This window comes from Lactuca virosa, chromosome 7 (genome assembly GCF_052849685.1).
Source record: "Lactuca virosa cultivar CGN04683 chromosome 7, Lactuca_virosa_CGN04683_v6, whole genome shotgun sequence".
NCBI classification, from domain to species: Eukaryota; Viridiplantae; Streptophyta; class Magnoliopsida; order Asterales; family Asteraceae; genus Lactuca; species Lactuca virosa.
In genome coordinates, this window is record NC_136432.1 from 242,910,637 (window position 1) to 242,982,725 (window position 72,089).

A 72,089-nucleotide genomic window follows, 5' to 3' on the forward strand; every position below is an offset into this window, starting at 1 on the left:
CAATATATAATATATAATTATTGTCTTTATTTTTTATAATTTTTTGGCAATTTCATTCATATATTTTATCAAAAATATATATTTTATACAGCATAAAATAGAATAGAAAAGTAAAATGGTCATTTTTATCCTTTAGTACAGATATTCATATGCATAATCAAACAATATCTTTTCATTCATAGGAAATTCAATCAAAACTTCGAATTTAATCAAATCTTATTCAATTAGCAACTATCAAACAGTCTCTAAGTGAACTTGATATTAATAAAGCTAAAAGGATCATACAATTGTTAGGTGTTTCTTACGCGATCATCATAAACATGACCTAAATGAAGTCATTTATAATATACTTATCTTTCTGTAGCCCCAACAATCATTAAAAACGATCTCACCTTTGATTTTTGTTAGCGTATCTTTCTTTAGATCCGACTAATCATTAAAAATACTCTTCAAGTATCTTTATCGAGTCATGAAGCAAATTATGAACGATCGTGATTTTCAAAATTGTGTAGCCCCTAACAAATTATGAACGATGATGATTTTCAAATTTGTTCCAAGTTTGATAGAGTATAATTCGTGTAGTCCCAAGCAATTATCATCAAGTAGGTTTAGGAAAAGAAAAAAGTTCGTATATAAATATATGTTGCTATTTGAATGGTCTAAAAAAGAAAAGTACAACCTCGAAACGTGTTGTGATATTTGTTTATGCATTGCACATGTACCCCAACTATTTGGAGATAGATAATACAGACAGAATTTTGTGCATTTATAGGAGGTAGCATAATACAACAAGAAACCAAAATTAATGGGTGTTTCTTTTGAAATAGATTTGGGTGATCTTTTATGGCAGCTTATAATCATAAATACTAATTAATTATTTAAATTTATACAAAATACAACCATTATACATTAACTGTTATAAAAATTTTAGTATTATATGTGTCATCATCTTCTTAATAAAATTATATTTGAGTGATTAGTTGAAAAATTAATTGCAAACTAATACTTGAAAAATAACTAGTAAATGGTATATTTGAAAGATTAAAAAAAAAAAACTTCAATAAGTTATCTCCAATATGTAAAATGACATAAAAAAACTTGTAGAAGATTATTATTTTTATAATTACTAAATAGTATATTTGAGAGGATTTTAAAAAAGCTTAATAAGTCTGTTGAAATGTTACTCTAAGTAATTTTTAAAAAAGTTAGCTTATAAGCTATTTTTTATTATAAAAATCATTAAAAACACACATATATATATATATATATATATATATATATATATATATATATATATATATATATATATATATTAATAATTAATTATGGCATGCCAAACAAATTAGAATTTTTGCATCATTTATATAGATCATTTTTGTTAGGTTTTAGAAAAATTAGCTTATAAGCTATTTTTTATTTCATAAAAGAAATAACCTAAAAACACAAAAAAAAAAAACAAGTTATAATATAAATTAGCTGTGACATTCCAATGCCATAAACCTAAAACTAGTTGTGTCATGTCAATTCCTTGTACCTAATTGGAATTTTTGCATCATTTATATACATCACCATTGTTACTTCACTAGATAATAATGAAAGGTTAGATTCATAACCAAAATCATTTACATACTTCTAATCATCTATCTTAGGCTTAAGGGTGTATCACTACCGAAGGGTCATGGTGGAGTGGCATGGCCTAGGTGGCTTAGCTACACCATGCTCGTGTAGTGCATGAGATCTAATGCCCCAAAACACAGGTATCTACCACCAAGCAAAAAAACAACCTTTTGAAAAATTGACCGTTTGACACACACACACACACACACACACACACACACACACACATATATATATATATATATATATATATATATATATATATATATACATCACCATTGTTACTTCACTAGATAATAATGAAAGGTTAGATTCATAACCAAAATCATTTACATACTTCTAATCATCTATCTTAGGCTTAAGGGTGTATCACTACCGAAGGGGCATGGTGGAGTGGCGTGGCCTAGGTGGCTTAGCTACACCATGTTCGTGTAGTGTATGGGACCTAATGCCCCAAAACACAGGTATCTACCACCAAGCAAAAATACAACCTTTTGAAAAATTGACCGTTTGACATATATATATATATATATATATATATATATATATATATATATATATATATATATATAAAGTTTACATGGTTTAAGCATTTTTTTTATATTTTTGTATATACTCAATCATTTTATAGAACTATCATAAAAGTCTCTCAACCATATACTCAACCATGCTGTCAAATTTTATATTCAATAAATTGTTTATATTTATTATTGTTAGTTGTTATATTTATAAGGCTATTTTAACATAAATGTTTTTAAATAGTATAAAAATGTTTGTGAAAGTGTGGGGTGGTAGTATGCCCTCCAAAGTGAAAAGGTGAAATGACGTGAAAAGTTGAGTGACTTGCTGATACGACGTTGATGTGGTGGTATGCCCACCACCCTTGTAACATAAATTTTAGAACGTTAAGTGTGTATTCTAACTGAATCTATATAAGTATGAATTGTTAGGGTCTAGTACGACAAAAATTTAACCATGGTTCACATGATTAAGGTAATTGAGTTATGTCCACCACACGGACCAGAAAGGTTTTACGAATTTTGGAATATTAAAACTTACAAAACACACAAGATCTATATGTACTGAAAACGAGCCTGCATATGTATACAACCCAAAGGTTATGAAGTTCAAGCCAACCTCTGTAAACTCCATACTTTGGACACCTATGGTCTCTAGGGTCTTTAACTCAAAATCTATGGCCCTCTGTCTCCGGTTCAAATCTTTGGTCCTCCGTCTATGATCTAATCCATAATTTATGTTGAAAAAATAGGATTATTCCGCTGCCCTTAATACACCACAAGGGCTACTCCTCCTTGAATTTCGTCTGTTCTTTTGAGGGGACACATTGCAAAGTTTCAATAGCGTCAATCTAGACCAAGATATATCTGTTGGGTTATGAGCATAACATCATTCCTATGGTGTACATGCAACCCTAATTGCTTTGATCTAGGTTTTTCTAATTTGAACATACAACATTGAATACCAAAGCAATAAACCCTAATCTAGCATGCTTATTTCGAAATTGACATAATAAACAAGTTAGAATGATTACCTCAACTTGTTATGTAGTAATAATAAGAACTCCTTCACCTTTGAAAGCTTAGTGCCCCAAGTGTTGCACCTCTAATGGAGTCACAAACACTCTTCCAACAAGATGACTTAGGAGAGGGGAGGAAATCGGCTAGGGTTCCTTCAAAGACACACATATGGCCAAAATCCTTATGTATGAGGGTCTATTTATAGTTGTATGGGTTGCTAGGGTTTCAGGTGGAAACCCTAATTCTCTGCTTAGGCCTTAAGCAATCCATGCAACCCTTCTAGAAGGCCCCTTGGACGAAATCTTTATGGGCTTCCCATAGATTTCGTCCAACCCCTTCTATTAGGAGTCCATAGCCGAACTTGCAACTATCAGTTATTTGCATAATAGTCCCTCAATTATTTAATCAGTCTCTTTTGACCAAATTAATTCCAAATTAATTTATGATCAATACTAATTAAATAATATTATTTCCACATAATATATTAATCATGTAATATATTAATAAAACCATTTTCAGTAGGAATTTATTATTCATATAATAAATTCTACTCTCTCTCCTTTTGTCATCCTATCAAGTTGCATGAGTGAAGGCAACCGAAAAGGACCATGCTCATAATCAAATCAAGTACATACCAAAAATAGTTATGAGTTTAGACACCTAATCCAACAGTCTCCCACTTGGATAAGTCTAATAACTATTATTGCAAGTACGACTTTAGAATCTGATTAGCATTCGTAGCTTTCAAAAGCCGATGTCGAACTCTGATCTTATCAGCAACGCGTCCTTTAGATAAGGGATCATATATTCCTCCATTCTAGATATCGTATAGACATGAGACATGGATTATAATCATTCTCTCTGTCTATGTGTTGTTTCCCGATTTCCGATTTAAGACGACTGACTAATTGAACAAATCAAATCAGCCCAGGCTTGGCCAAGCGCTTAGGGGTGTCATCACTAAATCATCGAGGGGCCCACAGATATCGCTTTTATCCACTTTGGATAAAAGGAACGGATAAACTTTGACTCATATGCTTGCTCTATTTTCTCATCAAATCACACACAAAAATACGTTTTATAACACTAACTTACTAGTGCGTTTACGTATTATCAATGTGCAACCGACTTGTAAACTGCAACTCATATCTCTATGTTTCAAGAATATAAGATATTATCGTCTCACTAATCACTCGTGATAAAATCCATGAAGTGATTCAAGTGAGCGTGGGTTTAGTCCAATACTCAAATCTTATTTCATTAGCACTCATGAACACTACAACAGACTTTTGCTATGTCCAAACGCTTTAGAAAATCTACTGTCGGATTCATGACAGTTTTACCTCATTACCTACTTCCAAAGCATGATTGACTATGGATGTTTGAATAACCTAGTTATTCTGGAAGTCAAAACATGCGAAGTGAAACACAAGAATAATCGAATCCAATATGATCTCAAAACTTGTGAGTATAAATAAAACACTTATTATTTAATCACCATATTGATTACACATTATTCATTGTATAATGTTTCGAATAATCAACTTAATACTTGAATTATAACAATAGTTGTCCCATGCTCCAAGCATGCACACTATGTTTACCTATTGTCCTTACTTTGTGAAATAGATCAATTGAAAACATTTTCAATGATTCTCATTTCATAATTCCTAATCCTTATTACAAGTGTAAGAATACCAAATTCTTGCCAATATTAGAATATGTTAGATTCTAACATTTTATGCATTGATCATTTTGTAATGTCATAGCACCAAAGTCACCAAGACTTTACCAATGAAATTACAAAGTGATCTATTGGAGATTGTTACAAGACAACTCCATAGATATGAAGTCTCACATTCAAAGTACATTCCTTTGAACATCCTTCCTGCATAAAAGTTTCTAATCTACATAGATTCTTAATATCCAACTACCATTATGGAAACATTTCCATAATTCCCATATGACAACTCATTCTTAATAGAGTCCTATCTATTCATAATAATGCCAATATGGTCCATCCATTACTATACTTCCAACTGCCCACAAGTGATCAATCCTTAGCGAACCTCAGATCTTCCTTGACAGTTGTTTAATTATTTTAGTCATATCCGGTTCTGGTCCTTTTTCCCTCTTAATGCCCTAGGCATTTGGAAAATCAAAACGGACGAATATTACAGCATATGCAATCGATCCTATACCCGAAGCAAAACAACTTTTCAACATAACATTCATATATGTCCTTCGACTAAATCTGATTAAAATTTCTTGATCTAAGCGTTTAGATTTGAAATGAAGTATACTATTCTCTCCCTTAATTATAGCAAAACAACTTTTCAAACTCTGCAACTTTGCGAATTGAAACTTTTGTTTTCTATAATTAATATTGCTAACTCGCAACACTTAAAATAATAATCATGCTCCCACTAACATGATAATTATTTCCTTGCCAGCATAACATTTATGTTCCCACTAGCTTTGACATGTATTCAGAAATCAGCTGGACTTCTAGAAATCAATACTTATTGACTTCCTTAACCAAAGTTCATATTTCTGATACGAGATGCTTCGATAAGTCTTTATCTAAGTTTCTCAAACTCATACACATTTCCTTAGATAGCTCATATGTGTGTCTAAACAATTCTAGAACTTATAGCAATAAGTCCTAAATATTCAGACCCTTTTGCCATTTCTCACAATTCGAACTATGAAGAGGGATGCCGTAATCATAATTGAATTCGAGAATGTAAATACCACAATCGCTATCTCTTTAAAATCTTCTTAGTGAAAGCGTTTCCTCACAATCATTTTCATGAAATGGAGAGAAACCTTACCACTTATATTTTACGGTGTATGTGTTCTTATCCATGTGAATTTTTCATAACCATAATAACAAGACAATGTTTGTGACAAATCCAAACTCTTATGGACTGAACTTGTTCAATCTTAATTTCTTGCCATCTAGTAGCATAAGGGCCTACCAGTGCTTCCAGGTTGTTTAGCAGCTCACCCATACAGATCAATGAACTTTCATTGATTAAGGTGCTTTGCCTTTATGCATTCAAATGAGAACTCACAGACCTCACATGCATAGCTAACTTAACTGGAATGGCACAAAAACAAGAATATGTCAACACAATAGGTTATAAACCTCAAGTCGTGTGCTAGTGATTAACAATAGGTTTACTCTTGATTAGCTCTTGAAACCTTTCAAGATCATTAAGACTCCCACTGACCTCTTGACATATAAGATTCTCTTGTCAAGAAACATTCCTTGACAAACAAATATTCAAGAGTTAGTGCGGGTTCTTATCAAGACAAACACTCCACACAATTGATCTTAGTTGGTCTTTGTCTTATCCAAGACATCACAACTTAACAATTTCAAATGTATAAGAGTAAGAAACTTTTCTACTCTACATTTGATGAGTGTTATAAACCTTCTTAAGATTGCGTCACTCAAGTCACAATCTTGGAGTATGACTCTAAGACTCGATTTTGGTTCGAAGTATGATTCACCTTTTTTATTTAACCATTTCAACAATTCATGATTCCTCTTATTATCCATGCTAGTGTACTAAGGTGTCCTTAGAGGATCAATTGTGATATGGTTCTATAATCACTAAGATGATCATAAAACACGATACAAAAGTACTCTCCCTTCTTTTCAGATTGGAGAAACTTTTTATCTCTCTGCCTAATTGATTCTTTTTATTCGTTCTGCCATTCATTGAAACTTTTCCAATGTTTCAGAATTACACCTAATCCTCTAAGCATAACCATATTTACTAAACATTTAGTAAAACATGACGAATGGCCTTCATTGTTACTTATGGTGGACCTGACCAATACACAACAATGTGTACTAGATATCCTAGTCCTTCACTTGACTCTTTGTCAAGGAATTAGTCTTAATTTTCCAAATACGAAGGTTCTCATTCATCACACAAAACAAGTTGTATGATTCCAAGTTTCTATCCAATTGAAACTTGGGCGATGAGAATCATTCCTTATTTGGTAAATTTTGGCACTATCACAAATAACATAACTAAGAATCACATCCACTTTCAATATTGTTAACAATAGAAACATACAAACATCAATTTTTCACAAAAGTCATTGCAAGGATATATATAAATAAGACAAAATCAAAATTTATTTTATTTATAAAAACGCAGAAAAACTTGTCCTTACAATGCAAAATCAAATGAAAACTATGCTATCATATATTCCTAAGAAATCTATCATAACTTCTAAGTAGCAGCTCAAAAATCCGATTATCGTACCATGCGATCGAAATCCATTTCTTCGCGATCCGACTCAACTCACTCTTTCCTTTAAGCTTCCTTTCTCTTCTTCGATCCTACAAAACATCAAAATGCAATCTTATCACATCATGTATTAAGAATCTACAAACATAAACTTAATAGAGTTAGATAGTGGATTTTACCTGAACCAGAGTCATACATCTTGACTCTCCCATCCTTTCGATCCTTCAGGTAGATATTACATCTTCGTAACCAATGCCCATTCTCTTGGCAGTAGAAGCAAACAGATTCTTTTGGGATAGCACACGGGACAATCTCAGATTCAAACTTTCTCTTTACCATCCGGTCAAACGGTTTGACCTTGGCCGATCCCTTTCCATTGGGAAGAGAAAACTTTTTTGGACTTCCAATGTTGCCATTGTCAATGTCCATGGAAGTTTGGGAGGTTGATCTACCAGTCAAATTTGCTTTACCAGTGCGCCAAATCATTGCTGATTCAACAGCAATAAGCAAATAAGCCAGATCAATGAGGGTCATGTCGTGGTCCATCATATAGTAATCTTTAATGAACTCACTATATGAGTCAGGAAGTGATTGAAGAACCAAGTTAGCAGCCAGCTTCCTCGAGACAACGACACGACACCCAACATTCCCAGCCTGTCAATATGCAACTTCATCTCCAATATGTGAGCACATATAGACTTTCCATCTTCGTGTTTGCTTGCCAATAGGGCTTGAGTGACCTTGAACTTTTCAAGTCGACGAACACATGGGTTAGGGAGAACTATTGGAGGAGGTAGAGGAAGTGAAGTATGATCTCTAGTTCCTTGATCGAAACGTGGAACATCATCTTCACGAGGAAAGCTTTTTCCAAAAGATTCGGGAAGACCATGGTTGTCAGAACTAGACATCTACAAAAGGGAGAAATTCAAGTTAGTTGATTCAATCCTTAATATAACACCCAAACGAAATATTAAGGCTAGGACCCAACACAATAATTCACAATTCGGAAGAGGGATGCCGTAATCCAATTGTAAATTATTTGTCGGTAGGTAAATTACGATTTACCAATTCCACCACGAAAACGAAATTTTAAACGAATTAGGTTTTTAAATGAAACTCCTAGATCTTTTGATATTCATTGAAATTTTCAATGGCATGTTTAATCTCGATTATGCCCTTCAAGTTTGTGACTGGGATACCGAGGATCACAAATAAGGTGTGAATAACCATGCAAATTGGCTTGGTACTCTCGATGTCATTTATCACCTAATCAATGTGCCGATTAACCACACACACTCCATTGATCAACGATAATTTACGAGAAACCCATTGTCATCCTTCATTAGTCCCATATTAGTGTGCCGGTTAACCACACACGCTCCACTAACGAGCAATAAGGTTCAATGTGCAATTTCATGGGTTAGCATCAAATTCACATTTTCCTAAAGTAACTAAGATTGGGAATTATAAAAGGTTTAATTACTTTATAATTCATTATACTTTTAATGAGGATTTAGTGTCCTATCCTACCCGTTCGGCTAACGACCCTCCACTAGTCAAGTGTGTGGTGGGTAAGGGTGGATACCCAAAGGCGGTCATTTTACAGGGTGCTTCCTTAAACACCCCTTATAGACCAGCTTCGTGAATGAGGCCTACTAACGGTAAGACTGACATTTTCTTATACATATATATACAATTAAACTTTTAATCTTATATAGTATAGGGTGTATTTTAAACTTTTAAAAAACTAAGGTTTAATCCTTTAATAAATTAAGCTTTTAATTTAATTAGATTTAAACCTATCTATGGATTTATCAATTGTCTTTTAATTAAACATTTAATTAATTTATTAATAAAATCCATGAGGATGTATTTTAAACTTTTCAAAATACTAGGGTTTTATTTTTAATTTTAAATTTCAAAAATTAAACTATTTAATTTAAATTTAAAAATTAAAATGATTGATTTACTAATTATCTATTAATTAAATCAATTGTGGATTATCTATTAAATTAATCAAGATAATTTAACCTAATCCCAATCCCCTAATTTTCGAAAATGGGGGGGATAAAATTATCTTAGTTAAACAATTAACAAGATAATTCCTAAAAATATGAACCCTATCCTTATCCCTAAATATTCGAAAATCACTAGACTTGGGGAGGAAGGCAAGGGCTTCATCCCTTGCCTTATTTTAAAAAATTGTAAGGGTTGGGAAACCCTTAATTTTCGAAATTTGAGGCCAAAGGAAAGGGTTAAAACCCTAACCATAAATCCAAGAACTAGGGTTATAAAACCCTAATTTGTGAAAATTGTAAGGCCAAGGGTTTAGTTGCCATAAAACCTAATTTTGTCAAGTTCAACCAATTGCATCAAATACAATAGAAAACAATTCCTAGGCGCTGATACCACTGATGGGTTATGAGCATAACATCATTCCTATGGTGTACATGCAACCATAATTGCTTTGATCTAGGTTTTTCTAATTTGAACATACAACATTGAATACCAAAGCAATAAACCCTAATCTAGCATGCTTATTTCGAAATTGACATAAAAAACAAGTTAGAATGATTACCTCAACTTGTTATGTAGTAATAACAAGAACTCCTTGACCTTTGAAAGCTTAGTGCCCCAAGTGTTGCACCTCTAATGGAGTCACAAACACTCTTGCAACAAGATAACTTAGGAGAGGGGAGGAAATCGGCTAGGGTTCCTTCAAATACACACATATGGCCGAAATCCTTATGTATGAGGGTCTATTTATAGTTGTGTGGGCTGCTAGGGTTTCAGGTGGAAACCCTAATTCTTTGCTTAGGCCTTAAGCAATCCATGCAGCCCTTCTAGAAGGCCCCTTGGACAAAATCTTTATGGGCTTCCCATAGATTTCGTCCAACCCCTTCTATTAGGAGTCCATAGCCGAACTTGCAACTATCAGCTATTTGCATAACAGTCCCTCAATTATTTAATCAGTCTCTTTTGACCAAATTAATTCCAAATTAATTTTTGATCAATACTAATTAAATAATATGATTTCCACATAATATATTAATCATGTAATATATTAATAAAACCATTTTCAGTACAAATTTATTATTCATATAATAAATTCTACTCTGTCTCCTCTTGTATTTGTTAGAAAAACGTGGTAATAGAGTGCTTTGGATTAATAAGAGTTATGAAACAATTTCAGATTAAAGCATTTCGGGGGTACACTCAAAAATATCTAATCGGATAAACTCACTATTCTAGAATAGAGAATGAAGAAGATGTTATGATGTAGTGTGTACCAATCAATAAATCTAAACATAACTTCTTGTCCAAAAACTGCCATTAGATGGTTATAAGAACTTAACTTCCTTGTCAGAAAACTGTCACAAACTGTCATTAACCTTCTTAAAACTGGGTCTGGAATTTGGATCACAAAAACCGGGTTCATTTTCTAAAATTCGGATTTCTGAAGACTTTTTGATAAAGCAACATAACCCAATTAAAAATTCGGATAACTATCTTAAACCCAAATCGACCCCAGCCATGGGTTCTGCCCCTTGGACCTCACTAGGGGCTGCCGCCCGTTGGACCCCGCTCCCAGGGTCGTGGACCTCTTTCATTTCAGGGGCTTCGTCCCTAAATAGAAGTGTACTTTCAACCGAGACAAACTTAAACAAATATGCACTCCGCACCACCTTAACTTGTTTAATATTTATCAAGGCATTATTGATCAACAAATTAATCCTATTACACTTCAATAATATTAATGATATAAAATCACCGACAAACCTCCCTCACTTAAGTGTACTCTTGACTAACTCAAATAAAATCATAACAACAAACTGATGCATAAATGAAATGTTGTGATGATTGAATTTCACATGGTACGCTTAGCGTACTAGCTGAGAAGCCAGTACGTGGGGCGTACCACATGGTACGCTTAGCGTACTAAGGTGGAGCTGATCGAGGGTGTGAGGCCTCGTACGCTGGGCGTACAAGGATTACGCATGGTGTAATGGTCAGACTTGAAAACTCTAATTTTAGGGTGTTTTACCCTATATAAAGACCTTAAGTCCCTAGGGCTGGCCACTTTACCAACCCCCATATCTTCTAAACCCTAAAATCGACCTTAAGCCTCCATTGTTGTGTATTTGAGATTTTGAGAAGAATTTGGTGCTTTTTTTGCTCATCTTGAAGGATTTGAAGAAGGGTAAAGGTGCATGGCTTGGTGGGAAGTTTAGAGATCCAAAATCATCACTCATTTTGCAAGGTTTTAGAGCTATCAAGTCCAAACGTTGTCTTTTCCATGCTTAGATCTCTTCATGTCTTAGTTTTTATGCTTTTGGTGCCTTTTTGGGTTGGTTTGATGAGTTAGGACGTTTGCAAGGCTTATTATTTTAGATCTGAGCTTATTAGGAGTTTCTTAAGGATAAAGGTGCAAAATTTATGGGGTTTTTGGTCTCATGCATGCAATAAGTCATCTGTTAAGTCCTTTTGACCTTTAAGAGTTTCATTTAGCCATGCATGAACGTAAAGTTAGCAACTTTACGTGATTAACCAGCTCAAGGAAGTCAGATCTATATTTTGGAGCAATGTCTTAATGGATTAAGGATTAAAAATGGAAGATGGCTGAATGGGGAAGTACGTTGGGCATACAAGCCAATACGCGCCGCGTACAACCCCTAAAGCATGTACGCTTAGCGTACAGCTGAGTATGCCCCGCGTACTCAGCAGGTTGGACTTCGGATGTTTGGGCTTCGGTTTGGACCATATTTTGGCCTTAGTTGTTTTGGGCCCTGTTGGGCCATCAGGTTTTGGGCTGCTATTTATTTTGAGAGGGCCCAAAATAGGATTTAGGCCCAATTTTGGAAAATTGGGCCATAATTGGGCCTTGGATGATTAACTTAGAATGGGGCCTTTTGGATTGTAGGTTTGGGCCTTAGTCTTGGACCAAACTAGGTAAGGAGTAAAATGGTCTTTTTACCCTAAGTATAGACTGATGGTTATGGATTGGAATCCTCATTGTGTTTAGCGGGTCGAAGGCACCAATGCCTGTCACACCCCTGAACCAGACGGCGGAAACGTCCGAGGGCTCGCGTGACTTAAAATTGAAATATCATCACAATGAATATACATGAAGCATAACATAAACATCACCATGCATTAATACATTACAACTGACTTTGTTCACATCAAGTACATTGTCTAAATATTACATATCAATAGCATAAATTGTTTGAGAGTCACAAAACATAACATCCAAACACACTTGGAAATTTTCTTCCGCTTATCTGTTACCTGAGAATACAAGTTATTTTGAAAACGGTCAACATATATAATATTGGTGAGTTCATAAGCAGGTTTGTTATGAAAATGTTTTGTATAGTTTGTAAAACCCAGAAAATCTGATATTTTCTAAAACGGCAATTGTTATTACAATAGGTGTGATGATCCATAAGTATATGCGTGAATGATTTCAAAACGTGAAAAAATGATATGTTTCTCATAATGAATTCTTGTATTGAAAGTGCAAATGAATAATGTTGTTTCCCCGGAAAATCCGATGTTTTCCGATAAAATAGTATGTTCGTTTTGTATTATTGTATCGTCACAACGAATGAATATGATTTCCCATGATTACTTAGATGGTATTGGATCTCTATGTGAGTCGTTATAACCATGCATAATAATGACTAGTTCGTCTGTCTTGGCATTCTTGCGAAAGCCGGTAATGAAATTAAGATTTTGTCACCATAGACTGGCCGAGTCTAACTGTAGCGAACAACTTAGGTGTGGGGGAGTCACCCCCGTATAGATCTATACAAAAACTCTCGCTCTCCCTCCAGGAGACTTTGATTATAACTACAGACTACGACCGACACTTATTGGTGTCGCCCGTTATTACTCACTAAATCCAAATGAAATTGAATAACCTTGTTTAACGACCTGATTTTTGTTTACTTGAATAGAAGATAAGCCTAAAAGACGAAGAGAAGAGGACTACGGGGGCCCACTAATCACATATGTTATTAAAGGCTGTCGAGTATGCGAAGGACTCGTTCGCCCATCACGCATATGATTTATTTGGACCTTACTAGCAATGCAAATGGGCCACTACGACCCAATAGCATGTAAAAGCCATTGAGGGTCCATTAGGCATGTAATTGGGTCACCTAAGGCCCAATAAACATGTGTATTTATGTTGGGCCCAAAAATCATGATATTGGGCCACAAAGGCCCAATAACACGAAAGAAGGTATTTGAGTCCAACCATTGAATCGTTTATGTTTTATCGAGTTTAAGTTTGTATTGTTAATATCTTTGTTGTCTACTAAATGTTTATTCACAATGTTTGAAAAGAAATAACTTAACTTTCGAATTATAACGAAGCTTTAGTTATATATATATATATATATATATATATATATATATATATATATATATATATATATATATATATATATATATATATATATATATATATTCAAATCATGCATTATAAACTTGATATTTTTAACCCAAACATTTGTAATTGTTTATTTGGTCCAAAATATTTAGGTTGATCATTGTGGTCCTTTTTCTAGAAAAATGGTACTTTTAGTCCCTTTTTATGAAAATTTACATTTTTGGTCCTTAAACCATTTTTCTTGACATTTTCTACCCAAACTTTATTTGAATAGAAATTTTAGCCCAAAACTATTGCATTTGTCATTTCCAGACTTTATTTGTAAAAAGTTTACATTTTCGGCCCGAATTCCGTAAGTTTTACAGTTTCGACCCCAAATTCAAAAACTTTGCAATTTTAGTCCAAATTTGTTAATAAACTCATTTTTAACCCCTGAAAAAGTTATTTACATTTTAGACCCATAGTTTGTTAAATTTTCCAATTCAACCCCTCAAAACCTCATTTTTTCGCAACTTTGGGCCCAAAACCCATTAGGCCCAATTTTAAGCCTATTAAGCTAAAATTTATGTTTTTGACCCTTGAAAAGTGTTATTTTCATAGAAATCAGCTTTTATACAAATAAACAACTTATAGCCCTCATAAAACCGACAATTTACAATTTATACCCAATCTTTGTTACTTTTGCAAAAATGACACTTGTAAGGTTCTTTTGGTTTTGTTTTTCACTTTTTAAACTTAAGGACCCTTAGATCTATGATGTATGTTATTTATTATGTTTTTGTTCATTATTATTTCACCCTTCTTGCTATAGATCTCGAAATATCACAAGTATTACACATTATCACAACCAAAAACTAAGGAAATCACACATAAGATGCAAACACACATAGATCATCACACGGTACTTGTATTCTCCCCCCAAAAACAAGTAAAAACCAAAAACAAGGGGGTATGAACTCCCCTTGATTTGTGGTTTCGGTTTTGGAGAAGAAATGAAGACGATTTTTGGTCCTAGCAAGCCTCCTTGAGTTGATTTCGAAATTAAGAAGCTTCTAAGGAGTAGATCACGAAAATTGTATGAGTTAGGAAGAGGCTTTGATGAAATAAAGAAACTAGGTCATGGATCCAAACAACAACTTACCAAAAGTGATGATTATCTTGTAAAAATCCTCTTGAGACACAAGCAAAAACCTTGAGAATTTTTGGAGGAAGAAGGAGGATGATTTAGAGATGTTTGGAGAGAGTTTGGTGTGATGTGTGTGTGTTTGGGGCTCTCGGCCGAGTAGAAGAAGAGAGGAAAGAGAGAGGTGGTGAAATGACTAACATGGATACATGAAGGATCTTGCATGGATACATGGTATGCAATAAGGAGGTGGCAACTCCCAAAGTCAACCCTCCCCTATTTACCTCTTCTTTTTGATGTTGGGCCGAGTTGGGCTTGGTAAAAGAAACATGGATTACTTGGCCCACTTCTAGCCTAAGTTCGAAACTATGATATTCATAAAGGAGGTTTTCGGCCCATTGGGCTTCTTTGGATGGTTCACGGCCCATATTGTATAAAAGAATGAGTTTTATGGCCCATTAGGGCTATTTAGATTTGTTATGGCCCAACAAGGTTAATTAGGCTAGTTATGGCCCAATAAGGCTTATTGAAGAAGTTTATTCCATTTTAGGCCCAATATGGCCTAAAATGTCCATTCTTATGAAGGTGGGTTGAATTAGAGCCCAAATAAGAGTTCTAAGTCCAAACTAGTCAAATTGGAGACTTATTGGGCCATTAGGCCCAAATAAGAAAACCTTGTCCACATTGGACTTAAACCGGGATTTTTAGGGTTTCCAATCTTTTGTTGACTATTTAAAGTGTTTGCATAGAGTGATTGATGGAATCTTGTTGTTATTGAATAAACATCATGTTTTCAACTCATTGTTACAACTGTTGTCATTGATAATGCTTACATAAGGATAAAACTTCCTAGCCAAATTTGCTAGTTGTGACAATGTCGGCCCATGATTATGCTATGTTAGGGTGCTAGACGTCTGCATGAGTCTTGCGTGTGTTATGTACTTGTATGCTTATCGGGCGGGGCCCAATGACCTTTTTGTATGTTATGTATCTTTGTGATTATTTCATGTGTATGTGTTTATTTGATATATGTTATATGTATGTTGGGCAGGGACGATCTATATACCAAGCGGGGCCCGATGCCGGGTGGGGCCCATTATGTGTTTATTATGTATGATATGTGGTATTCTGGGAACTCACTAAGCTTTGTCTTTATGGTTTTCAGTTTATGTTTCAGGTACTTCCAGTTCCAAAGGGAATGGCTCAGGACGATTATAGAGCACACACCACCTGGTTCGCGTTTTGTGATTTACTCTGATTTAATATGATGATCGATACACTTGTTTTTTCTGGATTGTATTAATGATGTTTTTGGAATATTGATTTTATTAAATTAAAAATGAAAATGTTGGGTCTTATTTTAGGGACGTTACAAGTGGGTATCAGAGCCTTAGTTTGAGAGATTCGGACATACTCTGCGGTGTGTCTGAACTCAAACTGAGGATTTGGTAAAGTTTTTCAAAAAAAAAATGTTTTTAAGAAAATAAGTTTTCTAAGACAAGAAAGGGCGTGGTGCATGCAATCAGCCGAACTCAAGTAAGTTTTCCCAAATTACCCATAGATGTTATCTAATATGATTTGATCTATGAATCTGTGAATCACATGCTAGTTAGGGCTAAGGATCTGCTCAGTTTTTGCATGATATAATGCTAGGAGAGATGTCTTTGTATGTCTGATTAGGTGATGCTTGATTTTGGTTACTTAATGCTCGAATGTTGCTTGCTTTGTGCTTTTATGAGTTCTTACTAGCTTCAGCTAACTAGTAAGCGAATATGCTAAGTTACATATTATGGGAACTAAATAATTTTAGAAGGTTACGTTTTAACTCTATTGCACAGCTCTTGTTTGAGTCCAACCGTTGTAGTTTGAGACCTTTCATTCAAAGAATTATCTGGTTTTAGTGATATGTAATTATATTCGTGAGCTAGTTAGATGGAGTTAGCGGGAGTTCCTTTTACAACTGATGGCAGAGAGTGGTGTGGAGTTTTCCTTAGGAAAGCCTAGGATGAGATCTAGTGCTGGGAGCCTTATTTTGTTGGGGGTTATTTGTATGGATATAGGGTGACTTGGCGGATTCAATGCAATCCTTGAGGAAAGTACGGATAGATATGGAAGGTAGTATGGGCCCATACTACTGGAAGCAGAGGATCCGTACTCGAGTTAAGGAGGGCCGCGATGAAACCGGGAAGCTTGTAGTGTTGTGATCCCTCGATATATGTTGATGCATATTCTGATGGTTTATATGGTCTATTTTCAGTATGGTGACATTGCGAGGAAGACCTGTTGGCAGTTCTGGTGCTGGAGAGGGCTCAGACTCAGGTTCGGTAGCTAAGTAGCTAGATGATCAGACTAGGGAGTTCATCTCGTTTGAGATTACGCGTTGCATCCTTGAACAGACTCCTGTGATCTTTGGTATGGTCAAGGAGGGCATACTAGAGATTATGGATGAGCGGTTGAGCGCCTTTCTCTCTGAGATGGTGGCCTTGGTTGGGGCGCGTTCATTGACCTTCAAGGAGTTCCAGGCATGTGGAGCTCCAAACTATCACGGGGCGAAGGACCCAATAGCGAGTAGGAGGTGGTTAGCGGATGTTGCTAACGCATTCCGCCCCAGTAGTTTCCCTGAGGGGGCAAAAGGTCAGACTTGCTTCCTGTCTTCTGAAAGACAGGGCACATGATTGGTAGGAGGAGGTTGGACGCTTCGTTGGTGATGTTGCGGTTGATTCGATGACCTGGGATGGTTTTATGACCAGGTTAAGGGCTGAGTTTGCACCTGTGATTGAGGTGCAACAGTTGGCGCGAGAGTTTTCTGACAGACTACTGAGACGGTGGCTGAGATCACTGCGATGTTCCAAGATAGGGCACTTTTAGTTCCGCGGTATGTGGCGTATTAGGATATGAAGAAGGCTCGGTATCATGAGATGTTGAGGAGTGATATTCGACAGTTTGTGATCTGATCCAGCTGTAAGATACTGGAAGATATGATAGCGAGAGTTAGGGAGAGGGAGATTGATCTGGAGATGGAAAAGAAGAGGAAGCCATATTTTGTGCCGAGTGCTGAGGGTTTCTTGCAAGACGCCCAAGGTATCTGATTCTAGATCGAGAGGCCATCAGGGCCGGAGCCGCTGTGGCAAGTACGGCAAGGTGCATGAGGGAGCATGCAGGGTGGGTGGTTTTGGCTGCTTCAAGTGCACCCGGACGGGTCATATTAGCAGAGATTACACTGCTACCACCACCATGACCCCGGTATTTGATCTGATTTGGTTTCATTGCAATCACAGGGGGCACAAGAAGGCCCATTGTCTGATTTTGGTTACAATAGGACCGGTGTCAGCACTCACTCCTGCAACTCTTCAGATTACTGATGGCCGCTAGGGCCGGGCAGATTCACCTGTGGTGAAGAGCAGGGCGTTTCAGCTGACAGTCGAGGAGGCTCGCGTGGCACCAGATGTGGTGACGGGTATGTGTCTTTTCCTTATCTTGTTATTTATATTGAATTGTTGCTTATATTTATGTGTTTTATTTTAGGATCGTTCCTTGTGAACAGTATTTCTGCATTGGTATTGTTTGATTCGGGGGCTAACCGATCTTTTGTATCGCTTGTTCTTATCAAGAGCTTTGTTAGAGCTCCAGGGGAGCTGGATTGTCCGTTAGATGTCGAGATTACAGATGATAGGTCTGTTCGGGTTGCAAGGGTTCATCGGGGTTGTACTCTCTAGTTATTCAACGAGTAGTATCTGGTCGATTTAGTTCCCATTCCTCTGCGTGGGAACAAGGTTATTATGGGAATGGATTGGTTGAGCCCTAATGGGGCAGTTATCGAATGTGAGCAACAATTAGTTCGGGTTCGGACCCCAAGTGGGGGAGAGTTAGTGGTTCATGGGGAGAGATCTCGGCGTGGGCCGATTTTGTGTTCAGCAGTGAGGGTCAGACACTATCTTCAGCAGAGTTGTTCCAGTTATGCCGTCTATGTTATGGATACCCGGGATAAGGGTAAGGCGACCGTTGATGATGTGCTGATTGTGCGGGATTACCCAGATGTGTTTCTGAAGGATTTTCCTAGGGTGCCTCCGGAGATATAGGTTGAGTTCAGGATTGATCTGGTTCCTGGTACGGCTCCGATAGTCAAAGCACCGTATCGGTTGGCTCCTCCCGAGATGTAGGAGTTGTCTACTCAGCTACATGAGCTATTAGACAGGGGGTTTATTCGACCGAGCAGTTCTCCTTGGGGAGCACCGATCCTGTTTGTGAAGAAGAAGGATGGATCTCATCGTATGTGCATCGACTACCAGGAGCTGAATAAGCTAACGGTAAAGAACCGTTATCCACTCCCGAGGATTGATGATCTGTTTGACCAGCTTCAGGGTGCATCTTGGTTTTCCAAGATTGATTTGCGATCGGTTTATCATCAGATGAGTGTTCAGGATGAGGATGTGCAGAAGACAGCTTTCTGGACTCGTTATGGTCATTATGAGTTCGTGGTGATGCCTTTTAGACTCACCAATGCTCCAGCCACATTCATGGATCTCATGAACCGTGTGTGCAGAACGATGCTGGATTGGTATGTGATTGTATTCATTGATGATATCTTGGTTTATTCCAAGACTCAGGAGAAGCACGAGGAGCACTTGAGGGAAGTGCTGGAGACATTGAGGAGGGAGAGAATTTTCACAAAGTTCTCTAAGTGTGAGTTCTGGTTGCGCAAGGTGCATTTCCTAGGGCTCCTTGTCAACCAGAATGTCATTCTGGTTGATCCGGCCAAGTTCGAGGCCATGATGCAGTAGGAGGTTCCGAGGTCTCCATCTGAGATTCAGAGTTTTCTTGGTTTGGCAGGTTATTATCGGAGATTCATCCAGGATTTCTCCAAGATAGCTATTCCTTTGACTCGACTGACCAAGAAGACAGTTACATTTCGCTGGGGGCCTGAGCAACAGGCAACTTTCGAGATTTTGAGACAACGGTTGTGTGAGGTGCCGATTTTAATCCTGGCGGAGGGTGTCAAGGATTTTGTAGTATATTGTGATGCGTCGATCACAGGATTGGGGGTAATGTTGATGCATAGGGGTCGCGTGATCGCTTACGCTTCGAGGCAGCTGAAGCCTCATGAGGTGAATTATCCGACGCATGATTTGGAGTTGGGGGCTATGGACTTCACCCTCAAGATTTGGCGACATTACCTCTATGGGGTCCGTTGTACTATTTACACGGATCACAAGAGCCTGAGGTATTTGATGGATCAGTCGAATCTGAATATGAGGTAGCGCTGGTGGTTCGATTTGGTGAAGGATTATGATTGTGAGATCCTTTACCACCCAGGGAAGACCAATATGGTGGCCGATGCTCTTAGTCTCAAGGCGGTCGCGGCTTCGATCAGAGACATATGTTTGAGGATGACCGTGATTACTCTATTGTTGGAGTGGATTCGTGAGGACTCTAATTTGTTGGGGCGAGGTCAGTCAGCAGGTTATGGGGAGTACCGAAGTGGTACTCAAGACCACCGATCTGATTCAGCAGGTTCGGAATAGGCTCCAGACAGCTCAAAGTCGGCATAAGAGTTATGCCGATAGGCGCCGGTCGGATTTAGAGTTCCAGGTGGGGGATATGGCCCTCCTGAAGGTGTCACCTTGGAAATGTTTCATCTGATTCAGGAAGAGGAGCAAGTTGGGCCCCAGGTATATTGGTCCTTTCAGGGTTTTGGCTTTGGTGGGTCGGGTTGCTTATCGTTTGGATCTTCCAGATGAGCTCAATCAGATTCATAGCACTTTCCATGTCTCCCAGCTACGGAAGTGCTCAGTGGATGATTCCGCAGTGGTACCATTGGAGTTTATTCAGGTGGATGACCGCCTGAATTATATTGAGAGACCGGTGGTGATTCTTGATCGGAAGACGAAAACCTTGAGAAACAAGGTTGTCGTGTTGGTGAAGGTGCAATGACAACACTACAAGGGTCCAGAGTGGACTTGGGAGCCCGAAGATGAGATGAGGGAGCACTATCCGGAGTTATTTGGAGCAACAGACTTCAAGGACGAAGTTTGATTCAAGTGGGGGGAGAACTGTAACACTTGGATTTTTAGGTATGTTTCTTTTAGCCCCTTCTATATTTAATTGTTGCATCTTTGGTCCTTGGAGTAGTGTGCGGGGCGTACCACATGGTACGCTTAGCGTACAAGCTGAGAAGCTAGCACGCAGGGCGTACCACATAGTACACTTAGCGTACTAAGGTGGAGCTGATCGAGGGTGCGAGGCCTCGTACACTAGGCGTAGGAGGATTACGCATGACATAATGGTCAGACTTAAAAACCCTAATTTTAGGGTGTTGTACCATATATAAAGACCTTAAGTCCCTAGGGCTAGCCTCTTTACCAGCCACCATATCTTATAAACCCTAAAATCAACCATACGCCTCCATTTTTGTGTCTTTGAGCTTTTGAGAAGAAGTTGGTGTTTATTTTGCATATCTTGAAGGATCTGAAGAAGGGTGAAGGTGGTTGGCTTGGTGGGAAGTTTAGAGATCCATAATCATCACTCATTTTGCAAGCTTTTAGAGCTATCAAGTCCAAACCTTGTCTTCTCAAGGCTTAGATCTCTTCATGTCTTAGTTTTTATGCTTTTAGTCCCTTTTTGGGTTAGTTAGATGAGTTAGGATGTTTGAAGGGCTTATTCTTTTAGATCTAAGCTTATTAGGAGTTTCTTAAGCCTAAAGGTGCAAACTTTATAGGGTTTTTTTTTGTAACATCCTAAGATTTTGCAGGTATTTTTGAATCCTCTCTTCTATCATTATTGTCATTTGAAGTCCTTGAGGTTGGAAGTGTAGAGCCAAGACAAGTCTAAGGGCCAATGTTGCAACCTTGGATCAAGAAGGAGTACGCTGAGCATACATAAGGGTACGTTGGGCGTACTAAGGCACGCCTTAGTATGCTGGGAGTACACTTGTGTACGTTGGGCGTACTTATGTCAGGAGAAAACCTTAATATTTAGGGTTGGGGGCTATATAAACATCCTTATAGCTCATTTTCTCTCTTCATTCTTAGCCTCCATATCCCAAAAAACGTCCAAAACCCTAGTTTTGTGTGTGAGTGTGAGTTGGTGTGTGTTTTGAGCTCTTAAAGGTGAATACATTGCATCAAATAGTTGGAGAAGGAAGGCAAGCTTGTAGATCTGAAGTTTCCTTGTGCTTGAGAAGCTCCAGAAGGTAAAAAGCTTCAAACTTTATGCTTGTATGTTATAGATCTTGCCATTCTAGCTTTAAGGAACCATTTATTGTCCCAAAAGTCCCAAGTTGGTGCATGATGTGATTTGGACGAGATGAGCTGTCCTTTCAGACCCTTGAAGGGGTCCTAAGTGATAAAAATGAGGTCACAATAGCTAAATGTGTCTCATGCATTGAATAGGAAGGTCTTAATGGATTAAGACCATGTGTTAAGAACTTTCTGGACGTCCAACGTGTTAAAGTTCGAGACTTTATGACTCTTAGGCATATTTGGTCAATGGATCTGAAATATGGGCTCAAGTGCTTAAGCCATTAAGCACTTGTTAAGGTTTTGGCAAAACCCCGCGTAAATTCTGTACGCCCAGTGTACTAGGTCAACCACCCCGATGATGGTCAACATCAGGCAGAGTATGACCAGCATACCAGAGGAGTACGCCCCGCGTGCGTCCTCTGTTGGGCTTTTGACAAATTTGACTTCGGGATTGGGCCGCTTTTGGACTAATTGGACTTGGGCCTTGCTGGGCTTTCTGAATACATGAGTTTTGGGCCATTAGTGGAATAGATCTTACAATGAGGCCCAATTAGGGAGTTGGGCCCAATTTGGAAAATTGGGCCATTAATGGGCTTATGTATATGGACTTTCGGATAGAGGGTTTGATATTGGGCCTTGGCCCAAATTAGAAACGGACTATGTGGATTCTTAGTCAAGATTAGTATTCCCATTTATTGACTTAATATTTGTTATTTTGGATAGTTGGGATTTAGGTGAGACAACGATTCGGGAGTTCGATTCATCAGTTGAGATCAACATTGCGAGGTGAGTTATCGTCACTATATCAACAGGGTCTAAGGCACCAATGCCGGCCCTTATCAGATTTGTATCTAGGTTTATTGCATCATATTCTTATTGATTTACATCCTGGTAGTTAGGACGGTGATATGCTTAGTGACCTGGTTAGGTCGGTGTCCTAGTATATAGGATGATGCTATGTTAGTGACCGGTTAGGTCTGTATCCTGGTTATAGGATGTTACTATGATCGATGATCTGTTAGCTCGGTTTGACTGTTATATATGCTAGCGTATGATATTATGTGCACATGTTTGTTTGATTTGGGTTTGGGTTGAGGCGGACCTGCTTTATGCTGAAGGCCAACATACCCACGGCGGTCCGGATAGACTACAGGCCCCAGGAGGGCATGTTAGTCAAACCGAAGGCCCGGTGAGCGGTCCGGATAGGGTGTAGGCCCTGCGAAGCGGTCCAGATGTGCCGAAGGCTCGGAGAGCGGTCCAGATAGGCTGAAGGCCTACGAGGCGTACCAGTTAGGCTGATGGCTCATTATGCATGCTGTTTGTTATATGTTATTGATATGTTTATGGCGTTGGTATTTTGGGGGTAACTCACTAAGCCTTCGAGCTTACATTTATCGATTATTGTTTTAGGTACTTCTGATGATCGCTGGAAGGAAAAGGCGTGATCGTACCGCTCCTCACATTTTATGACTATGTTTCTGGGATACTATGATATAGAACTATTTTGAAAACAAATTTGTAATAACTGTTGGTTTCTAAATGTTTTAAAAAGTTTAAATTTGGCATGATTTTTATGGATGTTACAAGTTGGTATCAGAGCCTTGGTTTGAGTGAATTGGAGGAAACACTCGTGTGTCTCCAGTCTCAAACTGAGGAAAAGGTTTTAAAATGATTTTCTTAAAATGTTTTTAAAATAATAAAAGGAGAATGCAAGTGTAAAATCAGCCGGAGCTCGCGGATATATCCCAAAATACCTTACGGATTATTTGATTATGTGATATGTTAAAACATCATGCTAGTACTAGGCTAGGGATCTTCAGAAATTGCATGATAGAATTCTTGATTATTTGATGCCTGATAGCCTAGGGTTTTCCTTATACAAGATTGACATCATTACTGTAGATACTTAGTGTATGCATCACGGTCATACATAATTAAGATCTTATAGCCTGAGAATGTTTGGTTTGGCCTTATTTCTTATTCTTGTTTGATGAAGGGCTTAGGGTAGGATCAGGTATTCGAAAGTCTATAGGGTCCAGCGTTATGTACGGTTAGCATACACGAGTGCTGCAGGGTTAGTGGAAGTTTCATGGATGGATGGGTTGTTTGGAATGAGTCCGCCGGTTATGAGATATTTAGCCTTCCTCTAGGAGTGAGAACGAAGCGCATGCCATGCTTATATATAGTTTTAGGGCATTGTGATGATACTTGAGACAAATATGGGTAGGTGTGGAAGGTAGTATGGACCCGTACAACTGAAAGCACATGACCCATACGCGTAGCAAAGAAGTCACAACCCCTAGGGTTTTGGTTGGGAGTTGGTTCCCGGATTGTTATGTGGAATATCTGATATCTTTTTGGTATGTTTTCAGCATGGTGGTTACATGACGGTTCGTGACTGGATCCGGGTCAGGATCAGGAGAGCGCGGACAGGAGGCACCGACAGCGCCCGAGACTATCGGCCAAATGAGATGGATGACAGGATCCGGGAGATTCTGCATGATGAGGTTGCTGCTATGTTCCAGGCTCAGTTTGCGGAGATGTTTGGGTCTATCAAGACCGCTATGGTGGATTATTTCGATGATCGATATGCAGCCCTCACTGAGGCGGCTGCCGCAGCAGCTACAACAACTGTATCGGCGGCAGGGTTGGGAGCCTAACTGGCTTTTCAGTATCGGGACTTCAACAACACGAAGCCCCCTAATTTTGATGGGACTCAGGATCCCATCAAGGCTATAATGTGGTTATCTGATGTGGAGTGGTGCTTCTTCACATGTTCATGTCCTACTGACCAGAAGGTCAGATGTGCCCTGAACCTGCTGAGGTCTGGGGCAAAGGACTGGTGGAGGTTGATGACTGGGTCTTACACTGATGATCAGAGAGCTGCGGTTACTTGGAAGTAGTTCAGGGATATGTTCCGCGCTCGCTACATTCCACGAGTCAAGATGAAACGGTTGGCTCAGGAGTTTCTGGATCTGAGACAGGATGGTGAGACGGTGACAGAGATCACCCGCATGTTCACTGAGAGGGCTATGTTCTGCCCGGAGTTTGCTTCTGAGCAGGCTCAGATGACACGTTATCTGAGCATGCTCAAGACTGATATTCGACAGTTTGTTTCTACGCGATGTGATACTTTGCTGGAGTTACAGGAGGCCGCTAGGCGGCGTGAGTTGGAGATTGAGTTGCAGTTGAGGGAGCAGCGGCAGGCCCCGACACAGTCACAACCGGCGCCAAAGCGGTTTAAGACCGCTGATTCCAGGCTAGGGGGACAACAGGGCCGCACTTGTGGCAAGTGCGGGAAGGGTCACTCGGGGGTTTGCAGGTTAGGCAGTGTGTGCCGTAAGTGCGGCAAGGAGGGGAATTATACAAAGGATTGTCGCTAGGCAGCCCCGGTTCAGGATATGAGGATCTGCTACCATTGTCATCAGGTTGGTCACGTGAAGACCAACTGTCCACAGCTCGCAGCCAGGACGGTACAGGCTCCAGTGCCGGCTACACTGAGGATTACTGATGGGGGTCAGGGTCGAGCAGCGCCCCCGAGGGCCCAGGGACGCGCCTTCCAGATTACAGCAGAGGAGGCCAGAGCAGCACCGGATGTGGTTGCTGGTATGTTTATATCCCTTATCTTACTGATTATATCTGTTTTATGCTTATATGTTGTACCTATGATTAGGTACGTTTTTAGTGAACTCCTTACCTGCTTTGGTATTATTTGACTCGGGGGCGAGTCGGTCGTTTATTTCTCGGACTTTCAGTACGGAGTTCGGGTTGCCAGTGGGAGTGTTAGAGTGTCTGTTGCGAGTCTCCATCGCCAACGAACATGGGATTTCCGCTTCTTCAGTCTACCGGGGTTGCGTATTGGAGATTTTCGGAGTATCTTTTCCGATAGACCTGATCCCGATTCCCATGGGGGATGTATGTGTGATTGTGGGTATGGACTGGCTTAGTCGCTTCGGAGCTATGATCGATTGCGAGGGCCAGCGAGTGGTGGTTCGAACCCCAAGTGGGGTAGAACTGATTGTCTATGGCAAGGGTACCAGATTGAGATCAGGTTTTTGTTCAGCTGCCAGGGCTCGGCAATACATTCAGCACGGGTGTGCGAGTTATCTAGCGTATGTGGTAGATACGCGGGGTCAGAGATCAGATTCCAGTTTCAGAGGTTCCAGTGGTCATGGAGTTTGCTGATGTGTTTCCAGAGGAGTTACTCGGAGTGCCTCCGGATAGGCAGGTCGAGTTTAGGATCAACCTAGTGCCAGGTGCGGCCCCTATCGCCAGGGCGCCGTACCGGTTGACACCACCAGAGATGCAGGAGTTGTCATCACAGCTGCAGGAACTGCTGGGAAAGCAGTTCATTCGTCCGAGAAGTTCCCCGTGGGGAGCGCCGATACTCTTTGTCAAAAAGAAGGATGGTTCACACCGGATGTGCATCGACTACCGGGAGTTGAACAAGTTAATGGTTCACACCCAGTTTGTTCAGCATAGGCGGAGATTATTGATCCAATGCGGTCAGGTGTGGGTTCTGATGTCTGGTGGGGTCAGACAGATGGTCATGGAGGAGGCTCATAAGTCTCACTTCTCTATTCACCCGGGGGCCACTAAGATGTACTAGGATTTGAGTTTGAGCTACTGGTGGCCGTGCATGAAGCGAGAGATCGCTTGGTACGTCCAGAGGTGCTTGACCTGTAGGATGGTCAAGGCTGAACATCAGAGGCCACATGGCAAGCTACAACCTCTAGAGATTCCCATGTGGAAATGGGAACAGATCACGATGGACTTCATTACCAAGTTTCCGAGGATGGCGAAGGGATTTGATGCTATATGGGTCATCGTGGATCGATTGACCAAGAGTGCCCATTTCCTGGCCATACGGGAGAGCTCATCGGCCGAGATGCTGGCTGACGTGTATGTCCGCGAGATCATTTCTCGGGACGGAGTTTCGGTCTCTATTGTTTCCGACCGTGATGTTAGGTTCACCTCCCGCTTCTGGCAGAAGTTCCACGAGGAACTGGGCACGTGACTGCACTTTAGTACAGCTTATCATCTGCAGACCGACGGTCAGAGTGAGCGGACCATACAGACCCTCGAGGACATGCTAAGGGCTTATGTCATTGAGTTCGATGGGAGCTGGGATTCCCACCTACCCCTTGCAAAGTTCGCCTACAACAACAGCTACCATTCCAGCATTGGCACCCCACCTTTTAAGCTGTTGTATGGGCAGAGATGTCGCACCCCGGTCTGTTGGGGTGAGGTTGGTCACAGAGTGATGGGACGGACTGAGGTAGTCTTGCAAACCACCGAGAAGATTCATCAGATTAGACAGCGATTGCAGACCGCTCAGAGTCGGCAGAAGAGTTACACCGACAGACGCCAATCTGAGTTGGAGTTCCAGGTAGGTGACATGGTATTACTGAAGGTTTCACCCTGGAAGGGTGTAATCCGCTTCAGAAAGAGGGGAAATTTCGGTCCCCGATACATTGGACCATTTCGGGTTATTTCCAGGGTCGGCAAGGTTGCATATAGATTGGATCTCCCGGAGGAGCTCCGTCAGATACATAATACTTTCCATGTGTCGCAGTTGCGAAAGTGCATTCTGGACGAGGAGGCGATGGTATCATTAGATGACATTTAGGTCGATGAGCGCCTGAATTATGTGGAGAGGCCTATGGCCATTCTTGAGAGGAAGGTGAAGATTTTGCGAAACAAGGAGATACCTTTGGTAAAGGTACAGTGGGAACATCGAAGGGGATCCAAGTGGACTTGGGAGCCAGAGTCCGAGATGCGGGAGCACTACCCGGATCTATTTGCCACAACAGACTTCGGGGACGAAGTCTAGGTCAAGTGGGGGAGAGTAGTAGCATCCCGAGATTTTGCAGGTATTTCCGATTCCTCTCTTCTATCATTATTGTCATTTAAAGTCCTTGAGGTTTGAAGTGTAGAGCCAAGACAAGTCTAAGGGTCAAGGTTGCAACCTTAGATCTGGAAGGAGTACGTTCAGCGTACATATGGGTTCGCTGGGCGTACTAAGGCGCGCCTTAGTACGCTCGGCGTACACTTGTGTACGATGAGCGTACTTATGTCAGGAGAAAACCCTAATATTTAGGGTTGGGGGCTATATAAACATCCTTATGGCTCATTTTCTCTTATCATTTCTTAGCCTCCATATCCCAGAAAACGTCCCAAACCCTAGTTTTATGTATGAGTGTGAGTTGGTGTGTGTTTTGAGCTCTTGAAGGTGGATACATTGCATCAAATAGTTGGAGAAGGAAGGCAAGCTTGTAGATCTGAAGTTTCCTTGTGCTAGAGAAGCTCCAGAAGGTAAAAAGCTTCAAACTTTATGCTTGTATGTTATAGATCTTGCCATTCTAGCTTTAAGGAACCATTTCTTGTCCCAAAAGTCCCAAGTTGGTGCATGATGTGATTTGGACGAGATGAGCTGTCTATTCAGACCCTTGAAGGCATCCTAAGTGATAAAAATAAGGTCATAATAGCTAAATGTGTCACATGCATGGAATAAGAAGCTCTTAATGGATTAAGACCATGTGTTAAGAACTTTCGGGACGTCCAAAGTGTTAAAGTTCGAGACTTTATGACTCTTAGGCATATTTGGTCAATGGATCTGAAATATGGGCTCAAGTGCTTAAGACATTAAGCACTTATTAAGGTTTTGGCAAAACCTCGCGTACGCCCCGCGTAAATTCTGTACGCCCAGCGTACTGGGTCAACCACCCCGATGGTGGTCAACGTCAGGCAGAGTACGCCCAGCGTACCAGAGGAGTACGCCCCGCGTACGTCCTCTGTTGGGCTTTTGACAAATTGGACTTCGGGATTGGGCCGCTTTTGGACTAGTTGGTCTTGGGCCTTGCTGGGCTTTCTGAATACATGAGTTTTGGTCCATTAGTAGAATAGATCTTACAATGAGGCCCAATTAGGGAGTTGGGCCCAATTTGGAAAATTGGGCCATTAATGGGCTTATGTATATGGACTTTCGGATAGAGGGTTTGATATTGGGCCTTGGCCCAAATTAGAAATGGACTATGTGGATTCTTAGTCAAGATTAGTATTCCCATGTATTGACTTAATATTCGTTATTTTGGATAGTTGGGATTTTGGTGAGACAGCGATTCGGGAGTTTGATTCATCAGTTGAGATCGACATTGCGAGGTGAGTTATCCTCACTATATCAATAGGGTCTAAGGCACCAATGTCGACCCTTATCGGATTTATATCCGAGTTTATTGCATCATATGCTTATTGATTTACATCCTGGTAGTTAGGATGGTGATATGCTTAGTAACCTGGTTAGGTCGATATCCTGATATATAGGATGATGCTATGTTAGTGACCGGTTAGGTCTGTATCCTGGTTTAAGGATGTTGCTATGATTGATGATCTGGTAGATCAGTTTGACTGTTATATATGCTAGCGTATGATATTATGTGCACATGTTTGTTTGATTGGGGTTTGGGTTGAGGCAGACCTGCTTTTTGCTGAAGGCCAACATACCCAGGGCGGTTCGGATTGACTACAGGCCCAAGAGGGCATGTTAGTCAAACCGAAGGCCCGACGAGCGGTACGGACAGGCTGTAGGCCCTGCGAGGCAGTCCAGATGTGTCGAAGGTTCGGAGAGCTGTCCAGATAAGCTGAAGGTCTGCGAGGCGGACCAATCAGGCTGATTGCTCATTATGTATGTTGTTTTTTATATGTTATTGATATGTTTATGGCATTGGTATTTTGGGGGTAACTCACTAAGCCTTCGAGATTACATTTATCGATTATTGTTTCAGGTACTTCTGATGATCGCGGGAAGGCAAAGGCGTGATCGTACCGCTCCTTACATTTTATGACTATGTTTATGGGATACTCTGATATAGAACTATTTTGAAAACAAATTTGTAATAACTGTTGGTTTCTAAATGTTTTAAAAAGTTTAAATTTGGCATGATTTTTATGGATGTTACAGTTTTGGTCTCATGCATGCAATAAGTCATCTATTAACTCCTTTTGAGCTTTAAGATCTTCATTTAGTCATGCATGAACATAAAGTTAGCAACTTTACGTGATTAACCAGCTCAAGGAAGTCAGATCTACGTTTTAAAGCAATGTATTAGTGGATTAAGGGTTAAAAATGGAAGATGGTTGGATGAGTAAGTACGCTGGGTGTACAAGCCTGTACGCGCCGCATACAAGCCATAATGCATGTACGCTTAGCGTACAGACGAGTACGCCCCGCGTACTCAACAGTTTGGACTTCAGATGTTTGGGGTTCAGTTTGGGCCATATTTTGGGCTTAGTTGTTTTGGGCGATGTTGGGCCACCAGGTTTTGGGTTGTTAATTATTTTGAGAGGGCCTACAATGGGATTTGGGCCCAATTTGGAAAATTGGGCCTTGGATGATTAACTTGGAATTGGGCCTTTTAGATTGTAGGTTTAGGCCTTAGTCTTAGACCAAACTAGGTAAGGAGTAAAATAGTCTTTTTACCCTAAGTGTGGACTGATGGTTATGGATTTGAATTCAATTCTAATTGGATGTTATTTGGTATTGATAGCTCGGGGATTTGTCGGACCAGCAGCCAGAGATCTTTCAATATGATTCAATAGTTCGGGGTGAGTCTCCTCACTGTGTTTAGCGGGTCGAAGGAACCAATGTCGGCCCATGATTATGATATGTTAGGGTGCTAGACGTCTGCGTGACTCTTGCGTGTGTTATGTACTTGTATGCTTACCGGGCGGGGCCCGATGACCTTTTTGTGTGCTATGTATCTTTGTGATTATTGCATGTGTATGTATTTATTTGATATATGTTATATATATGTTGGGCGGGGCCCGATCTGTATACCGAGCGGGGCTCGATGCTGGGTGGGGCCCATTATGTGTTTATTATGTATGGTATGTGGTATTTTGGGGAACTCACTAAGCTTTGTGCTTACGGTTTTCAGTTTATGTTTCAGGTACTTCTAGTTCCAAAGGGAAGGACCCGAGAAGATTGCAGAGCACACACCACCTCGTTCCGCGTTTTGTGATTTACTCTGATTTGGTATGATGATCGATACACTTGTATTATCTAGATTGTATTGATGATGTTTTTGGAATACTGATTTTATTAAATTAAAAATGAAATTTTTGGGTCTTATTTTTTTGCACGTTACAATAATATATACAACAATTTACATTCTCATAAGTTCTAACTTGACACTATATTTTACTAGCTTGTGTCCTATCCTTCAATAAGAATATCAAAGCCAAGTCCCAACTTCTTGAAACAGCTAAACTATCTGCTTATATAGGTAGTCCTTTTAATCTTGCACCTGCAAATGCAATTTTTCAAAAGAACTATTAAGAAATAAAACTTCAACCTCCTTTACTTCCGATACTGAATAAATACATTGGGATGATGATAATAATGTGTTTCAATCTTCAAATATCAAGCTTTCCACATTGAATTCATCATCTAATATTACATTAGATGGGAATTAGCTATCTTAATACGAAAGATTTCATGTGGACTTTAAACCCATCCCTACAACTGCCTTGCGCACAAGATCTTTAGCTAACCCTTTGGTTGAATGATCGACTAAGTTCAACCGAGTTTTCACAAACTCCACAAATATCACACCAATTATTATGAGCTCACAATTCATGATATAACACCTAAATGTTTAGACTTCTCATTGTACACTTGACTATAAGGCTTAGCCAATGTTACAACACTATAACACCTAATAGAAATGGTAGATATTGGTTATGGCCATAATGTAACTTCATAAATCAAATTCCTTAGCCACCTAGCTTCTTTACTAGCAGCATACAATGCTACAAACTCATACTCCATGGTTAAGTTAGTAATACAAGTTTGTTTCTTGGATGCCCAAGAAATGGCACCTCCTCCAAGAAGAAACACCTAACCACTAGTAAAGGAGTGATCCTCTAAGTTGGTAATCCATCTGACATCTAAATAACCTACGAAGATAAAAGGATATCCACTATAAAGCAAACCATAATCCATGGTTCTTTTCAAATACTTGAATATTATGTGCATTGTTTGTCAATGATGTGAACTAGGATTGCTAGTATACCTACTAAGCTTTCCTACAACATAAGCTATATCGGGCCTAGTGCTAATCATGACATACATAAGACCACCAATAACTCTTGAGTATTCAAGTTGAGACACTAAAGATCCCTTATTAGGTATAGCTTAAGGCTAGGATCTATAGGAGTGCTAACAGGAGAACAATTTTCAAAGTTAAACTTTTTCAATATCTTTTCAATGTTATGAGATTAGGAATTTGAAATATCATTGTTTCCTTGTTTGATTCTTATACTAAGAATCACTTCATCCTCCCCCAGGTCTTTCATTTCAAAACTAGATGATAATAATTTCTTGGTTTTATCAACTCCATCTTGATCGGTACCAAAAATCAACACATGATCTACATATAGATAAATTATAACTCCTTTTCAATAAGTATCAAATTTTCTATATGCACACTTGTGAGCTTGGTTTAATGCAAAACTATTAGAAAATATCACATCATCAAACTATTGAGTCCATTGTTTTGGTGCTTGTTTTAAACCATATAATGATTTCTTCAACTTCCATACCTTGTTTTCATTTTCAAGCATCACAAACCCTTCAGGTTGTTTCATGTAAATCTCCTCATCCAAGTCACCATTCAAGAATGTAGTTTTCACATCCATTTGGTGAATCACAAGAGCTAACAATAATCTAGTAGTAGAAAATCTAGAATCAGGAGCATAAGTATCAAAGAAGTCAATGCCTTCCTTTTACCTAAAGCCTTAGATAACCAATCTGGCTTTGTACTTATCTATTGTGCCATCCACTTTCATTTTCCTTTTGAGGATCTATTTACATCCTGATGCCTTACAACCAGGAGGTAAATCAGACAATACCCAAGTATTGTTATGAATGATCAAATCAATTTCATCCTGAACCGCCTCTTTCCAAAAGTGAACATCCCTAGAAGCCATAGCTTCACTTAAATTCTTTGGATCTTCCTCAATAATATAACAATATTGACGTTGATACACAGTCTCATCCCTTGTTCCTTCAACTAAATAAAGTTGAAAATCAGATCCAAAACACTTAGATTTTCTAGCTCTTGTGCTTTTCCTAGGTTTAGGTATAGAGCTGTTACCACTAGAGAAATCTTCAACTTGATTTGTGTTCTTTCTATAAGATTATTGAATGATGTCCCTTGGTCTAGGTATAGATGTAAATCTCACTTCATCAAAGATATAATCACTTAACTCTATAACAATGTTCGCATACACAAAGTCGTTAGATTCTAAAACATAGAATTTATATGCTTTGGAATGCTCATCATATCCAATGAAGACATAATCTATACCTTTCTCAACCAGTGTTTTCCTTTTGGGTTCAGTGAGCCTGACATCTACTCTATAACCCCAAACTTTTAATAACTCAAATTTGGTACCTTTTTACACCAAATTTAATAAGGAGTATTCTTACTTGTTTTTTTGGAGTTCTATTCACGATATAACAAGCAGTTAACATAGCGTCACCCGAAAACCCTTCACTCAAACCAGAATAGGACAACATTGAATTAACCATTTCTCTCAAAGTCCTATTCTTTCTTTCAGCTACACCATTTTGTTGTGGTGTATAAGAATTCGTGGTTTGATGTATTATTCCATTTGATTCAAAGTAAACTAGATCTTGATACTCACCACCTCTATCAATACACAAAACTTTTATTAGTTCATTTTTATGAAGCTCAAGTTGCTATTTAGAAATCTTAAATTTATCAAGAGCTTCATATTTTGAATGTATCAAATAGGCATAACAATATCTAGATGCATCATCAAGAAAAGTAATAATGTACTTTTTGTTTCCTAGGGAAGGTGTTACATGAAAATCACATAAATCACTATGTATGAGTTCCAACACCTTACTTTCCCTCACAAACATCTTTGAAAGGTTTTCTAGTGATTTTAGTTAACATACATATCTTACATTTTTAATTATTTATTATAAATGAGGAATTAAACTCATTTTGGACATATCTTTTAATCTCTTGTAATGAATGTGTCCTAGTATAGCATTCTATAAATCAGATTTATTAAAATTGTTGTTAGTACTAGTTAAAGCCATGCAAATCGAATTATCATAAAAAGGATAATTAAGATTAAGCCTAACCATTCCATTTAATATATATATATATATATATATATACATATATATATATATATATATATATATATATATATATATATATATATCCAAATCCCACAAAAGAACCATGTCTTGACAATATATACTTGCAATTTCTAATACTTGTTTGTAACCACACTTATTTAAAACTATTTCAGATAAGAGATTCTTACAAATCACTGGTACATACAGAACATTATTCAAACACAAACATTTTCCTAGAAGTAAATTAAAGTAAAACAGATCCTAAACCCTTGATTAAATAAGTTGCAACAATTCCTATTTTCACTACAGATCCATCTTCAATTGGTTGACATTCTTTAAACCAAAGAAGATCTTTGCAAACATGGCTCGTTGCACCCAAATCAACCTGCCATGCAACATTATCATCATCATCATCATCATGTACATAAAATGCTTTACAAATCAAAGAAACATAATTTTAAATATAATTAGAATTCTGCATGAAATCAGAAAGCTGACCTTGTTGCTTTTCTAGATCCTTAGATACACTTGCACAAATATCCTTGTTTACCTTACGAAGATGACAGTCTTTCTTGAAATGACCCAGTTGGTTACAGTTCCAACAAATCAATTTTGCTTTCTTGTTGGAAGACTTGTCATCCTTTCCTTTGAACTTCCTTTTACCATTGGAATTTTTGGGATTCTTTGATACTTCTCCTTCCACCATATTCACAGAAGAGGAACCAAATTGGTTCTTTCCTTTAGGATTGTTATCAAGTTCTTGATTCCTTAAAGACTGTTCAATCCGTAAATAGCTTCCAAGTTGAATCAAAGTTAATCCCGCTTTGTTTGGGGGTAGTTTGTCAATGATAACAACTACAAATCGCTTCATCCATTTTCAGATTGTGTTGATCAAACTATCCTAGAATCCTTAATATTTCATGGAATTGTTCCATAACAGGACTGGAATCAATCATCGTGTAACCCACAAAGTTACTGGCCAGAAACTTCTTTCTAGAAGCATCTTCAGTCATGTACTTGGATTCAAGATAATCCCATAGTTCTTTTGAATATTTAACATTTTGATAGATATCAAATAAAGAGTCAGACATACCATTAAAAATGTGACCACGACAAATGTAGTCATCATTATCCCACTTTGATCTCCTCCATGTTGCCTCCAAAGTTTCATCTTCAATGAATTTTGGCATAGATGTACTAAAAAAAATACACCACTTTCAAAGTGGTTAGGAGAAAATTCATCTTCTTCAGCCATCTATGAAATTCATGTCCTTCAAATTTCACCAACTTGTCAAACTTACTGGTCATGTCTTTCACACAATCTCTAGAAGCCATTGTCATATAATGCTTTAATCTTTGTTAGAAAAATGGGATAATAGAATGCTTGAATCAATGAGAGTTGTGAAACACCTTCATAATAAGGCATTTCAAGGGTACACTCGAAAATCTCTAATCGGATAAAACTTGATGTTCTAGAAGAGAGAATGAAGAAGAAGTTACGATGTAGTGTGTAACAATCTGATTTCGAAATCATCAAAAAAATTAGGACACAACTTCTTGTTTAAAAACTGTCAATAGATTGTAACATCCGCTTTCTTGGATGAATCAAATTAGGGTTTCAGAGGGTCAGAAGGTTGGATTTCTTTTTCGGCCACGACGTGGTGGAGCTTCACCATGACGTGTCGATAATCTTTTAGGCCGCGTGAGTTTAATGAACCACCACGACGCGGTGGCGGCTGTTGGAGAAAACCCTAAAGTTTAAGGGTTGAGCCCTATTTAAATTCCTTAACCTCTCATAGCCTCCCTCTTATCAGCCTCTATCTCTCCAAATCTTCCATTGCAAACCCTAGATCCCTTGTGTGAGTTTTTGGCCACTAAGTGTGTGTGTTGGGTGCTTGTGAAGGAAGAATGTGGCGGGAGATCATATTAGGAGTCAAAAGCAACTTAGGTCCAGAAATTTATCTTCCTCAAGCATCTCAAGAAGGTATAAAGTCTTCACCTTGATTAGTTAGTCGATAGATCTATTGATTTTGTCCACTTTTCTCTATGCCTTGTTGTTTTGGAAGGTTGAATCTCATAAAGCTTGCAACTTTATAATCTCCAGGCCATTTGGAGCATTTGGCTCTTTGGATCTAATTTAGATTTGAGTTTTGAGGCCATGCATGGAATTTTGGCCCTTTTTAACCTAATTTGACCTAATAAGAATTCAAGACATGCATTGGACGTGCAGGTCTAGAAAGCACTGATTTCTATGATATGTTTGGTGTTAGAAACCCTTATGGAGCCTTTGAGCAAGTAATCTTAAGGATTGAATGAATATTGCTTAAGTTATGTGATGTTTTGGACGTTAAAGTAGAAATCTATGCACTTTGGAGGGTTCTATTGGATAAAGTTGGAAACTTTATCCATCTAGACCCTATTATGGACCAGATCTGAGTTGGAGACCCTTTTGGATTGAAGGAAATGGATGCATGCGTTAAGCTACTGAAAATCCAGTTACCACGATGTGGTAAGGCCACCACGGCGTGGTGGCGGGGCTGGTCACTACTATTTTCTCGTATTCAATGCAACGACGTGGTAAAGGGCTACCACGACGTGGTGGTCAGCTGAGTTGACTCTTCTGTACTTTTGACCGGTTGACCCAGTTTGACCCAAGGGGGTATTTTGAGTATTTTGAATTATGCTGAGAATTGGTCTTTCGATGGTTAGGTGTCGGTTAGATTTGTGATTCTGAGTGGGGGCCTCATCAGCTTTTGATTCAGTTTCAGAGGTGAGTCTTCCTCACTATGTTTATCGGGTCGAAGGCACTAATGCCGACCCATGGTGTGTTATGTTAGGGAGCTAGACGTTTGCGTGTCTCTTGCATGTGTATGTATGCTTAGTGGGCGGGCCTAATAGGTAATCAGTATGTCATCACTTTTTTATTTGTATGTTTGTATGCTGGGCGGGGCTCGTTATGAGGGCTAGGGTGAGGCCCGTTATACTCAGTGGGTGAGGCCCATTATGCGAATTAGGGCGAGGCCCGTTATACTCAGTGGGCGGGGCCCGTAATACGAGTTACGGAATGGGCCTATTACACTCATCGGGCGGGGCTCATTATATGTTGATATGTGTGGTATGTGGTATTTGGGGGAAACTCACTAAGCTTCGTGCTTACGATTTTCAGTTTATGTTTCAGGTACTTCTGGTGCAAAAGGGAAGAGCTCGGGGTGATTGCAGTGCACACACTATATAGTTCCATATTTTCATGATAACTATGATAATTTGTGATGTTTTGATACATTTGATCTTTTTGAGAATTATGTTGATGTTTTGGGATAATGTTTTATTATTTGAAAAATGAAAATTTTCGGTCTTATTGTTGGGGATGTTCCAAGTTGGTTGGTATCAGAGCCTTAGTTTGAGGGATTTAGACGTACTCTCGGGTGTGTCTGAACTCAAACTGAGAACTTGGTAAAGTTTTTCAAAAAAAAAGAAATATTTTTAAGAAAAGGGTTTTCTAATACAAGAAAGGGTGTGGGGCATGCAATCGACCGAGCTCAAGTAAGTTATCCCAAAATACCCATACATGTTATCTGATATGATTTGATTTATGAATCGGTGAATCACATGATAGTTAAGGATAAGGATCTGCTCAGTGTTACATGATAGAATGCTAGGAGAGATGCCTTTGTATGCCTATTGTATGAGCTCGTAGACTTTCATGCTAGTACTAATCAGACAGTGATAGATTGGCATCATATGTGATACCTTGTAGCCTAGGAAGCATGGGATGCTAGATTGGGAATATGTATTGATATAGGGTTTGCTAAGTGTATGCTTTAAAATTTGTATACAGCTAGGATCATATAGCCCTAGAATGATTGATTCGGCCTTATTTCCTGTTCCTTATTGGGTTGTGGTCCTAGGGTAGAGTCTTTTATTTGACAGTCTATTTGATCCTGTATTGTGTATAATTTTCATGCGTAAGGCAACCGACAACAAGATTGGAAGTTCCTCGCATGAGTTGTAGTATGTGAGTGGGATGTTCTTGGTTATTCTATGGATTAGAGTGCTACTGCATAAATGTTGCTTGCTTTGTGCTTTATGGAACTCTTAAGTGATGTGAGTTAGCTATTAAGTGAATATATCAAGTCACATGTGATAAAGGTGGGATAATCTCAGAGTGATGGATTTGACCCTATTGCACAACTCTTGTTTGAGTCTAACCATTGTAGGGACGAGTCTTTTACTCGAATGATTATCTAAGCTTTGTTGTGTGTGATTGTATTTACGAGGTGGGTAACTGACATTATGAGGAGTTCTTCAGCAGCTGATGGCAGGGTGAGGTCGGAAACCTAGGAAGGCCTAGGAAGTGCTTCAGTGGGTTTAGTTGTGCTGTTTCGAGAGCATTTGGAGTATCGGTTCAGAATGTGAATTTGAGGATTCATGATGATTCTTGAGGAAAGTATGGATAGGTGTGGAAGGTAGTATTGGGCCCGTACTACTGAAAGCACAAGATCTATACTCGAATCGGGGAAAGTCTTGGAGAATCTAGGAAGCCTGTGGGATGAGGATTCTTGGATATGTTCTGATCTTTTGCATGGTTGTTTTTTAGAAGGGCGATGAGCACTCAGGAAGGAGGTTCGAGTTCGGGTTCAGGCTCAGGTGCAGGTACTGAGCCGATCGATGAGTGCGTGTGGGAGTTCATCTCGTCAGAGATTACCCATAGTATTTTGGAGCGGCTTTGACATGTATTCGGGTTCGGGTTCATGCTCCCACTAGCTTTGACATGTATTCGATCGATGAGTACTGAGCCGATCGATGAGTACTGAGCCGACATGTATTCGGGTTCGGCTTTGACATGTATTCGATCGATGAGTACTGAGCCGATCGATGAGTGCGTTCGGGTTCATGCTCCCACTAGCTTTGACATGTATTCAGAAAACAATTTTAACTTCCAGAAAACAATGCTTATTGAATTCCTTAAGTTCATATTTCTAATACCTAATGCTTTGATAAGCCTTTATCTAAGCTTCTTAAACTCATACACCTTTGCCTTAGAAAGCTCATATGTGTGTCTAGACAAATTCAGAACTTATGTTACTAAGTCCCAAATGTTCAGACTAATTGCCAAATCTCACAATTCGAACTATGAAGAGGGATGCCGTAATCATAATCGAATTTGAGAATATAATTTTCACAATTGTTGTCTTCTTAAAATCTCTCTTAGTGAAAGCATTTCCTCACAATCATTTTCATGAAGGAGGGAAACCTTATGCCACTTAGATTTTATGGTGTATGTGTTCCTATCCATGTGAATTTGCCAAAAACAAAGTTTGCGACAAATCCAAACTCATATGGACCGAACGTGCTCAATCTCGATTTCTTGCCTCATGGTAACATGAGTGCCCACCATGTCTTCCAAGTGGTTTAGCAACTCATCCTTACTTATCAATGTACTTTCCATTGATCAATGTGCTTTGTCTTTATGCATTCACATGAGAACTCATAGAACTCACATGCATAATTAACTCAATTGGAATGGCACAGAAAAGGAGTATGTCATCCACGATAGGCTTTAAACCTCAAGTCGTGTGCTAGTGATGATCAACTAGGTTTAACTATTGATTTGTTATTGAAACCTTTCAAGACCATTAAGACTCCCACTGACTCCTTGACATATAAGATTCTCTTGTCAAGAAACATTCCTTGACAAAACAAATATTCAAGAGTTAGTGTAGTTTTTATCAAGACTATCACTTCACATAATTGGTTCTAGTTGATCTTTGTCTTATCCAAGACATCACAACTTACCAATCTCAAATGTGTAGGAATAAGAAGACTTTTTCCAATTCTACATTTGTTGAGTGTTATAAACCTACTAAAGACGTGTCACTCAAGTCACAATCTTGGAGTATGACTCTTAAGACTTGATATTGGAACGAAGTATGATTGACTTATTGATTTAACTATTTCCATAATTCTCGATTCCTCTTCTTAGACATGCAAATGCACTAAGACTCACTTAGAGGACCAATTGAGAAATAGTTCTTAATCATTAAGACCTATCATAAAACACAATAAAAGGTACTCTCCCTTCTTCTTAGAATAGAGAAACTTTTATCTTTCTGCCTACTTGATTCTTCTTATTCGTTCTGCTATTGATTGAAACTCTTTCGATCAACTCAGAATTATACTTAATCTTATAAGTATAACCATATTTACTAAACTTTAGTAAATCATGATGAATATCTTTATCACTCTTGTGGTGGACTTGATCAATGCACAACCTAGTGTACTCGATCTCCTAGTCCTTCTCTTGACACTTTGCCAAAGAATTAGTCTAATTTCCAAATATGAAGTTTCTCATTCATCACGCAATCTAGTTGTATGATTCCAAGTTTCTGTCCAATTGAAACTTGGGCGATGAGAATCTTCCCTTATTTGGCAAATTCTCGACATTTCCACAAATAACATAATTAAGAATCAAATCCATTCATTGTAGTAATACACAAACATCAATTTTTCATAATGATTTCATTGCAAGGATATATAAAATTATTCAAACCAAAATTTATTTTATTCATAAAAGCAGCGGAAAACATGTCCTTACAATGCAAAATCAACTGAAAAACTATGTAATCAAATATTCCTAACAAATCTATCATAACTTTCTAAGCTCAAAATCTGATCTTCGAATCCATGCGATCGTGATCCATTTCTTCATGATCAGACTCATCTTGCTTTTCCATCAAGCTTCCTCTCTTTTCTCTGATCCTGCAAAACATTCAAATGTAATCTTATCACATTATGTATTAAGAATCAATGAATAGGAACTTAATGGAGTTAGATAGTGGATTTTACCTGAAGTAGAGCCATACTTCTTGACTCTCCCATCTCTTAGATCTCTCAGGTAGACTGGGCAGCTTCGTCTCCAATGCCCCTTCTCTTGGCAATAAAAACAAATTGACTCTTTTGGAACAGTACACGGAACTACTTCAGACTTTGCCTTTTTCTTATGATCAAACTTTTCGACCATGGCATGCCTTTCGTTGCCATTGCCTATATCCATAGAGGTCTGGAAGGCAGATCCACCAATCAACTTTGCTTTTCTAGTGCGCCAAATCATCGCTGATTCAGCAGCAATAAGCAAATAGGTGAGATCGATGAGGGTCATATCGTGGTCTAACATATAGTGCTCTCTTACGAACTCACTATATGAGTCAGGAAGCGACTGAAGAACCCAGTCAATAGCCAGCTCCTCACAGACAACGACTCCCAACATTCTTAACCTATCAATGTGTGACTTCATCTCTAATACGTGTGCACACACTGACTTTCCTTCTTCATGTTTACTTGCCAAAAGGGCTTGAGTGAGTTTGAACTTTTCAAGCCTTTGAACTTGTGGGTTAGGGAGAACAATAGTAGGAGGTGGAGGAAGTGAAGCATGATCTCGTGTTCCTCGATCGAATCGTGGAATATCATCTTCATGCGGAAGGCTTGTTCCATGGGATTTGGGAAGACCATAGTTGTCATACTTTGACATCTACAAAACGGGAGGAAATTCAAGTTAGTTGATTGATTCCTTAATAAAACACCCAAAAGAGATATTAAGGCTAGGATCCAACACAACATTCCACAAATTGGAAGAGAGATGCCGTAATCCAATTTTCAGAATATTTGAAGGTAGGTAAATGACGATTTACCAATTTCCACCATGAAAAACGAAAAAGAAGGTTAAGTTTTAAATGTATTGGAAACTCCTAGATCTTTTGAGATTCATTGAACTTTTCAATGGCATGTTTTAATCTCGGATTATGCTCTTCTATTTGTGATTGGGATGCCGAGGATCACAAACAAGATGTGAATAACCATGCAAATATGCTTGGTAACCTCATTGTCTTTATCATTAACTATTGATGTGCCGGTAAACCACACACGCTCCACCAAAATGATAATTATGAGATACCCATTACTACTCTTTATTAGTGCCTATTAGTGTGCTGGTAATCCACACACGCTCCACTAACGACCAATAAAGCATAATGTGCAATTTCATGGATTAGCATACTTTTCACATTTTTCCTAAAGTAGCTAGATTTGGGATTTTGTAAAATAATGTTCTAGTACTTTATTTAATAACATTATACTTTTAATGAGATGTAGTTGTCCTATCAAACCCGTTCTGCTAACGACCCTCCACTAATCAAGGAAGCGGTGGGTGAGAGTGGACACCCATTCAACTACCATTTTATAGGCAGTTTCCTTATACACCCCCCTTATAGACTAGCTTCGTGAATGAGGCATACTAGCGATTTGACTGACCATATTCTTATACATATATAATATTAACCTTTTAATTATAATACATATATAAGGTGTGTTTTAAACTTTTTAAAACTTTAAGGTTTATATATAAATTTCGAAAAATTAAACTATTAATTTAAATTTAAAATAAACCAAATAACTAGATTTAATAATTATCTATTAATTAACTTTTAATTAATCTATTAAATCTTGTAAGGATCATCTAATCAAATTAAACAATTAATTTAATCCTAATCCTTATCCCTCTAGATTTCGAAAATTAGGGTAAAGGATAATTTCCTTATTTTTCTCAATTATCCAATTAGGCAATAATTATCCAATCAAGTAATAATTATCCAAAATAAGATAAAACCCTAAAATAACAAGCAAATTTCTAAATTTAAGGGAGGAGGCTAGGGTTTTCCAAAACCCTAACCCTAATTTCGATTAGGGTTCATGGAGGCTAGGTTTTTTCGAAAAACCCTTTGAACCAAAAACCCTAAAAACGAAAATTTTGGCCTTTAGGGTTTAATGGCTATAAAACCTAATTTGCAATTCAACTATTATAGCAAATCAATTTAAAACAAACAATGGCTCTGATACCACTGATGGGTTTTAGGTGAAACAAATAAACTAGAAAACAATTCCTAAGTTCACATGCAACCTACTTTGGATCTATGTTTTAACTATTGAACATATAACTTTGAATTGCAAAACAAGAACCCTAGAGGAGAGAGGCTAATTTCGAAATTAACAAACTAGAGTTGAAGAGTTACATACCTTTCAATTGTTATAGCAAACAATTGACAATCCTCTTGATCTTGATCTTGATCTTCTTGGAAGCTTAGCACCACAAATGTAATGCCTCTAATGGAATCACACCCAAGAGCTAGCAAGAAGGAAATTAGAAGGAGAGAGAGAGAGAGGGAGAGGGAGTATGCAATTTTCGGCCCTAGGGTTTCAGCAATGGAGTGGGCGAATTCAGGAGCTGGGAGGCTCCTTATATAGCTGAGGGATCTAGGGTTTAGGGAAAACCCTAATACTCCTTTGCTTGGGGCCTAAGCTAATCCAAAGGCCTTATCCAAAGCCCCTTGGACGAAATCCTTAGGGTTTCCCCTATAGATTTCGTCCACCTCCTTCCAAGGAGGTTCTGGAGCCTTCCACTCAACTATCTGATAATTGCAAACTAGTCCCCACACTTTATAATTAATACTTTTAACCCCAAAATTAATTCTGATTAATTTCTGGTTAACTATTAATTAAACATAATGATTTCTAATTAATATATTAATCTTTTAACATATTAATAAATCATTTATATTAATTTATTAATCTTATAAATTAATATCTCTCCTTTCATAATTTTCTTGTCCAGTTGCTAGGTTTGAGGGCAACCCAAAAGGACTGTGCTGCTATCAATTCAAGTACATACCAATTATAGTTATGGGCTTAGACACCTAATCCAACAAAGGGATCATATATTCCTCCATTCTAGATATCATATGGACTGAGACATGGATTATAATCATTCTCTCTGTCCATCCGTTGTTTCCCGATTTCCAATTTATGACGACCGACTAATTGAACAAATTCAAACCAGTCCATGCCCGGCCGAGCACTTAAGGTTGTCATCACCAAATCATCGAGGGGCCCACATATATCGCTTTTATCCCTCCAAGGGTAAAAGGAATCGATAAACTTCGACCCAAATGTTCGCTTGTACTTACTCATCAAATTACACACAACGATATGTTTTATAACAACCAAGTTACTGGTTGCGCTTACATATGTCAATGTGCAACCGACGCGCAACTACAACTCACACGTCTCCGTTTGAAGAATATAAGATATTATCGTATCATGATCACTCGTGATAAAATCCATGAAGTGATTCAAATGAGCTTGGGTTTATTCCAATACTCAAATCTCATTCCATGAGCACTCATGAATGTTGCAACAACTTTTGCTATGTCAAAACACTTTAGACATCTACATGCCCAATTCATGACAGTCTTGATTCATACCTACTTCCAAAGTATGATTGACTGTGGAGAGTTTGAATAACCTAGTTATTCGGGAAGTCAAAACATGCAAAGTGAAACACAAGAATAATCGAATCCAATATGGTCTCAGAACTTATGAATATAAATAAAACACCTTTTATTTATCACCATATTGATTACACATTATTCATTGTATAATGTTTTAAATAATCAACTTAATACTTGAACTGAAACAATAGTCGTGCCATGCTCCAAGCATGCACACTATGTTTGTCTAAACAGTAGTTATGCCATACTCCAAGTATGCACACTATGTTTGTCTATGATCCTTACTTTGTGAAATAGATCAATTGAACATTATTCCAATGATTTTCATTTCACCATCCCAAATCATTACCACAAATGTAAGAATACAAGATTCTTTGCCATTTACTTAAATCTGTTAGATTCTAAACTTATATGCATTGATCCTCTTGTAATGACTATGCACAAAAGTCACAAAGACTTAGCAACAAACATTTACAAAGTATTCCAATGGAGTGCAATTCCATGGAAACGAAATCTCAAATTCAAAGTACATTCCTTTGAACATCCTTTTTGCATTAAGTTTTCTAATCTTACACATATTTAATGAATAACTTCCACCTATGGAAACAATTCCACATTCCATTTTGACTATCACTTCTGAACAAGAGTTGCCTCCTTTCAGAATATGTCAATATGGTCCTTCCAAAATTAACACTATACTTCCAATTGTCCATGAGTAACCAATCTTTGGTAAACCTCAGATTGTCATCGACAATTGCTTAATCATTTTAGTCATACCCATTCTAGTACTTTTTCCCTCTTAATGCCCCAAGAATTTGGAAAATTTAGAACAGATGAATATTATAGCACATGTAATCGATCCTATACCCGAAGCATATGGGACACGATTCATGATGTTTCTCATAAAGACATGATACTAGACCAGTCTTTTGCTATAATATTTCTATTTCTATTTGTCATGTTCTCATAACTCAGATTATGAAAAGGGATGCCATAATCATAATCGAATTTTAGAACGCAAATAATGTGATTATGACTAAATTTGATTAAAATCTCACAATCTAAGCTTTTAGAATTTGAATGAAGTATAATTTTCTCTCCCTTAATTATAGAAAAACAATTTTTCAAACCCTGCAAAGTACACTTTACAAGTTGAAACTTATGTTTTCTATAATTAACATTGCTAACTTGCAACACCTAACATAATAATCATGCTCCCACTAACATGATAATTATTAGCATAACACTTATGCTCCCACTAGCTTTGACATGTATCCAGAAATCAGCTGGACTTCTAGAAATCAATACTTTATTGACTTTCTTACCACAGTTCAGATTTCTGATACGAGATGCTTTGATAAGACTTTATCAATATCATACATCTTTCCTTAGATACCTCACATGTGTGTCTAAACAATTTTAGAACTATGAAAAGGGATGCCGTAATCATAGTCTCAATTGTTTAGACCTTTGTCATTTCTCACAAGTCCATGTTAGTGTGCCGATTAACCGCACACGCTCCATTAACGACTTTGAGAATGCAAATATCACAATTACTATCTACTTAAAATCTATTTAGTGAAAGCGTTTCCTCACCATCATTTTCATGAATCGGAGAGAAACCTTATGACACTTGGATTTTATGGTGTATATGTTCCTATCCATGTGAATTTGTCATAACCACAAGAGGAAGTTAGTGACAAATCCAAACTCATATGGACTGAACTTGTTCAATCTTAACTTCTTTCCACCTGGCAGCACAAGGGCCTACCATTGCTTCCAAGTAGTTATGCAAATAATTGAGAACTCATAGAACTCACATGCATAGTCAACTTTAACTGGAATGGGCACAGAAACAAGAATATGTCAACACGATGGGCTATAAACCTCAAGTCGTGTGCTAGTGATAAACAACAGGTTTTGTTCTTGATTAGTTCTTAAAACTTTTCAAAATCATTAAGACTCCTACTGACATCTTGACATATAAGATTCTCTTGTCAAGAACCATTCCTTGACAAAACAAATATTCAAGAGTTAGTGCGGATTCTTATCAAGACAAACACTTCACACAATTGGCATTAGCTGGTCTTTGTTTTATCCAAAACATCATAACTTACCAATTTCAAATGTACAAGAGTAAGAAACATTTTACTCTACATTTGACAAGTGTTATAAACCTTCTTAAGATTATGTCACTCAAGTTACAATCTTGGAGTATTACTCTAAGACTCAATTCTAGAACGAAGTATGATTCATCTTTTGATTTAACCATTCCAACAATTCGCGATTCATCTTCTTAGTCATACGAATGGACTAAGATGTCCTTAGAGGATCAATTGTGATATGGTTTCATAATCACCAAGATAATCATAAAACAAGATACTCAAGTACTCTCCCATCTTTTCATATTGGAGAAACTTTTATTTTTCTGCCTAATTTGATTCTTCTCATTCGTCCTGCCATACATTGAAACTTTTCCAATGTTTCAGTTTATACTTAAACTTGTAAGCACAACCATATTTACTAAATTTTAGTAAATCATGATGAATAGCCTTATCATTCTTTGTGGTGGACCTGATCAGCGCACAACCAAGTGTACCTGATTTCCTAGTCCTTCACTTGACTCACATATACATGTGAACAAGGCATTAGTCTTAATTTCCCAAAGATGAAAATTCTCATTCACCATACAATACAAGTTGCATGATTCCAAGTTTCTATCCAACTGAAGCTTGGGTGATGAAAATCTTTCCTTATTTGGTAAATTATGACACTACCACAAACGAAAGAATCAAATCCATTTTCCAATATTGCTAGCAATGGAATCATATAAACAACAATTTTTCACAAATGCCATTGTAAGAATATTTAAAAATAAATAAAATTAAAACCTTTTCTTTTATTTTAAAACTTGCGGAAAAACTTATCATCACAATGCAAATGCATATGAAAACAATGTTGTTATTTACTCCTAGGAAATCTATCCCAACTCTTAAGCAACAAATCAAAATTCTGATCATCGAACCATGCGATCGAAATCCATCTTCGCGATCAGAATCAACATATTCTTCTTTTAAGCTTCCTCTCTTTTCTTTTATTCTTAAAACATCAAAATGCGACCTAGTCACATCATGTAATAAGAATCTCAAAATAGGAACTTAATAGAGTTAGATAGTGGACTTTACCCGAAGTAGAGTCAAACCTTTTTGACTTTACCATCCTTATGATCATTCAGGTAAATAGGGCAGCTTCGCAACCAATGCCCCTTTCTTTGGCAATAGAAACATATAGACTCTTTGGGAATGGTACACGGGACTATCTTAGACTAAGCCTTTCTTTTTACCATTTGGTCAACCGTGTTGACTATGGCCGATCCCTTTCCATTGGGAAGAGAAAGCTTTTCTGGATTTCCGATGTTACCATTGTCAATGTCCATGGAAGTTTGAGAAGTCGATCTTCCAATCAAATTTGCTTTAATAGTGCTCCAAATCATTGTTGATTCAGCAACATCAAGCAAATAGGTAAGATCATTAAGGGTCATGTCATGGTCTGTCATATAGTAGTCCCAAAGGAACTCACTATGTGACTTAGGAAGTAATTGAAGAACCTAGTCAACAACCAACTTCCTCAAGACTTTGACACCCAACTCTCCCGGCCTATCTATATATGACTTCATCTCCAAGATGTGAGCACACACAGACTTTGCTTGCCAATAGGCTTGAGTGACCTTGAACTTGTGGGTTAGGGAGAATAATCGGAGGAGGTGGAGGAAGAGAATTATGATTTCCATGATCCAATCGCGGGTTGTTTTGAGTGACCTTGAACTTGTGGGTTAGGGAGAATAATTGGAGGAGGTGGAGGAAGAGAAGTATGATTTCCATGATCTACTTTTCTCTATGCCTTGTTGTTTTGGAAGATTAAATCCCATAAAGCTTGCAACTTTATGAATCTCCAGGCCATTTGGAACACTTGGCTCTTTGGATCTAATTTAGATTTGAGTTTTGAGGTCATGCATGGAATCTTCACCCTTTTTAACTTAATTTGACCTAATAAGAGTTCAAGACATGCATTGGACGTGTATGTATGGAAAGCACCGATTTGTATGATGTGTTAGAAACCCTTATGGAGCCTTTGATCATGTAATCTTAAGGATTGAATGAACATTGCTTAAGATATGTGATGTTTTGGACCTTAAAGTTGAGATCTATGTACTTTGGAGGGTTTCATTGGATAAAGTTGGAAACTTTATCCATCTAGACCCTATTATGGACCAAATCTGAGTTAGAGACCCTTTTGGATCGAAGGAAATGGTTGAATCCGTTAAGCTGCAGAAAATCCAGTTACCACGATGCGGTAAGGCCACCACAATGTGGTGGCGGGGCTGGTTGTCACACCCCCAAACTAAGGATGGCGGAAACGTCCGGGGGTGGAGGACTTCATGTATAGTATCACAACAACGAATATAATAGTGCTCAAAGTAAATACAACCATCATAAATATAATTGAAAAGGTTACACCATGAAATAAGTTTACATGTTTCAAAATCAATTACATTATGATGACAAAATGAAACGTTTGACGATTTATCGTCCCATCCTCAAAATGCTGTTGGTTTTCCTGTTTCACTGATTTCCTGAGAATACAAGTAGTTTTGTAAAAGTGTCAACAATTAAGTTGGTGAGTTCATAAGAATTTGTTTGAGAAAGAAACCGTTTTCCTTGTAAAAGCGACAAAGTATGTTTCCAGAAAATCCAATATTTTCTTTATTAAGTGAAATGAATGCTTCTATGTTACGCGATAATGAATCCTAGAAAGACCCATAGATTCCTTCTATAATCGCCCAGTGTATATAAGTTATATAAAATTTATGTTAAATAAACCGTCGAATCTAATGGGTCTGCCCTAGGTCCACAACCAAACAAGGAACAGGAAGTAGGGCAGGCCCACCAATTCTAAGTCGATTATGACTAGATTCTTATATAACTCTAGCATATACACTTAACAATTATAGCTGAAGTCTAACAATTCTAGACGAAATATAGTTTTAACAGAGATATGATTCCAAAGAAAATCCTATATTTTCCTTATAAAATTTATGTGGTCCTAAATCCCAGGACCGAAAGTAAACAAGTATTTTTCATACTTAAAGATATAAAAGTGGTTCTAAATCAGCATAAAACCCTTTTTAAAGTTAGGTAGTCCTAAATCCCAGGACCGAAAATGAACAAGTATTTTCCCATACTTAAAGTAATTTTTGCAAGTTTAAATCGACATAAACTCGTTTAGTTTTAGAAGTAAAACCCTTTTTCAGGGTAGAATTTTCCATGTAAACTTGAATGATTGTTAACTACCTATGTGAGTCGCTATAACCATACTATGACGAGAAATAACCTGCACAACGTTTTTCAGACGTTAAGATACAATGACTCTTGTCACCCGTAGACTTGCAGGTCCCACTGTAGCTAGCAACAAGGTGTGGGGTGTCAAACCCAATATAGATCTATACACAATTATCACGCTCTCCCTACAAGAGACTCTGGTTATAACTTACAGGAATTGGGATCCCGTACTCGAACGTACGGGGAGAGAATTGCCTCACAACCTAAGTTAACTAGTTTACACATAGTTTGATATTTAAAACCTCTTCCGTGGAGGAAGTGAAATCACCTTTTATGAAAATACATTAGTGATATGAAATCCTTAAACTATTACTATGATAGTTTATTACGTAAGATATGAAAAACCCATTTGTTTTGAGAGTAAAACCTTTTTCATGTAGTAAAAATCCATAAACTATGCTTATTGAAGTTTATTATATGTATTCGAAATGAATGAGTAAACCTTATCATGAATGACTAAATTTCAGTTTAAGATGATAAACTAACAAGAAAATACATTCAATATTTAGAACTTATTGTTATACACTTTGCTCAACATAATACAAAGTGTTATGAAAGTTATAAGCTGTTAACTAGTTTTTAACCTTTCAGCACTGTTTTAGAAAAATCATAGAAAAATCATACGACGTCGAAAACTGAATCCGTAAATTCTGAGAGTTTACAAAATGTGTCTAGTTTGTTCATAATTTTTATTGTGATTTTTGGAAGTCTTTAACTTGTGTTAAAATGTTCATATTCACAGACTGGCCCGAATTCATTTTTTAAATGATAGGCAGTTTTGTAAAAATCACCATAAATTGTAGAAAAATCGTATGGAGATGTGCAAGTAGTCATTTTAAAGGTATGAACCTGAACTATTTGAACTAATACAGTTTTGAAAACTAAAATGTTTATGTTGACCAAAACAGTCCGTGAATGGAGTTAAACGTTTCTGATGAAGGCTGTTAAATGAGTTTAGTTATGTTCTTAGTGTTTTAACCTGTATTCCCCCCCTTAAAACTTAAGAAAAACATGAAAAGATAGGGGTATGAACTCACCTTGAGTGATTTCAGTAGATGGATGATGGAGAAAAGAAGTGCTCAACTCAAGAACACTTGGGAGGTGCTTGAAGATTTGAAGATCTAACACAAATACGACGATATTTGTGTAAACAATCTATGATATGAATGAAAGATAGTAGAATATCTAAGTGTGGGAGGAAGATACTTACCAATAGTAGAAGAAAAGCTTGGATAATGGCCTTGAATCTCGAAATTTAGAGAGAGAATTGAGAGAGAATGGTGTTTGTCTTTTGGAGGAAAAATGAGAGAAATGAGAGAATGGTGAGGAGAGATAAGAGTTTTCAGCCTTTGACCAAGAGTGTGGCTGGTCAAATGGTGGGAAAAATACTCTTGAATGACCAGGTATGGTGGAAGGACAATGGCTGGTCCCTGCAGTGGGTATGGGGTGGTTGCTTGTGTCATGTACTAAAGTAAAGTCAACACTCCACCTCAATTATTCACCCACTAGATTTTATTCTTAAATAAAGATTTCCATAAAAATATGCTTAAATTATGAATATTTAGGGTCTTATATGTTAAAATATGATTTTTGGAGAAAATCCCGCGTTGAAATCACGAAAAACGGGCTTAATACGTGAAAATGGTCAAAAACCGGGAAGGATAGGCGAAAATTCGAAGTTCAGGCCGAGAATGCGAAGGCTCGGCTCCTTAGGAGCTTAGAACCGAAAGTAGGTGGGAGCCGAGAGGAGGGTTCGGTCGCTGTAGAGGAACCAAGAGAAGGGGAAGAGGAACCGAAGGTGCGAAGAGAAGGAATAGAAGGCGAGGCTCGGTCTCGGTGGCTATCTGCTAGGTTCGGTCCAGGCTCGCATCTCGGAACCGAAGGTCGGAAGTCTTCTCGGACCGAAGGTAGGAAGGGAGAGCGGAAGGTCAGGTCTCGGCTCGAAATTTTCAGGGGACCGAAATAGACCGACCGCTCGGTCCATTTCGGTTGAGAGGGTTTCGGTTCTCAGGAGGTTCGGCTCCTAAGAGGAGTTTCGGTTCCTAAGAGGAGTTTCGGCTCCTTAAGGCTGTTTTTCGCGTAGACTTCCGTTTTCGAGCTGTTTTGGTCAAATTCGAGGGTCGGGATGGCTCGAGTGATTATAAAAAGTTGAGAGATATTTTGAGAGAGATTTGGGAGAGATTTGTCATACTTGGAGAGATTTGGCATACTTACAGAGATTTGGGAGAGATTTGACATACTTGGAGAGATTTGGCATACTTAGAGAGATTTGGGAGAGATTTGACATACTTGGAGAGATTTGGCATACTTAGAGAGATTTGGGAGAGATTTGACATTCTTGGAGAGATTTCTCATACAGAGAGAGATTTGGGAGAGATTTCACATACTTGGAGAGATTTAGGAAAGATTTGACATTCTTGGAGAGATTTCTCATACAGAGAGAGATTTGGGGGAGATTTCACATACTTGGAGAGATTTGGGAGAGATTTGACATTCTTGGAGAGATTTCTCATACAACGAGAGATTTGGGAGAGATTTCACATACTTGGAGAGATTTGGGAGAGATTACACACACTTGTATAGATTTCTCCTACTTAGAGAGTTTTGGGAGAGTTAGAGTGAAAGAGATTTGGAGAGACTTCTTTTGTGACCTTTTTGAGTGTTTGGCTTCGCAACGCAAGGTTTGTACATCTCGTTAAGTCTTGTTATGATTGTTATATGCCCCTGAGGGTTAAGGAATAATGTTTTATCGTGTAGTTTCATCACTTGCCCTGATTAGGGTTTAGAATTTCCGAACACGTGAAAACTCTAAGTGATACTTTGTATTAAGATTGCGAGTTGTTCAATAAGAAACATAATGGAAACCCTAATGTACAAGGGTTAGATGAGTTGACCGGTTTGACTTGTTGACTTTAGTTGACTTTGACTTGGCCAAAAATTGACGGTTGTCACACTGGTCGCGACTATTTTGTCGTATTCGATGCCACAACGTGGTAAAGGGCTACCACAACATGGCGGTCAGCTGAGTTGACTCTTCTAGACTTTTGACAGTTTGACCCAGTTTGAACCAATGGGGTATCTAGGGTATTTTGGATTATGCTAAGAATTGGTTTTTCGATGGTTAGGTGTCGGTTAGAGCTGAGATTCGGAGTCAGGGCCTCATCAACTATTGATTCAGTTTCAGAGGTGAGTCTTCCTCACTATGTTTATTAGGTCGAAGGCACCAATTCCGACCCATGGTGTGTTATGTTTGGGTGTTAGATGTCTGCGTGACTCTTGCATGTGTTTGTATGCTTAGTGGGCGGGGCCCAATGGGTAATCTGTATGCTATTACTTGTTTATTTGTATGTTTGTATGTTGGGCGGGGCCTGTTGTGTGAGTTAGGGCGAGACCCGTTATACTCAGTGGGCGAGGCCCGTTATGCTTGTTAGGGCGAGGCCTGTTATACTTAGTGGACGGGGCCCGTTATGTGAGTTAGGGAGGGGTCTGTTACACTCATCGGGTGCGGCCTATTACATGTTGATATGTGTAGTATGTGGTATTTGGGGGAAACTCACTAAGCTTCGTGCTTACGATTTTCAGTTTATGTTTCAGGTACTTCTGGTGCAAATGGGAAGAGCTCGAGGTGATTGTAGTGCACACATTATATAGTTCCGCATTTTCATGATAACTCTGATAATTTGTGATGTTTTGATACGTTTGATCTTTTTGAGAATTATGTTGATGTTTTGGGATAATGTTTTATTAACTGAAAAATGAAATTTTTAGGTCTTATTTTTGGGGACGTTACGTAGATGGTTATAAGAACTTAACTTCCATGTCAGAAAATTGTCACAAACTGTCATAAACCATCTTAAATCTGGTTCTGGAATTTGGATCACAAAAACCGGGTTCATTTTCTAAAATTCAGATTTCTGATGCATTTTTGATAAAACAACATAAACCAAATAAAAATTCGGATAACCATCTTAAACCCAACTCGACCCTAGCTAGGGGCTCTGCCCCTTGGACTCTGCCACAGAGTGCCGTCCCTTGGATCCCGCTCCCAAGGGCGCTACCCCCGGACCCCCCTTAGTTTAGGAGCTTCACCCCTAAATAACAATGTACTTTCAACTGAAACAAACTTAAACAAATATACACTATGTACCATCTTAAATTGTTTAATATTTATCAAGACATTATTGATCAACAAATTAATTATGTTATATTTAAATAATATTGTAAAATCACCTAACATTTATATTCCAAAACATGGGTTTCCAACTATCGTCCAAATTGGATACTTTAAACAAAATACTCGTATAACATATATTATTTAATATCTAAAATAATGTTGGGGGTGGAAAGATGTGGTTACATCAGAAGTGGAAATTTGTGTAAGAAGTGAAAAGAGATGATTATAATTCGTTTATCATTACAATGTTTTTTTAGTCCTTCATATTCTTGTTGCTGCAAAAGAAGTGCATGGAATATTGAACCAACAAATCTCTCTCTCTCTCTCTCTATATATATATATATATATATATATATATATATATATATATATATATATATATATATATATATATATATAAACCATAGAGAATAAATATCGTCATTGATTTAGTAATTTAAATAATGATATGTTAAATAAAAATAATTTAAAAATTAAATATATTTCTATATAGAAAATGAGATGTCTTTTTAGTTGAACCTTAAATTATTATTCAAAAATAACTCCTTATAATTTAGAAAATTCTAATCATATCATTAATTTAAATTGTTTTATTTTAGGGAATTCAAACAAATTCTCCTTGCCATTTTCACGTCTTCAAAATTTCATCATCACCATTGAACGTGTTCAACATGCATTTAACTCTTGAGCGTCATCATTGAAATTCACAAGTAAGGATGTAATTATCTTCATGTGTTCACCATATTATGTTCTCGTTTTCTTTTATCATCATCTTCGTGCATTGATCATCTTAACACATATGGAATACAAAAAGGAAAAAGGAAGCATCGAAGTGGCTCGGGGGTCATACGTGCATAGCGAAACTCTGTGTTGATTATATTGCAGCAAATTATTTTAAACGCTGGTCGTAATGTCTCGTCGTTATGTTGGTTTTAAAATATATTGAAAAAATAATATATATATATATATATATATATATATATATATATATATATATATATATATATATATATATATATATATATATATATATATATATATATTCTGATGGGCATATATAGGCACACTTATACAAAAAAATGTTTAATATTTTCTTTGAACTTAAAAATGGGTTAGATGAAACATTTGGAGACAAAATGTGGCATTCTTTCGAAAAATGTTGGTTAGAAAAAGTAGTTCTCACAATAACACATATATATATATATATATATATATATATATATATATATATATATATATATATATATATCATACATCATACATACTTATAAAGCTAACATTTTTCCTTAAACCTCATGCATTTGAAACCCCCATAAAACTTTGCAAACACCTCATGCATTTGAAACTCCTATTTTAATGAATACCACTCAAAAATCTCTTAATAATGATTAACAAATCAAATATTTTATAACTTATATAATATATTTAATAAACAATTAATGAATACTCTACTATAAAAAAGTCAATCTTTTTGAATAGACACACAAATACAAATCACATACAAAATTCACAAAGAAAACAAGTTTAAAGTTTTTTGTGTTGGTTTGAGGGCATTGAACAATTTTTCGAGCCATGTTATTATGTTGAAGTTTTTAATTTGTAAGTTTGTTATATACTAATTCTTTTTTGTATTTTATTGATTTAAGTATTCTTTTAAGAATATCATTGTATGTCGTGGTTGACATTTTAATGTAAATTAGATTGGATTCATGTTATCGATCATATATTATGGAAGATGATATATATAATATTTAATTAACTATTGTATACATGTTTGTATGTTCATGTTGCTTCAAAACAATAATTAATTAAAAATCATGGATATGTCATATTATCCATACTATACATGTAAGCCTTTTTTAAAATGCAAATTGTCTATCTTATCACTTTATATTTTAATATATGTTTAACATTTTAATTATAACAATAAGTGTTTTATTAAAGTTTCTTTCACTTATTAATAATAACAAGTGGTTTTAAAACTAAGAAGCAATAATTATAAATAATAAAATCAAATTACATAGATATGTCATATTATTCATGCAAGTCTCTTTTGAAATGCAAATTGTCTATCTTATCACTTTATTATTTAGTGTATGTTTCACATTTTAATAATAATATTAAGTGTTTCTTAAAAGTCTTTTTTAACTTATTATTAATAATAAGTGGTTTAAAACTAATGAATAACAATTTTAAATGATAATAACATCAAATTATAAATTACATTTAGCTATAAATAAATTGTATTTTAAATGAACATCATTATTGAAATTAGAAAATGATCGCATACGTAAAATTATAATTAATCAATAATAATAATTGTTAAAAATAATACTAAATAGATAATTATATTTAATTCTATTAATGAGGAATGTGGGTTGATGTCACTGAATATTATTGTTCAAAATAATAGAGATTATATATATATATATATATATATATATATATATATATATATATATATATATATATATATATATATATTAGTGTAAAAATATTATCTCAAAGTTAATGTCAATAACATAACCATTTTAAACATATATTTTTCAATATTTTAACAATATATTTTTAATTTTCGCTGCGCAACGCGCGAGAATTCATCTAGTGTATATATATATATATATATATATATATATATATATATATATATATATATATATATATATATATATATATATATATATATATATATATATATAGGGTGTGGTTCAATAGAGAACCATAATTAACCAAGGAACCAAGGAACCAATCGTGAGCGTCGGAAATCATAACGATCAACGGCCAAAGAAATAGATGTACACTTTTACATTGGACGCACACATACCATATTATACCAAAAAATCCACCATTTACAAAAAACCAACCACTTTTTTTCGTTTAAATTTTTTTTAGGCCATGTTTTTTATCAAAAAAAAAAAAAACCGAATATACCGTTGTTCACGATTTTTCGTCATCTTTCCATAGAGATCCATGATGATATATAAAAAACGAACTTTTTTTTTCGAAAAAAACTCACTTCATTTTCTTTGATGAAAAAAGTTAAGGTCTATTTTTTTCATAGAAAAAAAATTAATAAATATATCAAAATTCATATTTTTTTGTACTTTTTTAAACATAGATTCATATTCATGTTAAAAAAAACGACATTTCAGTTCAGATTCACATTGTGAACCTGTTCAGATTCACATTGTGAACCTTCTCAGATTCACAGTGTGCATAATAATAAGTCAGATTCACAGTGTGAATCTGAACTGATCGGTGCTTTTTCACATTGTGAATGTTAAAATTTGAAATATTTACAGTTTAGATTCACAGTGTGAATCTATACTGATCGAGGTTTTTTTTTTTTTTTTTTTTGAACATTCTCAGATTCACAGTATGGATAATAGTAATTCAGATTCACAATGTGAATATGAACTGTTTGAGATTTTTCATATTGTGAATGTTAAAAATTGAAATATTTACAGTTTAGATTCACAGTGTGAATCTACACTGTTCGAGGTTTTTTTTTTTTTTTTTTTTTAATCGGTGTTGATGTTTATTAATAGAATACAAAAAATTAATATTTTTGGTATAATTAGTTTTTTTTATAAAAATAAACTTAAATATTGAAAAAACTAAGAAAATTAAGTGGGTTTTTTTCGAAAAAAAAAAGTTCGTTTTTTATATATCATCATGGATCTCTATGGAAAGAGGACGAAAAATCGTGAACAACGGTATATTCGGTTTTTTTTCGATAAAAAACTTGGCCTAAAAAAATTTTAAATGAAAAAAAGGAAGTGAGTTTTTTGTTATAATCCGGTACATATGCGTCCATTATAAAAGTTTACAACCATTCCTTTTGCCGTTGATCGCTTTAAATTTCAACGCTTTGGATTGGTTCATTGGTTCCTTGATTAATAATGCTTCTCTATTGAACTTTTCTATATATATATATATATATATATATATATATATATATATATATATATATATATATATATGACAAAACTGTAAAAATGGTCTCTATGGTGTGTTGAAAATTGTCACTTTGGTCCAAAATAATTTAGACTAGCACTAATGGTCCAAAAGTTTGATTTTGTTGCAAGTGTGGTCCAATTTGCTTTTAACTTTTTTTTTATAATGACGATTTTGCTCTTATTTGTTTCATTTTCTACTTTTAAATTTACCATTATCATAATTAAAATAAACAAAAAAGAAAATATAAACCTAAACTATAACCCTACATCCCTTCAATCTTCAATCACTCCCTCTACTATTCACCAAAACCACCGGTGCCACAGCCGAAAACCGGCGGCACCACTGTCAGTCGATGTCATCGTCGACGCCACCACCTTCGTCGCTGTCGGCCACCACCGCCTTCAATGCCTCCTTCAAGCCTCATCGTCTCTATCACCACCAACCTACGACAGATCTAAAAGTTGCCATCATCTATAATAAATCCTAACCGATTCCCACCACTAAAGACCATCTTGCCACCTTCTTGATTCGTCTTCTCCACCGTAAACTATCTCCATAACACCTATTTTGGACAAAAACATCACCAACTTCCAAAACCCTAGCGCCGCCACCTTATCTCATATGGATTAGGGTTTTCAGCGAAGAAGAAGGATGGAGGCGACTAAAACCGTAACTCGTCGGATCTGAAAACCCTAACTAATCGTCGGATCGGAGAGAGACGAGACTCGCCAGAGAATGAGCGAGATACGAAGGTGACGTTTGTGGCTCGAGTTTCCAGACGAAGATGCTGTTAAGTTGTGAAGACGTTGAAGTTTACAGATTTGGAACATCGTCGATCTTGAGGGTTTCCAAACGAAGCCACCTCCGAGACATCTGAAATGCATCCTTACAAACCCTGAATCAACAGATTTGGTGGCAACGATTTTGATCCTCCTCCTTCTAGATCTGGAATCGGGTTTGTGGGATACCATTGTCTGAAGCAGATCTATCGCCTCCTGCCGCCCTCCTTCTTCTCCTCCGACTCCATTGTTCCTCATCAAAACCTAGATCGAAGTAAACCCTCCTTTGTCGATCTCTTTCCATCGCCGGAGAAGAAACAAAGAGCATGCTAGTGAGGGTTTAGATCAAAGGTGTTCCAGAGAGAGAGAGAGAGAGAGAGAGAGATAAAGGAGATGGTGACTGGTGGTGGTGGTGTTGTTTACTGGTGGGACGACCGATAACACATTTTTTTTCTTTTTTGTTTAATTTTAAATCGGAAATATAAAAAAAATTAAAAAATTAGAAACAAAATTAATAAAGGGTAAATCTATCGTGTTAAAAAAAAATTCAAAGTAAACTGGACCAAACCCGTAACAAAATCAAACTTTTGGACCACTCGTGCTAGTCAAAAACTTTTTGGACCAAAGTGGCAATTTTTGACATACCATAGGGACCATTCTTGAAGTTTTCTCTCTTTCTCTCTCTCTCTCTCTCTCTCTCTCTCTCTCTATATATATATATATATATATATATATATATATATATATATATATATATATATATATATACACACACACACACACATAATTTTCACCATATGAATAGTTTTCTTTAACTATTGAGTTACTATTTTGATGATGTATGTATACTATGATATGTAGTATGAATACTCATCAAATGTAAAAGATAAAATCACACCATCTTGAATACATTCTTCTAACTATTCAAGATCCTCTCAAATCTTCTTCTTTCTTTCATATAATTTTAGTTTAGTTTTGTTAATTTTTTTTAATTACGCCAGATTTATAACACATTATGAGCACGGAAGCTCTAATCAAATGGAAATTACATTTATCTGAATCAGGGTATGTATTACTTAATAAATATTTTCATAAACAACCATTATATTAAAAATAATAATGAATTAAGAAAAAGTATTCATTATTAACTACTAACGTGTTTTTATTTATTTTACCAACCATTATTTACGTATTTTAACTTTTATTCATGTATGCTAACGTTTACATTATACAACTAACTTTTATTTATGCATACTAACATCTACATTATGCAACTAACTTTTATTTATGCAACTAATATTTAAATTATGCAAATAACTTTTATCCATGCATACTAACATTTACGTTATGCAACTAAATTTTATTTTTGCATACTAGCTATGCAACTAAATTTTATGGGAAGTTGAGTAATCTAACCATTTTTTGAAGTATTTTTTTTAAAATAACCAATATAAAGTAGTTTTTCCAAAATAACCATCGTTTCTAGAATGGGCCATTTTAGAGTCCAGTTCCAACCATCCAGAATTCCCATTCCTGACTAATCTGACTTGTTCCGGATTTCAATTTACAAAACCCTTTTTTGGATTTTATTCTGACACATTCCCGATCTCGATTTACAAACCCATTCTGATACATTTCAGGCAATACTACCCATTTTGGAGTTAAAATTGATATCGTGCTCTCCCAATTCGACCGCCCATTTGGTCATTCGTCTTGACCTTTCCGGTTGTGTGAAAATTTGCTTGACTGGTTTATTTGTTAGTACCAAAAATGGGTGAGCCTGGAAGTACAAAAGTAGCCATCTTGCTGCGTATACCAAGGGTAGAACAAAATTCTTGATAATCAAATAGTTCCGCTGTAACACACTAGTAACAAAGTATACAACCATCCACTTCTTGTTTCTTTCAGCTACTAGTACTGCAATGATCGATTCTGAAACTTTTTCTTCTTAGTTCATCCAATAATAATTTCTTTGAAATATGATCGAACACTACTGACGCCAATTTCCTTAAAGCGTCTGCCACTTTTGTAACACCCATAGATCCGGGCTAGTCAATCTAGAGATAATAGGGGTCGAAAACGACTTTTCGACAAAAGGTTAGTTAGAATAAATAATCTTAGCCAAGTTGTAGAATATGTCTCAAGGTTTTCGTACATATAAAGAACGCCGAAATTCGAGTTATAACAAAGAAGTTATGACCCGTCGAAGTTTCGCGACGGAACCGACACAATATCGGGAAGCGTAAATAGCGAATTTACGATAGAGCGACTTTTAGCCTTAGCGATCTAAATGAAAGTCGTAAAATACGTTAAACCGAGAGCGTCCATAAAAAGAACGCCCAAATCTGACTTCGTATGAGGAAGTTATGATTTTTCGAAGTTTCGGCGTAGCAGTTTACAACCCGAAATTCGAATATAAGATCGAGCGGTTTTTAGCCGACACAACCTAAACGAGAATCGAAGATCTCGTTAATAGTAGCATAACGATGAAAAGACAGACGAAAACGGACGTCGGATGAAGAAGTTATGAATTTTTAACGGACCAATCCTGTCCCGGCCTGTTAAAAATATAACCTTTAAAATAGAATCAAAATTAGCCGACGGAGTCTAAACGAAAGTTGTAGAGTACGTTTCCGCCTACACATGGATATAAAGAACGTTGAAAACGGAGCTCGTACACGAAAGTTACGAATTTTTAAAGTTTGTAGTCGAATTTGCGAAGCCTGGTGAGGAGCTGGTGACGTGGCAGCATCTGGGCCACCCATCGCTGATGAAGAAACACGCTTTGGATCACGCCACGTAGCCCTCGCAATTACCCCCCGCGTCCAAGGTTGGTACGCCCAGCGTACCTTCGGTCCTTATCCTCTTCCGGTGTGCGAGACAGCTGGTGCGAGGCTGGCACCCTCATCCGAACTACGCCCAGCGTAGTTGAGTGGTACGCGCAGCGTAGGTCCGAACTTCGGCCCTATAAATACCATGCGAAATGTTATGGATTTCTCACTCATTTCTTCATTCGTTTCTCTCTCTACTTTCTCTCACTACCCCTCTAACCCCCCTAAACCCTAGGAAAAACCCCTAGCACCCGAAGGAAGCCCCGAGGCTCCCGGAGTCCCGAGAAAAAGGGTCTTTCGGTTCGGAAATGCTGCTCCGAGCAAAGCTCGGTTTTCTTTAAAATCCGCTGTAAGTGAGCTACGCCTACGCTATTTTTATATAGCTTTTAAATAATTATAGTAATGTTATTAGGTCCCAAAAATAATTATTTGAGCTATTATTATGAGTTATATTGAGTGTTATTTAACGCTTATATAATAATAATAATAGCTAGACTATTAATTAGTCACGGTTAACGTTAAAACTAAACTCTAGTGGTATTGATACTAGGTTTTGGTCAAGGAAAAATTGTTTTGAGATAACGAAGCGCTGTTCGAGTACCGAGTCACCACCTAATCAGGTGAGTGCATAGTTACTTTCATCTTACACGTAGATATGAAGTATTTTATATAAATTACGTGCTATGTGTGCATATTATCTGTATACTTGCTATCTATGCTGGATGAACGATTTTATACAAGTTTTATATGATTTAAACTGTATATGTAATTATATCTACATAATATGTTGGGTAAAACATGGGTAGATGAAATATGAGTTGGGTGATGAGTTGAAAGGTGATATAGACCATGAGATAAGGGTGAGAGGTGGACGATGTGAGAAGCTTTTTCCCAAACGATGGCCCCGTCATTCAGCAGAGTATGGATGACAACCACAGACTATTCTAGATAGTCCAGTGGAACACTAGCAGGCTCGCAACCTGTAGGTGTTGTGAACGATGTGTTCACTCGGTGTACTCTAAACCCTGGCGATCATGCAGACTTGGTGCCTAAACCTTGGCGATCATGTAGACATGGTGCCAAAACCCTGGCGACTATGCGGACTTAGTGCCTATTGTATAAACCCTGGCGACTATGTAGACTTAGTGCCTAAACCCTGGCGACTATGCGGACTTAGTGCCTGTTGTAAAAATCCTGGCGACTATGCAGACTTAGTGCCTAAACCCCGGTGACGATGGACTTCGTGCCGATTCCTTAGGATGATCCTTAGGAATGAATGAACGAGGAATAGTTGATTCTTAGGGTAGATCCTTAAGAGTAAAGAAGATAATGGGGATGGGTAATTGGGTTGATTGTTTGATGTTTAAACATAATAATTATATTATTGTGGGTTGAAAACCCTATGTACTCACCAGGTTTCCCAACCTGACCCACTCAGTTATTTGTATCACAGGTGTCGATGTGAAGTTACTTTACACTGAGAGATTTAAAAGATATGTAGATCATTAGTGTAAATGAATGTAAGTTCTGTTTATGCTTATGTTTCTGTATTGACGATGACATCCCAAATGTTTTAAAATGAATAAAAATACATTTTCTTTGGAAATGCTTTGATAACGTATTTATCATGTTTTTCTGGGAACAAATTCCGCAAGATTTTTATTAAAAGAAGTACTCTAATTTTTATAAAGCATAAACAAGATCGGTCTTTCTGGCCGTGAAAATGGGGATGTCATAACTTTGTTCTTGGATCAGGGTATTTGGGTGATTTCAAGCTTTTCAAGCTTTTTTACCTTTTTTTTCTTTTGCCACATATTTCAGAATGTACGTTTCTTTTGCCTAATAATTTCTTTTATTTTGATTGACAACTAGCATGGAATCACAGGATACCTTTATCTTTGAGATACTCATGCTTCATGCTAGTCGCAAACCGGCGAGCAAGGCTTCATATTCTGTTTCATTGTTTGAACATGGGAATTTGAACCTCAATTTATAGGTTAATTAGTCTACTTGCAGGCGGACAAGAATGATTCCATCCCCCGAACCATCTTTAATAGAGGCTCCATCATTGTGTAGCACCCATCAACGACATTATGGGTCAATATATGCAATCCAGTGGGAGCCTCCTTGTTTTATCCCGTCGAGTAAACTTGGTCATCAGGGATTTCTGTTAGGAAATCTGCCAATGCCTGGCCTTTGATGCTTACCCTTGGTTTCTAACAGATTTCGTGCTGTCCTATTTCGACCGCTCATTTGGTCATTCACCCTGACCTTTCCAGTTGTGTCATAATTTGCTTGATCGGTTGGTTTATTAGTATGACAATGGGGTGCGGCTGGAAGTATCGACATACCTTTGTTGCCATGTATACCAAGTATTGAACTAACTTCTCGATGATCGAATAGTTTCGTTAATCTCCTTATAACACTTTGCTAACAAAGTATACATGCATATGCTTCTTGTTTCTTTCAGCTACTAGTACTAGACTAATCGCTTCTAAAACTTTTTTTTGTTATTTCTTCCACTAATATGTTCTTTGAAAGATGATCGAACACTACCAATGCCAATTTTCTTAAAGCATCTACCTCTTTGTTTTTGGATCGGGGTATTTGGGTGATTTCAAGAATTTGAAAGTTCTTTACCCATTCTTTTTCATGTGCCAAATAGTTGAGAATGTTTTTTCTTTTTCCTCATAATCTCACTACAAGAAAAACGCGATTTTGCTAGGGAAGGTCGCTATGGAACGTATTTTCGTTGTTAATCTGCAATGGATCGTGCTATGGAATGTCGTTCCGTAGCAAGGTTGCTACCATATTGTCTACAGATTTTATTTCTGGTAGCGAGAATGGGACTTGCTAGGGAAAATGGTACCAACTCCATATCCGTTGGTATTATGCTACCGATATTTCTATGGAAAAAAAAATTTGTAGCAATTTTCCAACGAAATTTGTTACGAAATCATTTTCCGTTGTACTGCTGCAATGGAATTAATTATCGTGGTTACTATGCAACAGACTTTTTTTGACGGAAACCAATTTCATAGTTGCTTTGCTATGGAAGTACCATTCGTAGGTATTTGCTAGGGAATTCTGCTATGGAATTTGATTTCATTTGCTTGTTTTGCTATGGAACAAAAATCCTAGCTAATTTGTGATGGCGTTTGTTACGAAATTATATTCCATAGCAACGTTGATAAGGAGTAGTTCAATTTCATAGATATTTAGCTATGAAAATTTGCACCGACAATAAAACTCGTGGAATCATCAAGTTCATGATGGTGTGTTTGGTTTGTTTGGTTTGTTGGGATGTTGTATACTTAATTAATTTTCTTATTTTATGGATGAATCATTATTATGATCAATGGAATTGGTAAGATATGATTTGAATGATATGTTTTTGAATTGGTAATATATTTTGTTTGTTTTATTGTATTTTATATGTAATTAATACTAGGAAAGAACAAACATTTGCTATTATATATGTTTATGTTATCTTGAATAATTTTTTAGCATTTCAATGTAAACAAACTGGATTATAACATAAACGATTACTTAATTGGATATTTAATGAAAATATTGTACATATAAATATCTCAAAAACACATACCCCCTTTTAGTAAATGCTTTCAATGTACCAAAGAATGATAAAATTTTATTTTATTTGATTCTCATGAAGGGCACTAATACATAACATCACATTTACCAATTTGCATGCAAAAACTAAAAATTATACAATGTAACAATCCTTTTATAAAGAAACAAAAACATCTAGTCAATATCTTCTTCCTCCTCTTCTTATTCATCCTCTTCTTCTTCATTGCTCGATGTACTATACTCATAACTACCCTCACTGTCAGGAATACCATCATTGTCGTCCTCATGAATTTCACCTTCTTCATCAATGTTATTTTCATTATCTGAACCGCTGCTTGACATGTCGTGATCATCATAATTGTCTGTATCGGCTGTACTTGGTATAATGATTTCATTTGATTCAACTTCATCTTCTTGGAAAACAACGTCTTTCTGATGATGATTTTCATCAGTTCAACCACGAGGTTTAACTTTAAATACAACCCACCAGTCCGAGTTGTTTGTTTTCGAACTTGGGTAAGGAATGTAACACACCTTAGTGGCTTGCATGGCTAAAACAAACGGCTTGAACTTGTTGTATTTTCTTTTGACGTTTATCTCGACCAAGTTATATTGTTTGTGAACCTTAACTCCTATGTTAGGTATTGGATCGTACCAATGGCATTTAAATAAAACTGTGGTTTTAATTGGGTAACCAGGGTACTCGACTTCTAAAATTTCCTCTACCTTACCGTAATAATCACCTCCTTGGCTACTAACACACAATCCGCTATTGGTTGTTGATTTGTTCAGACCATGAGCTTCTGTGTGAAACTTGTAACCATTGACAAAGTATACACTATATAATTTCACTTTTTTGAATGACATTTTGGAAATGTCAGATATATACTTGTTGTTTATCCGGATCTTACGTTCCTATATGAAAAATGGTAAAACACTTAATTAAAGTTAATTATAACCATAACAAAAAATTAAAAAATTAAAAAACTACAAAAATAACACCCACATAGTTTTGGAACCATACTGCAAAGTTCTTCTCAACTTCAGCTGCAAGCTCATGTTCATCTATATCCCCAATAAGTTCATTCAAATCTTCTTCAAATATTCTGTATCACCATTTGAATAACATTTTTAAAGTTACAATGATGTAATAAACAAAATCATGCATGTAAATGTTATTCAGAGCAATTACACAACAAATGATTATTATAATTAAAAGTGAAACATAAGTTACTTACCTGATGTAATGTTTGATCTTATATTCGTTAAGGAGTATGTAAGTTTGGGCAGCATGCACTTCCTCATAAGAAAACATTCTATTCCTGAATCTTCCATAATGACAACCAAGATATGAAAATATATCTAACATTTCGTTGTTAGCATCCGGTTGCTCATATCCTCCTCCATCATCATTTCGAGGCAATTTTCTATTACGCGAGGGGACACCAGTCTCGAAATAATGAGAGCAAAATATTGATGCTTCACGAAGCAAGTACGCGTTAACAATGGACCCTTCCACTCGAACTTTTTTTTTTCACATCTTTTTTCAACTGATTTAGATATCAATAGTGAAGAATATTTAAATTAGCTTACAAAAATAGCAACATACATTATGATGTAACATACAAACCTTTCAAATGGATACATCCACCGATATTGTATGGAACCAACTATCTTCGCTTCGTATGACAAATGTACTGGTAAATGTTCCATGGATTTAAAAATTCCAGGGACAAAGATGGTCTCTAATTTACATAGAATTATTGGGATCTCAGTTTCAATCCTTTCCATGTCTTTTGTTGTGATTGATGTTGCTATTAATGTTTTGAAGAAAATACTCAACTCTGTTAATGTTCCCACACATGTTTTGGCAACATCTCATGAAATGCAGTTGGCATTAATCTTTGCATAAAAACATGACAATCGCGGCTTTTTATTCCGAACAGTCTACACCCTGTTAAATCAACACACCTCCCAAAATTAGAAACATAACCATCGGGGAAACGTAATTTCTCCACCCATTCGCATATGGATTTCTTTTGATTATTGTCTAGAGCATAATACGCTCTTTCATTATCTTCGACTCCTTTTCTCTTCCTACAATAGAGCTTCAGATCTCTTCTCGCTGCTACATTGTCCTTTGTCTTCCCTTTGACATCCATTACAGTGTAAAAAAAGTTCTCAAATACATTTTTCACAATATGCATAACATCAAAATTATGTCTAATGAGGTTTGTTTTCCAATATGGTAAATCCCAAAATATGATTTTCTTTTTCCAACCATGATCGCCACATCTTTTGTTTACATCATCAGCACTTAGTTCAGTCACTTTTACCAAACCTAATTGTTCAATCTGCCTTAAAGTTTGTTCACCATTCTTACTTGGAGGAGGACCTTTTGTCACTTCACGATTCCTCTTGAACTTATATTTATCCTTTCTATATGGGTGATTTACCTGTAGAAATCTTCTATGGCAGTCAAACCATGACATCTTATTACCATTCTTTAGTCTGAATGCTTGTGTATGTTTCCCACAATGTGGACATGCTAGCTTACCTGCTGTAGACCATCCGTACAATAGTGCATATGCTGGAAAATCGCTTATTGTCCACATCAAAGCTGCTCTTAAATGGAAATTTTGTTTTAAAGATATATCATATGTTACTACGCCTTCTTCCCATAACTGCTCCAACTCTGCAACAACTGGTTGCAAAAATACATCTATTTTATGCTTAGGGTTTGACGGTCCTAGCACAAGTGCGGTAAAAAACATGTAAGGCTCTTTCATGCACATAGAAGGTGGCAAATTATAAGGTGTTATAATAATAGGCCAAGATGAATATTTTTTTCCAAATGCTCCATTTGGTGCAAACCCATCTGTACTTAGGTCTAATCTAACATTACATATTTCTGCTGCAAATGAAGGATGAATTTTTGTCAAAGTGCTTCCAAGCTTCTGAACCGGATGGATGACACATTACTCCAACATCATGTCTGTGATTCTCGGAGTGCCATTGCATGGAATCGGCCGTGGCTTGTGAAGCATAGAGTCTCTTCAACCTTGGAGTCAAAGGAAAGTAATGCATTTTCTTAAAGGATACGCGATAACATCTGGCCAAATTTTTTGACGTTTGTACCTATCTGCATTGCAGAATTTGCACCGATAAAGATCTTTGTCTTGCCTCCAATATATCATACATCCAGACCTGCAGTAGTCAATCATCTCCATATGCAAACCTAGTGCTTGTATTAACTTTTTGCTCTCGTATAAACTACCTACCATATTATTCTCCTCCGATAACACATCATTAATCAACTGGCAGATAGCATCATAACTTTGCTCATGTATGCGATACTCTGATTTTATATTCAATAGTCTAGCTACAACAGACAGTTGTGTGACTTTTTTACATCCAGGACACAATTATGTATCGGCTGCATCTAGCATATCAGATAATTTTTTATTTAGTGCATTTGGCTCCTCCTCAGGATTACTAGTATTTAAATCAGGAGTCATTGCATCTATGACCATTTCTCTATAAGAGCATGCACCTTCATTCAAATTTGTGTTTGAATCATCCACCCCTAAAAACGTATTTTCATCATCAATGGATGTTTCGCCATGTTTATCCCAAAACCAATATTCCTCAACAAAACCCGACTTATACAAATGATGCTTAACAATATCAACGTCTCTATATGGTATTCTCGGGTCTATGTCTTGCGTCATGGGCTCGGTTCATTAGTCCATATAGTTTACCCGGTTTGGGCCTGTCCAATTGTGGATAATCATTAGGGTTAGCATTTATATATTGCATGCATGTATTGCTTTATGGTTATCGATCTCATTAATTACTTTGCATTGTAACCCTAGCACACCTCTACAGTCGAAGTTCTTCATCGAGCTCTTCTGAGGTGTGAGTTATTAATCATTCGACACTATTTGATCCATTCTTGTGTTCTTTGATTACTTCATTCTTGTTTTTCTGTTTCGAATCTATCGATCTATAACTTAATATTCTCATCAATTGGTATCAGAGCAGGAGACTGTGTAATATATACACATCTCTTCTGTTTGAAGAATCAATTAGGGTTTCCGCTTTTATTGAATATATAGAAGCCGTCTTCATCTAGTTGACGGTGTATCTGTCGTTCGATAAAACCCTAGTTTCAACTTTACAAGTCTGATTCAAGGAGATTAAAAGAAGAAGTTTATCATCATGTCTCACGACGATTCTCAAGTAAATCCAATCAACATCTCCAACAGTATAGGATGAACTACAAGGATTCCCATTCTCTATACTCAAGATTATGAAGTATAGGCACATCACTTCGAAGATTATGTAGTTGGATCTGAAGACAATGGCTACTTGATCTGGGAAGCAATAACATTGGGTCCGTTTGTTCACTCTGGAACAAACCGAATAGTCAAGACTCAAAAAGAGTATAACCAACTCCTAGCGGACGAAGATAAGATGCCTCAAGACGAAAAAGACAAGGTGTTATGCAACGTTAAAGCCATGAGAATGATCTGATTCGCATTGCAATCCGATACTTTTCGTCTGGTGAGTTCATGCACAACAGCTAAAGAAATATGGGATAGGTTGAAAGAATTATATTCAATTGATGAAGATCTAGAGCACTCGATCCAAACCCTTTTGCTCTCTGAGTTTGGTGCTTTTGAGAAAAAACCTGAAGAGAAGCTTGTTCAGACATTCGAGCGATTCAATCATCTGCTCAGTAAGATGATGAAGCATGGCATTGAAAGGAAGGTGATTGAACAAAAGGTTACCTTCATGAATGGATTAAGGCCCAAATGGATGGCGGTGGTTTCGACTGTGAAGGCTCATGAGCAATTCAAATCATATTCACTGGCGAAACTGATGTGTATTCTAAAATCTCATGAAAGCGTGGTAACAAAGGAAGCAAAGGTAGTTTCGGGTGTGGGTTCATTGGCCCTCGTCTCTAAAAGCAAGAATGTAGCAAACGAGGAGGAGGAATCTGATTTGTCTGAGTGTGATCTATCCAACGAAGAATATGCTATGATGGTCACAAACCCAAAGAAGTTTGCTCGCAGAAAGTTCTCAATCAACAAGAACCGAAACTGGCAGGGAAGCTATAGTTCTGAAAAGGTGAAAGAAGAACCGAAGATCGCCACTCAAAAGGATGATGAAAAGAAGGAGAGTAAGCTTGTGGGAGACTCAGGGTACGATTGCAACTACTATCATGGCAAGAACCACTTTGCCAAGGATTGCATGCTAAGGAAAATAGATGAGAATAAGGATGGTGAAGATGACGAGAGTTACTACATGAGAAAGATGGAAGAGATAAAGAAGAAGAAAGCTACTAATGTTTCTATGAATGCTTTGATTGTTCAGGAAAATGTTATTGATGATGAGTTCGGTGGAGTGGAAGTTTGGTCCACAGATTCTGAGGATGAGGAGGTACGAAGACCCTCGCATGGAAGAGCATTTGTTGCGAGAGAAGGAGTTGCTGAGTCGGCTGGGAGATGCTTAATGGTTACAACCGAAAGTAAGCATGAGGAAGCGAAGGTCATAGAAGACAGATGTTTCGCTGCCAAGCCCATGAGTGAAAAGATCAGCGATTGCGATCAATTGATCAAGAAGGTACAAACTATCCTAGAATCTCATAAAGTGTCAATAACAAACTATGAAAAAGATTTAAATGAATTAAACTTCAAGTTTTCGAATTTAAGTGGAAGTCTTATGCAAACTCGCCTAGCTAATTCTAACCTAACTGACCAACTCAGCAGGGAGTCTTCCAAGAGTGAGGAGAGAAGGATGTGGATTCAGCAGAAGGAGTTAGAGTTAAGTAGGGCTAGGGATGAACTTATTTATTTGCAAAGAGACAATTTGAAAATTTTGAAACAAAGAAATGTTTTCTGTTTGATTGCTAAACGCTTATATACTAACATCACTCAGTTACATTTAGATTGTGAGATAGGAAAACAGATTCATAAAATGATTTTGCCTTTCCTTGAATTCAAGGAGGATGAAGTCATTGCTGAATGTGAATCTATAATGTCCTCGGATGAAGTTTCTGTCACTTACAAATATGGACTGGACAAAATTGAATATTTCATTGAGTCTAAAGAACATAAATGCATGCTTAGGAATTTACTGGACGAAAACAATAAATTAAAAATAAAGACCGAAACTATACAGAAGTTTGACTCATCCAACGCCAAATTGAGTTCAGAAAATAAAATAAATTTGGAAACCACTTCTGAATTTGATGAGGAAAGTGAGATGAGTGAAATCTCTGTAGAAGATGAGGTTGACTGTTCAGAATTTCTTAAAAGCGAACCCGATGCAGCCAAACCACTCATAGCTAAAAATTCGGTTGAATACGCTCGAGTGTCAAAAGACAAATCCAAGAAAATCAAAGAAAAGGCTGTTGTTTATCAGAAAGTGCAAACTACACCAAACCAAGTGTATGCAGTCACTGGAGTGACTAATGTTAGAACAAAGTCCTAGTAGGATCGATAGATTCTAAGCAGAAAAACAATAAATGACGTAATGAAGAACACAAGAATGGTTTAACTGATGTCGAATGATTAAGCTTTAACACCTCAGAAGAGCTCGATTAAGAACTTCGACTGTAGAGGTGTTTAGGGTTACAAAGCAATAAT